The following is a 71739-nucleotide window of genomic DNA, read 5'->3' on the forward strand; positions in this document are numbered from 1 at the left end:
CTAGAGAACGCCCAAGCAAGTGGCAACCCCCGGAGGTACTCTTGCGATCCACACGGCTTCCGGCAAAATCCGAATCCGAGTATCCCAAGAGATCTAAACTAGCGCCTTTGGGGTACCACAAGCCTATGCTAGGAGTGTGCTTGAGATACCGAAGGATCCTATTCACAGCCGAAAGGTGTGACTCCTTTGGGTTAGCTTGAAAGCGGGCACACAAGCACACACTAAACATTATATCGGGCCTAGATGCGGTAAGGTAAAGCAAAGACCCTATCATAGAACGATAGAGGGATTGATCAACCGGTTTACCGTCCACATCCAAGTCGAGATGCCCATTGGTTGCCATGGGTGTCTTGATTGGCTTGCACTCATCCATCTTGAGCTTCTTCAAGATATCTTTACTATACTTTTCTTGATGGATGAATGTCCCTTCCTTCATTTGTTTGACTTGAAAACCAAGGAAAAAGGTCAATTCGCCAATCATGGACATCTCGAATTCCCTAGACATCATGGTAGCAAACTCATGGCTTAGTAAATCATTAGTTGAGCCAAAGATAATATCGTCAATATAAATTTGACAAATGAAAAGATCCCCGTTGACGTCTTTTGTGAACAACGTGGTGTCCACCCTCCCGATCTTGAAGCCTTGCATGATTAGGAAGTCACGAAGCCTCTCATACCAAGCCCTTGGAGCTTGTTTGAGCCCATAGAGTGCCTTGTGCAACCTATAAACATGGTTAGGATCCCTAGAATCTTCAAACCCGGGAGGTTGCTCAACATAAACAAGTTCGTTAATAACGCCATTTAAGAATGCACTTTTCACATCCATTTGATACAACTTAATGTTATGATGTGAAGAGTAAGCAAGAAGGATACGGATAGCTTCAAGTCTTGCGACCGGAGCAAAAGTTTCACCAAAATCCAAACCTTCGACTTGAGAAAACCCTTTTGCCACAAGTCTTGCTTTGTTGCGTATCACCACCCCATGTTCATCTTGCTTGTTTCGAAAGACCCACTTGGTGCCGATGATGTTCTTGTCTTTCGGAGGAGCTTCGAGGACCCAAACTTCATTGCGGGTGAAGTTGTTCAACTCATCTTGCATGGCCATCACCCAATCCGAGTCCTCAAGCGCTTCCTCTATGCTAGTGGGTTCAATACAAGAAACAAACGAGTGATATTCGCAAAATGAAGCATGTTTAGAGCGAGTTCTTACTCTCTTTGATGGACTACCAATGATTTGACCAATTGAATGATCCTTGGAGATGCGACCATGCTTCACTAGCGGTACTTGCGTGGATGCTTGTTGGGGTGGATCATGTGTGACTTGTGCTTGTGGTGGAACACTTTGCTCTTCTTGTTCTTGAACTTGGGGTGTTGGCATTGGCACATCTTCTTGAGGTTGTGTATCATCTTTTTCTTGATCTTCATCCATTTGGGGCGCCGTGGAGGTGCTTGGTGTAGATGAGGAAGGTCCTCCCCCTTGATCATTGTCTTCACGCACCTCTTCCGGCTTGATATCCCCAATGGACATATTTTTCAAAGCTTCATCAATCTCCTCATCACCTACATTTTCATAGCCAACAACCTCCTCTTGGGAGCCATTAGATTCATCAAACTCCACATCACATGTTTCTTCAACTAACCCGGAGGTTTGATTGAATACTCTATATGCTTTGGAGTTTGATGCATAACCAAGAAAGAAACCTTCATCACATCTACTTTCAAACTTACCGAGTCTTTTCTTCTTGTAGATGAAGCATTTGCAACCAAAGACTCGAAAGTATGATATATTTGGTTTCTTCCCGGTGATGAGCTCATATGGAGTTTTCTTGAGGAGTCGGTGAGGATATACTCGGTTGGATGCATGACACGCCGTGTTGATTGCTTCCGCCCAAAACTTCTCGGACGTGCCATAATCATCCAACATTGCTCTAGCTAGGGTGATGAGAGTCTTGTTCTTTCTTTCCTCCACTCCATTTTGTTGAGGCGTGTAGGTGGCGGAAAACTCATGCTTGATGCCCTCTTCATCGCACCATTCTTCAATCTTCATGTTCTTGAACTCGGTGCCGTTGTCACTCCGGATCTTCACAATTGGGGAGTTGTACTCCCTTTGAGCTCTTCTTGCAAATGTCTTGAAGAGTTCCGGAGTTTCACCCTTATCGCCTAGAAACATAACCCAAGTGTAACGTGAAAAATCATCAACGATTACTAGGCAATAGAGGTTACCACCAATGCTCTTGTATGTAGTTGGACCAAAGAGATCCATGTGTAGTAGCTCGAGCGGCTTGGAGGTAGACAACATCGTCTTGATGGGATGATGTGTTGCAACTTGCTTCCCGGCTTGACATGCTTTACATAGCTTGTTCTTGTAAAAGGTGACGTCCTTCAAGCCGGTGATCATCCCTCTCTTGTGGGCTTTCTTGAGGTTGCTCATGTCAATATGAGCAATTCTTCTATGCCAAAGCCACCCAAGAGAAGACTTGGTGAAGAGGCATGTCATGGTGCTTGTTTGCTTTGAAGAGAAGTCCACTAAATAGATGTTGCCATGCCTAAACCCCGTGAATACCATTGACTTGTCTTCTTCAAGAGTTACTACAACACCATTCTTGTCAAAGGTACACGTTAGTCCAAGATCACACAATTGAGCAATAGAAATAAGATTAAAACTAAGTGCTTCTACAAACAAGACATTAGAAATGGATAAATCTTTAGAGATAGCTATTCTACCCAAACCTAAAACTTTTCCCCTTGAGTTATCACCATAGGTGACATGTTCATGATCGCCGGGGTCTTCAAGGGAGGTGAACATGCTATCATTGCCGGTCATATGTTGAGAGCAACCGCTATCTAGTACCCAATGTTTTCCACCGGCTTTGTAGTTCACCTACACACATGAGAATTCACTTTTGAGTTTTAGGAACCCAAACAAGCTTTGGGCCTTGCACATGTGTGACAAGAGCTTTTGGGACCCAAAGTTGCTTGGGGAGCTTTTTCTTTGACTCCTTAGTGAGTTTGCCAATGAATTTGGCCTTCACCTTGCCCTTCACTTTACTCAAGAGAAAATGGTTATTTTGAAACATTGAAGAATAATTCTTGGGTAATTTAGGAAGAGGACGTGATGGTAAAGTGCACTCCCTAGTGTGGTGCCCGGTGACTTGGCAATGTTGGCAATATGATCCAACTTCCTTGATGAAGCTAATCTTTATCTCCGGAGAAGGAGTAGTGGCTATGTTTGGCTCCGGAAATGAACCAAGACCTCTTTTGCCATAGTCACGGGCATTGTTGAAGAGAATCTCTTTGTGGATGTATTCTCCTCTTGAGAGCTTCTCCACACTACTCTTGAGGCTTGCAACTTGATCCATCAATTCCTTTTCCCTAGAAGGTGCAAGCTCGGGCAAAACATTAGTAGCATTTGCATTAATGAGTAGGTCATCACATGAAGTAGAAGCATTGACCTTCTCAATAGTTTCATGAGCAAAGTTCTCAAGACTTGGGTCAATTGCTTCATAGGCAAATTCAAGTTCTTGATACTTGTGAGCCAACTCCCTATGCTCTTGTTTAAGCTTTTTGTGGCTCTCTTCAACTTGCTTAGCAAGTACAAGTGACTCATTGTGCTTTTTAAGCAAGTCATTGTACTTGCCAAGCAAATCGGAGTGGGCAAGCTCTAACTTGGCACGAGTGCTCTCAAGAACCTTGACTTTGCCCTTTTCCCTCTTGATAACGGATGTATACTCATTAATGAGGTTAGCAAACTCATTAGGGTCAAGCTCATCATCACTATCATCTTCACTCTCACATACCTTAGAGTTACCTTTGGCCATGAGGCACATTGGAGGTGGAGGTAGTGATGGTTCTTCATTTGTGAGGGCGATGGTGACTATGTCTTCTTCATCACTTGACTCTTCGCTTGACGAGACATCGGTCACCCACTCTTGTTTTTCCACCAAGAAGCTTCTCTTGGTGTGCTCTTTCTTCTTTGGGAAGAGCTTGGTCTTCTTGTCATGGCTCTTTTTCTTCCCAAGTCTCTTGTTCTTGTTTTTCCTTTCTTCTTCATCATCATCGCTTGAATCATGGCGATGCTTGCTCTTGTTGTTCTTGTTTCTTTTGTCCGGCTTGGGGCAATTTGGACGGATGTGACCTTTTTCTCCACAATTGTAGCAAATTTTGTTCTTGACATCCATTGGCCGGAACATTCCCTTTTTTGAGTCAAAGTTGAAACCCTTCTTGTTGATCTTGTCATTCAAGCGGGTGAACTTCCTCATCATGAGAGCAAGCTCTCCATCATCTTCAACATCGGATGAGCTTTCATGATGATCATCTTCTTCATTGCTTGAGCTTGAATCTTGCTTGATCATCTTGAGCTTGCGGGCTTTGTTTGCCTTGGTCTTTAGAGCAATTGATTTGCTTGAAGTTGGCTCTTCGGACATACCAAGGATACTCATCTCATGAGCGCGAATTTCGCCCACAAGTTCTCCTACTTCCATTGTGTCAAGATTCTCCTTTTGAAGCATAGCATTGATGATGTTATACTTGGGCTTCGGGAGGAGCATGAGAATCTTGCGATTGATGGAGGCACTGTCAATTTTGGATATTTCAAGTGCATTAATGTCCTTGACAATGACATTCAAGCGAGAGTACATATCATTGCAATTTTCATGAGCTAGCATTTTAAAAGAATCATACTTAGCTCTAAACAAGTGATATTTTTGCTCATGAACTTTAGTGGAGCCTTCATGAATTTCAATGAGCTCCTTCCAAATATCACTTGCTAAGTCCATGCCATTAACTCTAGCAAAGACTTCCTCACTAATGGCTTCGAAAATTGCATTTCTAGCCTTGGCATTCCATTTTAATTGTTCGGCGGTGGGAGTTCCGGTGAATCCGGTCTTAGTGGCCAACCACACTTCGGGGGCAATCGCATCAAGATATGCGGCCATGCGAACTTTCCAATAAGCAAAGTTCTTGCCCTCGAAGTGGGGCGGCGAACCACCCATCTTGGCCATAGCTCTAGGCGGTGAAGCCTAATGATCCAAATGAGCAACGAGGCTCTGATACCAATTGTAAGGATCGATGGACCAAGAGGGGGGGGTGAATTGGGCCTTTTTCAATTTCTAAAACAAAGTAAAGCAACCTTAACCTATGCAAAGCTAGTAGGGCACCAATTCACCAACCGGATAACTAAGCTACCTACACAAGCTAAGAGAGATAAAAACAAAGTAAAGCCTAGCAAGGTAGAGCTAAGTTATGATCTCTAATTCAAGCACATGAGTAAATTGCAAGAAAGAAAATGCTTGAATAAAGAGAGTAGACAAGAGACGACCGGATTTTTTCCCGTGGTATCGATGTGTTGGCACACACCCCTAATCCACGTTGTGACACTCTCAAAGAGTCTTGTCACCTCCCAAGTCACCGAGACGAGGGCGCTCACTAAGAGTCTCCGTTCACCATCCCGGCGTGGTGGAGATCAAGCCACGTACAATCTTCTTCTCCGGGCTCCCACAATCCTTGGGAAGCTCCGCGAGAAACACCCCGATCACCAAGATCGCCTAGGTGATGCCAATCACCAAGAGTAACAAGCTAAGGCCTTCACTTGAGCAAGAACCGATCACCAAGAACGAATGCACACTAGCTTCTCTCTACTCAAGTCCTTAATCTTGCTTTTTGATTGATTGAAAACACAAGTATGTGAATGATGAAGCTCAATGTGGCTCTTGACTATAGTATGAGTGTATGGATGTTGCCTGGTGTCAAGAGTGGGCGAAATGACCCATTGGAGGGGTATATATAGGCAGCTCACACAAATAGAGCCGTTGGAGAAAAGCTGCCAGAAAACTGCGTATCGCCGGTTAATCCGACGTCCCTCCATTTTTCATCGTCGGATTTAACCGGTGAATGTAAACTGCCTCTTCTGAAAACTAGCCGTTACAACTTGGGCAGATTGACCGACGTATCATCGGTTTAACCGGTGAGTGTGGTTGTCCACTGATCCACTGAAAAACCAAGTCTCTGGACAACTGCACCGACGTTAACTCAAACCTATCGTCGGTTTAACCGGTGAGTACAACTTTTGAATTCCTCTGAAAAACCATCTCACTGGTCAATTGCACCGACGTCTTGATTTAAACAGCGTCGGTTTAACCGGTGTATAGAACTTGAAATACCCTGGAAAAACCAACTCTGGACCAATGCACCGACGTTAATTTCAAACACGTCGGTTTAACCGGTGTATTGAATTTGTCCAGACTCTGCTGACTTCGTTTAACCGACGTATAGTAAAATGAGAGCGTCGGTTAAACCGGTGTATAGACTTTTTCTGATTTTGTCTTTTCTGATTTGAGTCTTGAATGAAATCCAAATATTCTTGAGATATAGTTTGAGAACCACTTATTTGAACTTCTAGAAACCTGAGTGACCATAGTGTGCATCCATTTTCAAATGATCATGTCCATGCTCAAGTTACTTAGCCTTAACCCCTCTTAATAGTGCGATCACTACAAAACTATAAAACCTATACTAACCTAAGTGTCCTTCTCAACCTTATGACACTTAGGACTAGAAAGATCCTTAGTCTTGACATAAAATTGAGTTGAATACCGAGATCGCCTTTTTGAATAATGAAATTGAGGGGCCTCTTTTGACATATGACCAAATGAGCGATAATGATCTATTAAGCTGCACAAACTCATTAGTCACAATAATGGTTGTCATTAATCACCGAAACATACCTTGAGGGCCTAGATGCTTACACCCGGCCAAGCAGACCTAACACACACGTTTGGAACACCGTCGGGTCGTTCCCAAACAACCGTTTGTCTTTCTTTCCGACTTGTGGATAGGAACACTCTCCCCGACTACAGGGCTCCAAGGTCCAACCTTGTCCCTAGTAGTCGCGGTGTTGATCAACATAAACATAATTAAAAACCTATCTCTAAGAGAGAGTGTCAATATATCCACTCCCCGGTCCGATCAGTTACTAGGCTTACCGCGTACCATATTTACAGCATGTGGCTAGTACGTTCAAAAACTTAACCAGCACTACCACACACCGCGACCTTAGGAAGTTCATCAACACAGACGGGGTCTCACACAAGGTCATGATATCGAACACAACCCCGTCCGTCGTTCTTATATTGATAACAGAAAGTAAACAAGCAATTCCTATAGAGCTCGCGAGTGACAGGCAATCACTCGACTTTTACCGGTCCTATAAGCTTAGCAATTATTCGAACTCAGTTCTAGTGTTCAGTACATAGGTTCCTAGGATCATGCATCTAGGGTTTCAATTCAAATCCTAAGAACTGTAAATGCACAAGTAAGTAATAACAATAAATGGTATTAATTTGAAATATAGGTTATGTCCGGGGCTTGCCTTCTTGGTAGTCACTAACTATTTCAGCCCTGGGCTCTTCCGAACTTTGGTCCGGGGCTTCAGTTAGTACAGTAGTGTTCACTTGAGCTTTGAGATCACCTCCTTTGGAATCCTGGATCAGCTCGTACGTTCCGTCCGATAGAGCAGTCGTATCTATATGTAATGCAATATGTGAAATTACAAACACGCTCATTTCACGGTAAAGTTGTAGTCTACAAATAGCAACACAACTTAGCATATGGGCAATCGTTTATAGAGTAGATAACTAACATATCTAACTAGACAAGGCATCATGATCAACGGCACAAAAGAAGCTTACTAACTTCAAAAACAAGTGGTAGTTGTTTCCTATAGCAAGTAAATCATGGTTTGCTAATAAATAAACAACTCAGCACACATACAGTATTAAATTCACAAAACATTACATCAAATAGAAGGTAAACAGAATGAGCTATCCTGCAAATTTCATCCCAAACTTTTTGCCATTTATTCAGGACAAATCATTTATTCAGACAACTCATAGAACAAGATTGAATTATACAGATTATACTAGAGCAACCTAGAAGCTAGAAATTTAACAGTAGGTCGACACAGAGCTAACTTAGCTACTGTAAATTTTTCAAGATTTAATCTATACAGAATTGATTCTGATAAAATAAACAAAACTGACAGAAAACTAACAAGATTCATTTTTACCGTCTGTTCTAATCACGAACTGTTGCTCAAATTTAACAGACAATAACCTGTGACTAAAACAAGGCTCAAAAAACATTATCAGGATTTTCTAAGCAAGGAAACTATTTAACATGATAAAAACTCAGTTAACAAGTATTAAATCAAAGAAATAGCTAAACAGGAGAACTGACCACGAAATTTTTATAGTAACACTAGAGTCACATGAACATCTCACCATAAACATTTCACAGCAAGACATGGTTTCAATCATCAGTTAAGAAAAAGATAAAAATAACTAGTATTTAAACACTAGTAACACAAATCTATTTTTACATCAAAAACTCTCAACTAACACCCAACATATTATGATTCTACTGCAAATATCTCTTCATGAGGATTCCAAAACATCAAGATTTGCCTTTTTCTGATTTTTCTACGAATTTCTATGGAATTTCAAAGTTTACAGCAAAAAACACAAAGAGGTCTCTAAAGGCACTATTCACATGAGTCTTGAGCTATTCAGATAACCCCCTGAGTTTCTTTGAATTCTAGCATAGAGTCCTCGGCCGTGGTCAGAGAGGGGGCGGGTGGTTTGACCGGCAATTCCGGCGGAAGGGGTCATCGGCGGCGAGGAATATGGGGTGGAGGAGCTAAAGGGGACCGATGCGAAGCTCTGGGTACCCTTGGTTCGTGAAGAGATGGCCGGAGGTGGGCGGTCCACGGTGGGCAGGGACGTGGCGGCGGAGGCGCTCGTCGGCGGGGGTGCTCCGGTGGTGGATGGTCGACGAGAAGTGGTCGGGAAGATGCGCGAAGGTGAGGCGGAGCTATTGGTGAGGTCTATTGAGGGTGGGGAAAGGCGGAGGAGGGGGTTCGACGGTGAGGTCGAGCTCGTCGGAGCTTGGGCAGGCGTCGGAGGCGTTCTGGGGATTCTGGGCAGGGAGCGAGCGAAAGGGCGAGGGGAACTGGTCGAGGGGGTTCTTGTAGTGTCGCTGCGCGCAAGAGATTGGGCTCTGGGGCTCTGTCTTGGCGAGGTGGCGGCCGGCGGCGGCTTCGGGGTGGCGTGGCAAGGGGAAAAGAGGGCCAGCGCGAGGGGTAGAAGCGGTGGAGAGGTCCAGCGCGACGCGTGGATGCCAGCGCAAGCAGGAGGTGGCCGGGGAGGCGGCCCAGAGCGGCGGGCGGCGCTGCGCCGGGGAGCAGGGAAGCAGAGCAGGCAAGCAGGCTGGAGGAAGGAGAAAATGGACCAGTTTGCAATTTCCAAAATTTCAGGGACCTAACTGTAAACCAGCAATAACTTTTAATCTAGGGCTCGAATGAAAAAGTGCCCAACATGAAAGTTGTTCAACTTTTCAAGATCTACAACTTTGATGTTGTGCAAAAATTTATTTGATCAAAGGTTAAAGAGTTATTTTTGAAAACATAAAAGAATTTGAATTCAAAGGACTTTTGTCTTTTTCAATGCAAAATCACTTTAAATCTAGGCTGAATTGAAAGATTCCCTGCCAAGTAATGATTACACTACATTTTGCAAATAAACCCTCCACAAAAGCTATAATCACACATCCTATTCAAATAAAACTATTAAGTTGACCTTGGAATAATTCATAATTACACAAAGGTCCTTAAAGTTTTAAAATAAGCCCTTGCTCAAACAATTTCACACATGAAGCATAGGAAATAAATGTAGTTTTCTTGTGCAGACACCTAGGGTGTCACAGCCTTCCCCCCTAAAAGGAATCTCGCCCCGAGATTACAGGAAGACTAAGGATGGAAAGGTTTGGTACCTGGATTTGTTCTAAGAAAGTCGGGAAAGTTTCTTTGGAGAAAATTTTCAGTCTCCCAAGTAGCTTCTTCCTCGGTATGATGATTCCATTGGATTTTGTACATTTTAACTTTCTCCCTTCTAGTACTTCTTTCCTTGGTGTCAAGAACTTTGATTGGATACTCCGCATAAGATAGATCGGATTCAATCTTGATATCTTGTGGTTCAAGGATCTCAGTGGGTACCTTGATGCACTTCCGGAGTTGTGATACATGGAAGACATCATGAATGGCGGCCAACTGAGAAGGAAGACGAAGTCAGTAAGCAACGGGTCCACAAGTTTCGATGATTTCAAATGGTCTGATGTATCGGGGTGCTAATTTCCCTTTGATGCCGAAGCGTTGGACACCTCTAGTAGGAGATACTCGCAAATATAAGAAATCCCCTACCTTGAATTGTAAAGGATCTCTTCTTTTATCTGCATAACTTTTCTGTCTTGATTGGGCTACCTTAAGATTAGCCTGGACAACTTTGACTTTTTCTTCTGCCTCAGTAACTAGATCTGGCCCAAATACTTTGCGTTCTCCAGCTTGTGACCAACTCAAAGGAGTTCGACACATTTGACCGTATAACGCTTCAAATGGTGCCATTTGCAAGCTGGATTGATAACTGTTATTATACGAGAACTCTGCCAGTGCCAGGCACTTATCCCAGTTCTTGCCATATTGAATAGCACATGCCCTCACCATGTTTTCAAGAATTTGATTGATTCGTTCTGTTTGCCCATCTGTTTGTGGATGATAAGCTGAACTACGAATCAATTTGGTTCCAAGGGATTCTTGCAATTGCTCCCAGAAACGTGCAATAAACTGAGCCCCACGATCAGAAATGATCGTCTTTGGAACTCCATGCAAACAGACAATCTGGTCGAGATAAATCTCTGCATACCTCTTGGCAGAATAAGTTGTATTCACTGGAATAAAATGAGCGGTCTTAGTGAGTCTATCAACGATTACCCAAATAGAATAATGCTTCCGAGAAGTGTTGGGTAAACCGACAATAAAATCCATACTGATGTCCTCCCATTTCCAGGATGGAATGGGTAAAGGTTGGAGAGTACCAGCTACTTTCAAGTGACTAGCTTTAACTCTTTGACAGACATCACACTCAGAAACATATCTGGCGATCTCTCTTTTCATTCGAGTCCACCAGAAATTTTGTTTAAGATCTTGGTACATCTTGGTACTACCGGGATGAATCGAAAACTTCGATAGATGTGCTTCATCAAGGATTTGCTTTCTAAGCTGATGATTCTTAGGTATAACAAGTCGAGATTCAAACCATAGAACTCCTCTATGATCCACATGGAAACACTTGTATTTTGCTTCTCCCTGGGATAGCTTTTCCTTGATGATCTTGATACCCTCATCATGTAATTGTGCCATGATAATGCTATCATGAAGTGTAGGCTCAATAGAGATATATGGTTCAAACTTCCTTGAGGTATCATTTCTAGATTTAATTTCATCATTTCCTGGCATAGAGTTTTGTTGAATGGCTCTACAAACAGACAATGGCATTGTGACTTGCGGCTGAGTGCATCCGCAGCCACATTAGCTTTTCCTGGATGATAGTGCACTTCTAGATCATAATCCTTTTTTAACTCTAGCCAGCGTCTCTGTCTCATGTTGAGATCAGCTTGGGTGAAGATATACTTGAGGCTCTTATGGTCAGTGTAAATATTACAATGAGTTCCCATAAGATGATGTCTCCAAAGCTTAAGAGCGTGAATGACAGCTGCTAACTCCAGATCATGTGTTGGATAATTCTTCTCATGATTCCGGAGAGCTCTTGATGCATAAGCAATTACTCGATTCTCTTGCATAAGCACACAACCAAGCCCCATACCAGAAGCATCACAATAGACATCAAAAGGTTTGGTACTGTCCGGTGTAGCCAATACTGGAGCAGTAGTCAATCGTGCTTTGAGAGTTTGAAAAGCTTCTTCACATTTATCATCCCAAACAAACTTCACTCCCTTCTTTAATAACTCCGTCATAGGCTTGGCTATTCTGGAGAAATTAGGATTGAATCGACGATAGTATCCAGCTAAACCAAGAAAACTGCGAATTTGATGAACTGAAGTAGGAGATTCCCAATCCATCACTTCTTGTACTTTAGTTGGATCAACTGATATACCATCACTGGAGATAGTATGGCCTAAAAATTTCACACTATCCAGCCAAAATTCACACTTGGAGAATTTGGCATAAAGATGATGATCTCGTAATCGCTGAAGAACGATACGTAAATGCTCAGCATGATCTTCTTCATTCTTAGAGTAGATCAAAATATCATCGATGAATACCACAACAAATTTATCTAGCTCCGGCATGAAGACTGAATTCATCAGGTACATAAAATATGCCGGGGCATTGGTAAAACCAAAAGACATAACCAGATATTCATATAGTCCATATCTGGTCGAGAAAGCCGTCTTTGGAATATCACAAGGCTTGATCTTTATTTGATGGTAGCCAGAACGAAGGTCGATTTTTGAGAATACCTTGGCTCCAGCTAACTGGTCAAACAGGATATCAATGCGGGAAAGAGGATACTTATTTTTAATAGTGACCGCATTGAGTGGTCGATAGTCAACACATAGCCTCAAACTGTTGTCCTTCTTCTTCACAAACAGGGCTGGACATCCCCAGGGTGAAGAACTTGGACGTATAAAGCCCTTGTCAAGAAGGTCTTGAAGTTGGATTTTCAATTCTGCTAACTCATTTGGAGGCATACGGTACGACCTCTTAGAAATAGGGGCGGTACCGGGTTGAAGCTCGATAACGAATTCGATATCTCTATCAGGGGGCATTCCAGGAAGGTCATCTGGAAATACATCCGCATACTCACACACAACAGGAATATCTTCAAGTTTAATTTCTTTTGCGGCATAGGCACAAGAGTTGAAGCACTCTCGTTGTGGCAGATAGAGTATGGTGGCTCCTTGATGAGGTGAATCTATCTCGACAGCTCGGGAAGAGATATCTAACAGTACTTTATGTTTAGTCATCCAATCCATACCCAAAATAACATCCATGCCTTCTAAATTCAACAAGATCAAATCTGTATTTATCAATTTGCTACCCAACTTAAGTGGTACATGTGTAGTGATTTGATTGGAAGCTATCTTTCCACCAGGAGTTGCTTTCATGTAAGATTTCTTGACATGACAAAAATCCAATCCTACCCTTGCTCCAAATTTGGCACTTATAAAACTATGAGTTGCACCAGAATCAAATAATATGACTGCGGGTTTATTGTGGATAGAGAAAGTACCCGACATGACTGGTGCTCCTTCGGGAAGCTCTGCAAGAGTAGTGAAGTTAACTTGCCCCTGCCGGACTTGCACCATTTGATTTTTGCCCTTTCCCTTGTTGTTGTTCTGGTTGGAGTTCTGCCCTGGATAATTATTTTTGGGCTGTGGACAATTCTTGGCAAAGTGGGAAGTACTGCCGCAGTTGAAACATCAATTATCACCATTCCCACGATTGAACTGTGGGGCATTCGGCCTTTGGCCAGACTGCTGCTGTTGCTGCTGCTGAGGCACTGGAGGTCTGAATCCTCCCTGTTGCTGAGGCGGCCTAAAAACAAATCTGCCCGTTGGGGCATTTCTCTGTGGAGGTCTAGGTGGAGTATTTTGCACCAGACGATATCTCGGTGGCTGAGCACTCGAGGGTCCTGTTGGCGCCTTTCTCTTCTTCTCGGCACGATGTGCTGTGATACAGTCTTCTTGAGTAATGGCCATATTGACCAGCTCATTATAAGTAGTTGGCTGAACCAGGTTCAGGCGTTCCTTGAGCTTGGTATTAAGGCCATGACGAAAACGATCGTGCTTCTTGGCGTCTGTATCTGCATGATGGCCCGCATACTGGCACAGATGATTGAAGGCCTGTGCATACTGAAGAACAGTGCGGGTTCCTTGATTCAGAGCCAAGAACTCATTTAACTTTCTCTCAATCAGTCCATCAGGGTTATGATGTGACCTAAAAGCATTCCGAAATTCTTCCCAATAGATGACATGTCCAGCGGGTTGCATCGCACAATAATGATCCCACCATATACATGCAGGACCACGAAGTTGCTGGGCGGCAAAGTGAGCCTTGTTTGCATCATCACAAGGTACCGCTAGCAAAGCAAACTTAGAATAGATAGTACGGATCCAAGCATCGGCGTCCAGTGGGTCATCAGCCTAGCTGAAAAGCGGAGGTTGGGTACCAAAGAATTCCTGGTAACCCGCTGGTTGTGCATCACGTCCTCCATGCTGCTGGCGTGGCGGATTCTGCTGCCCTTGAACGAGCTGACGAAGCAATTTAGTTTGCATGGCCATTAGCTCGGCCAGATTTGATGGGGGTGGCGGTGGCTGCTGAGATCCACTGCCAGCTTCACAATCGAAGCCATCAGGCGTTCCACGAGTATGTCCAATCATCTGTGATTATGGAAGACATCCATAGATACATTTTTCTTGCTCCCACAATCAATGGTACTGGTTCATCATTTGAGGTTCTATGGAATGAAAAGATCATCAAGACGTCAAGATGGAACTAAGGATAAAGACATGACTCAATCTCCCTCTCTCAAACCATGGACTTTCTTGGGTTTAATCTAAGTGCTCTAATAACATGCTCCCCAAACCAAGTTTTCATTCAACTCGTTATTTAACCACACTAAAACATATTCATGAAAACAAACTCTAGAGATTCCTTAAGAAGATTCATGTAACATTTTCCAATTCTAGGAATCAAAGCAAACATCAACCAAATATGCATGCACGTCCTGTTCGTTCCTCACAAGATAAACAATGGCCAACTATTGTTGGGCTTACGTGGTTAGCATGGTGGCATAACAGAGATACGGCTCTCCCTATATAGCTAGTCGGTAAAATCTAACCGTTCTTAACTTAATCGAATCGCGGTTAGTGTACCTGCAGAAAATTGACAAAACACACACACACACACACACACACACACATATATATATATATATATATATATATATATATATATATATATATATATATATATATATCCATTGAACCTTTCATGCCAGCACTCATGAAAGCGTTCCCATACATTACCGCTCACTATAGAAGCGGCAGTCATACAGTTTCTGCCGTATGGCCAACGTTAACATACGCTACTCAGTGGCGTATTCACAAGTTCCTTTACTCCCAATATAATCGACCGAGGTCGGTATATTGGCAGCAGCTCAAGTAGGCCACTGCTTGAGCGCAGCGTTCGGTTCGCATCGCCGACGGGAAGGTCAGACTCCCTCAGCTGACTGAGGATCCTTACCTTCTTACCTTAACGTAGATGTGTCATTACAAAAATCAAGGGTTGCTTGTGAAAGTGATCTAGGCCCCTAAGTGGGTTTTGGTGGTTAATGACAAAACACATGTGCATTTAATCGTGTAATTGAGCATGTGTGCAGGTGGTGAATTTGTATAAATGGATCAAGTGACGATATACGACCCTCAAAAAGGAAATGAAAAAACAGAGTTCAAGTTTACTCAAGAAATTAGATTTTAAATTTGAAATTTGAGTATAGGAACGCCTGTACTATCAAGAGGGACTTGGTTCAAGGGTTTAGATTTAAATCTTGTGCTCAAGAGAACCTATACAAACACTTGTGAGCCACAAAACAACTCAAAAGAGCCATAAACCGAAGTTTTTCCCTGCCTTACCCGGATACTCCGGGTATAGGGTCGGATACTCTGGATCCCATTGCCCGGAGTGTCCGGGTGCTGTTTCTGGGCTGAAAAATCAGTGTTACCCGGAGTCTCCGGGCATATACCCGGAGTCTCCGGGTACCCTTTCGCCCAACGGCTATTTTTGGGCTGAAAACTATAAATACCCCCTCCATACCCCTTCAGCCCCCTCTCTTGCCACTTTGACGAGCTGAACTCAAACCTAAGCCAAGAAAAAGCTCTCTCACTCCCCTTTCTCCATTCTTGAGTGATTCCCTTGAGGGATTTGAGTGAGAAGCAAGCAAGAGCAAGGATTAGTGCTAGTGAGCCTCATTTCCATCTCTTGAGCACTTGGTTTTGGTCAAGCCCGCGGATTCAAGTTTGTTACTCTTGGAGCCTTGTGCTCCTAGACGGCTAGGCGTGCTTGTGATTGCTCAATCAAGATTGTGAGCTGCACAAGAAGTTTGTAAGCTCCATTCCTCGCCGAGGAATCCATAGTAAGTAACCTTGGGCTTGAGAGGTGATCTCGCACTTGGAAGAGGAGCATAGGGGTTCTTGAGCACCGTCTCTCGAATCCTTCCTCAACGGAGACAGTAGCACCTTCGGGTGTGAACTTCGGGAAACAAATCCTTGTCTCCTTAGTGTTAGTTTACTTGATTTCATTGCTATTTGCTTGTGAGACTTCATTTCTAGATTTTGAGCTCGATCTACTCACTTACGAGTTTCTAGTGAATTCTATTTGTTGGATATCAATCTTAAGGAACCCCTGGTACTCTTACTTTAGCTCGATCTACTTTTCATACTCAGATTTCTGCAGTTTCCTTTCAGGTTGTTCTAACCCGGATACTCCGGATATAGCTCCGGATACTCCGGACCACCAAACCCGGAGTATCCGGGTTCATACCCGGAGTATCCGGGCTTGTCTGTGTCTGACATTTTTGTTGAGTGTTTTAAATTGCAGATTGCCTATTCACCCCCCTCTAGGCATCTTAAGATCCTTTCAGCTTGTGAGTATGGTTTGACAAAAATGTAAAGTGTTGGAAGTCAGATAAAATAAACCATACATAGATAGCCACCTAGTAACTCCCGTAAATTCCCTAGGACTTTACGTTCTATGCATAACCCTTAACGAAACTACGTTGGTTTCCAAAAATACCTTGTTGGTCAAATTTATATACGGAAATCGATTTTTAAGGTTCCAACACCTCTGGTGTACGCTTGCAGCACTGATACCAGCTGTGGCAGAACCACCTGAATTATCCCGGCTCAAGTGTGCTGGCCGTCACCATAAAGGCAACACTGACACAAACACACTTCAAACGGAACAATTCTTGGTCTGTCGGATAACATCCCGATACAACCACCGGTTGTTGGATCGAACAAGCATACCCCGTACGAAGGCGAGTCCAGAGATATTACAACCACAAATTTTACAATAGAAGTATAAAAGTTATTACAAACCAGTTCAAAGTAATATTACAGAACCAAACTTAGTAAAACAGTTATACAAACCATAACTTTAAGTTCAGAGTTTGAAAGGCAGCGGAAAGAGAAAACGACGACTACAACACGTCGCAAAAGTATACCAAGCTAGCCCAAGCAAGGTATCACTCATCAGGGTCATTGCCGGCCGAAGACGGATCCCACTCAACGGACCAGCCAGGAGGCAAAGAGCAGGGCCAAGACAAACTAGCGACCTGGTCCTCGAAACTCATACCTGAAAAGGGTTTCAATAGCAAGGCTGAGTATTCTAATACTCAGCAAGACTTAACCGTCAACGGGTATACATAGCCCATCTAACTAGACTATGCAGGGTTCTGTGAGGCTCTGGTTTTCCTTTTGCTGAAAAGCAATAAAGAGTAGGTCCTTACTTTCAAATTTTAGCTTCCAAGATTCTAGTTGATTAACCATTCTATGTAAGCAACTACTAATCAATCATGGTAGAACTTTAACCAAACATCAGGATTGATCATAATAATGTTGCTCTTATTACTCTGTGTGGCAAAGAGATCAAGCAGTCCCAACTGTGGGAAGCAGACGATTCGAATCGAAATTGTTAACCCGGCCAGGCAGACCTAACACACACGTTTGGAACACCGTCGGGTCGTTCCCAAACAACCGTTTGCCTTTCTTTCCGACTTGTGGATAGGAACACTCTCCCCGACTACAGGGCTCCAAGGTCCAACCTTGTCCCTAGTAGTCGCAGTGTTGATCAACATAAACATAATTAAAAACCTATCTCTAAAAGAGAGTGTCAGTATATCCACTCCCCGGTCCGATCAGTTACTAGGCTTACCGCGTACCATATTTACGGCATGTGGCTAATACGTTCAAAAACTTAACCAGCACTACCACACACCGCGACCTTAGCAAGTTCATCAACACAGACAGGGTCTCACACAAGGTCATGATATCGAACACAACCCTGTCCGTCGTCCTTATATGGATAACAGAAAGTAAACAAGCAATTCCTATAGAGCTCGCGAGTGACAGGCAATCACTCGACTTTTACCGGTCCTATAAGCTTAGCAATTATTCGAACTCAGTTCTAGTGTTCAGTACATAGGTTCCTAGGATCATGCATCTAGGGTTTCAATTCAAATCCTAAGAACTGTAAATGCACAAGTAATAACAATAAATGGTATTAATTTGAAATATAGGTTATGTCCGGGGCTTGCCTTCTTGGTAGTCACTAACTATTTCAGCCCTGGGCTCTTCCGAACTTTGGTCCGGGGCTTCAGTTAGTACAGTAGTGTTCACTTGAGCTTCGAGATCACATCCTTCGGAATCCGGGATCAGCTCGTACGTTCCGTCCGATAGAGCAGTCGTATCTATATGTAATGCAATAGGTGAAATTACAAACACACTCATTTCACGGTAAAGTTGTAGTTTACAAATAGCAACACAACTTAGCATATGGGCAATCGTTTATAGAGTAGATAACTAACATATCTAACTACACAAGGCATCATGATCAACGGCACAAAAGAAGCTTACTAACTTCATAAACAAGTGGTAGTTGTTTCCTATAGCAAGTAAATCATGGTTTGCTAATAAATAAACAATTCAGCACACATACAGTATTAAATTCAGAAAAAATTACATAAAACAGAAGGTAAACAGATCGAGCTATCCTGCAAATTTCATCCCAAAACTTGTAGCCATTTATTCAGGAAAAATCATTTATTCAGACAACTCCTAGAATAAGATTGAATTATACAGGTTATACCATAGCAAAATAGAAGCTAGAAATTTAACAAGAGGTCTACACGGATCTATATTAGCTACTGTAAATTTTTCAATATTTAATCTACGAATAATTTATTCTGATAAAATAAACAAAACTGACAGAAAACTAACAAGATTCATTTGTAGCATCTGTTCTATTCATGAACTGTTGTTCAAATTTTACAAACAGTAACCTGTGACTAAAACAAGGCTCAACAAAAATTAGTAGGATTTTCTAAGCAAGGAAAATATTTAACATGATTAAAAATCACTTAACAAGTATTAAATCAAAGAAATAGCTAAACATGAGAACTGACCACGAAATTTTTATAGTAACACTAGAGTCACATGATAATCACACCATAAACATTTCACAGCAAGACATGGTCTCAATCATTAGTCAAGAAAAAGATAATAACAACTAGCATTTAAACACTAGTAACACAAATCTATTTTTACAGAAAAAACTCTCAACTAACACCTAACATATTATGATTCTACTACAAATATATCTTCATGAGGATTCCAAAACATCAAGATTTGCCTTTTTCTGATTTTTCTACGAATTTCTATGGAATTTCAAAGTTTACAGCAAAAAACACAAAGAGGTCCCTAAAGGCACTATTCACATGAGTCTTGAGCTATTCAGATAACCCCCTGAGTTTCTTTGAATTCTAGCAGAGAGTCCTCAGCCGTGGTCAAAGAGGGGGCGGGTGGTTTGACCGGCAATTCCGGCGGAAGGGGTCATCGGCGGCGAGGAATAGGGGGTGGAGGAGCTAAAGGGGACCGAGGCGAAGCTCTGGGTACCCTTGGTTCGTGAAGAGATGGCCGGAGGTGGGCGATCCATGGCGGGCAGGGACGCGGCGGCGGAGGCGCTCGTCGGCGGGGGTGCTCCGGTGGTGGATGGTCGACGAGAAGTGGTCGGGAAGATGCGCGAAGGTGAGGCGGAGCTATTGGTGAGGTCTATTGAGGGCGGGGAAAGGTGGAGGAGGGGGTTCGACGGTGAGGTCGAGCTCGTCGGAGCTCGGGCGAACGGCGGAGGCGTTCTGGGGATTCCGGGCAGGGAGCGAGCGAAAGGGCGAGGGGAACTGGTCGAGGGGGTTCTTGTAGTGTCGCTGCGCGCAAGAGATTGGGCTCTGGGGCTCTGTCTTGGCCGGGCCACGGCGACGGCGAGGTGGCGGCTGGCGGCGGCTTCGGGTGGCGTGGCAAGGGGAAAAGAGGGCCAGCGCGAGGGGTAGAAGCAGTGGAGAGGTCTAGCGCGACGCGTGGATGCCAGCGCAAACAGGAGGTGGCCAGGGAGGCGGTCCAGAGCGGCGGGCGGCGCTGCGCCGAGGAGCAGGGAAGCAGAGCAGGCAAGCAGGCTGGAGGAAGGAGAAAAGGGACCGATTTGCAATTTCCAAAATTTCAGGGACCTAACTGTAAACTAGCAATAACTTTTAATCTAGGGCTCGAATGAAAAAGTGCCAACATGAAAGTTGTTCAACTTTTCAAGATCTACAACTTTGATGTTGTGCACAAATTTATTTGATCAAAAGTTAAAGAGTTATTTTTGAAAACATAAAGAGAATTTGAATTCAAAGGACTTTTGTCTTTTTCAGTACAAAATCACTTTAAATCTAGGCTGAATTGAAAGATTCCCTACCAAGTAATGATTACACTACATTTTGCAAATAAACCCTCCACAAAAGCTATAATCACACATCCTATTCAAATAAAACTATTAAGTTGACCTTAGAACAATACATAATTACACAAAGGTCCTTAAAGTTTTAAAATAAGCCCTTGCTCAAACAATTTCACACATGAAGCACAGGAAATAAATGTAGTTTTCTTGTGCAGACACCTAGGGTGTCACATCATGCCCCCAAACCATGGCCTCCAACACATGATATTTCTCCCCCTGTACACGAACCTAGAACCAGAAAAAGAGAGAAAGGGAAAGGCAAGAGGTTCATCAAGTAATGTTGCACCACCTCAAGCACCAACTTGTGTTAACTGGGATGACGATATGGATGACTTCATGCCCCCAAAACTGTGGCCTCCAACATATGCCTCACACACCACCTACTGGCAACATCTGGACATATAGGAGGTGAAAATGGACTACCTTCTTGGAGCTGCCTTATAGCTGTAAGGAGACCTGCATGCCTATCACTGATAAGGCAAACATTAGGCCTTCCAGCAACAACGTGATTCTTCAGACGTTCAAGAAACCAGTACCAACTTTCTGTGTTCTCATTCTCAACAAAGGCAAAGGCGATGTGAACTATCTGTTTGTTGCAATCAATTCCGATCGCCGTCAATATTGTTCCCTTATATTTCCCTATCAGAAAAGTGCCGTCAACATACAGAATAGGAAGGGAGTAAATGAAGGCTCTCACATATGCACCAATGCAGAAGAAAGCTCGCAGCAAAATGCTTGGCCCCCCTGACAAGCTCGGTACACTATATGTATCAAAAGCACTTTCAGGATTTCTGTGCACAATTGTTTCAAACATACGAGGTAGGTTGTCATATGAAGCCTCATAAGTGCCAAACCGCATCTCAAACACTTTTTGTTTAGCCCACCAAGTCTTTGCATAGCTGATCACATACTGGAAATTCTGTTCAATATCCCTAATTATCAATGCAGGCTCGTAATCCATTTTGTCAAGAATCACCCCATACATCTTCTTGGCCACGAAAGTAGATGTGATATTACGGTGATGTCCCACAACACCTGTCAATCTACAAGTATGTGGTGTAACAATTGAACATTCCCAGTGTGTTTTGAACTTCCCCTTGTAGGCATGCACTCGCCATGTACAGTCTCTATCTGCACACATCATCTCGTATTCTTTGCTGCTAGACTTCAACACTTTGAATTCCTTCCTCAGAGATATAGCCCAGATCTTCACAGCATCATTCACATCTTCAATGGTACGATACTTTGCCCCTTGTATGACCTCATTCACTTTGTATTCAAACTCCGGACATCTAATATCTTGTACCACTGGATTCCCAAAACCCTCTTCACGCCATTCACCTAGCACTGGGAAGCGCTCATCGTCCTCATCGTCCGATGAGTCCCCACATTGCTCCATTATTTGTGCATCCTGGTCTTCTTTCTCTATGTCCTCCACAATTCTAGGTATCTGCTCGCCTTCATCTGCTAAACCTTGTGGTTCTGGTTCTGGAGCTTGTACGTTCTCTTCTTCTTTATCATCTTCCAACTCTTCATTCCAGTCATATGTTGTGTGTGTTGATCCTTCACCTAAATCACCGACCTTCTGGTGAATCTGAATTACCATTGCAAGAGGTTACCCTCTTTGAAGAGTTGCGTGCATGTAATGTTTCCATTCTTCCGTACTACTTATAAGCGTCAACTCCCAGAAATCCCCATTTGTTTCCCAGGAAGTCACGGTATGAACCGTAAGCAAATGGGTCTTTGGATTCACATTGAACTTTCCGTGAAGCCATTTATGTATGGAACCAAAACTCCTCTCTAGGGATTTATCTAGACTGCACTGTCTTCGTTCCAATGCTGGTAGACTTACTCCATAGGAATCACGAGTAATTCTATAGAAATCACCGTAATGAACTTGAAACGCCACCTTGCTCGACATATCTGGCCATTCAAAAACTTAATTTTAATTAAACCAGTTTCTAAAACCATGGTACGACTTCAATTATAACCACTAATCCGAACCCTAAGCGATTACAATTATAAAAAACACTAATCACAGAATTAAAAATACAAAAAATTTAGAATGACAAAGTTGAGAAATATTGGTTACCTGCGGTTCAGATATAAAATCCGGTAAGGCTTCGCTGTTGCAAGTCCCTCCCTCACCCCACGTCTCTCCTTTTTCCCTATATGGATGTTGTTTGCTGCAAATGCAGGTGGGGGACCTCAGCTTTTATATTGGGGGGAGACTGCCGCCCCTCCACCGGGCGGTAGGGGTCTCTATGCGATAAAACTTAAATTTTAATTACATATAGGTCCCTACCGCCTGGCAGGGGGCGGCAGGGGCCGGCCGCCCCGCCCCTATCGCCCGTCTGCGGGGGCGGCCGGGGTATAAAATTGTAAATTGTAAAACCAAAAATATATTTGTGTAAAAAAACATTTTTAAAAAATATAAAAATAGAAAAAACGCGCGTGTCCCAGGATGTGTGCGGGCTTTACATGTTAGTTAGGGCTTCCAGGCCTTTGGGCCTTCCGTCAGTTGGGCCGAGGCATCGAACGCTCTACACTGACTGGTGGACCCGCCTTTGCAGAGCTTTTTTATTTTTCGAGAACGCCTTTGCAGCAGCCGTGAGCCTATGAAAGTCCTTGTATAGAGCAAGGGAAAATTCTTTGGAAGGCCCTGAAACGTAGCCCAGTCAGGTTGGCAGATACAGTAATCCTCTAAACGAAACGAAGGCAGATAACAGAAATAAGGTACTCATGTGTGCGGTGTGCTGGAAAAAATCGTTAGACAGCGAAATCATGTGTTGTAAAGCATAACTTTCTGAAGGTTATATCGAGTTAATCAATGGCTAACAAAGTCTGCATAATTAATGAAGGAATGCTTTTGGTCATACATAAATACTCTAGTCAGGCTCTTCAGAGCAAATCTCAGCTTGTCAGTTACAACTCAGGTACAAACACAATCGGGCGCGGCGCCTGGTACCGAAAATGTGCTTCTAACTACAGGTTCTGACTAGTTATGATGTGTACTTGATCTGAAGTTGAAGAACAGGTGCCAGACTTTGTGTACAAACGTTTCCCTTTGAGTGTCAAGAAATTTGGCTGCCTTTGTCTGAAGTTCGACGAATTTGGCTCCTGAGCACCAAGAACTTTAGAGGGGCGTGCAAAGTTCCTGACTAGCAACAAGCCAACTAAGAGGTGACACCTGCTGGATACTTGAGCACCTTCCCTTTGATCCGTTGGTGGGTCGGTAAGATCTGCTGCAAGAAAGGTCAATCCTTACAGAGCAGACAACAGGTGAAGCGCATCGCAGGGAATGGAGCACCAGGATGATCAGACTTCATACCCTTTTGAAAAATACCCTGCCCTTCTTCCCCATTCCGGTCCCTACAAGGCTTGCAGCAAGAAGTGACTTGTTGTCGGGCCGCCACTTCAGCTCTTTGAGATTGGAGAATAGTTCTGAAAGGGCAGGTGTTATTTCCTCATCCTTGATTTTATTGCAGGAGACAACTTCTAGGCTCTGCAGGTCGCTCCATGAGGTGATCACCGATTCTAGACCACGAGTTGTTAGTAGTGAGCACCTTTCTAATGATAGAAATTTTACTCTCCTGCACAAGATGAAAACATGACTATGGTTAGGCACAATCATGTACCAGGTCTGATAAATAGTATGTTTCTACACATATAACCAATCCTCTACCCTGCAAATAGTATGTTTCTACACATATATGGGCGGATCATATTTATCCAGGCATTTTCAAAGAGGCAATATAGAAATATCCAGACGAAAGCTAAGGATATTTAGGATTTTGCCCTACTGCTTCCAGTAGAAGTACACCTGTGGCTGCTAGCTATACCTTTCCCTATCCACTGTTCTGTATCTGATACTATATTGCGAAAAGGGGGGGTTTTTTTGATAGGACGAAAAGGGGTATTTTGATAAGTGAAACAAGTGTGACGACACTGAAGATGGTACGATTTTTCTTATGCAAACCCAGGAATGTGTTGTTTTGCAAACCTCTATAGTGTAAGTAGAAAAAATGAGAAGGAAACAAAGCTAAGTATCTTTCATCGAGTACTGAAATACATCAAAATGAGAGACAGACAACAAAACAAAAATGGCAACAGAGCTCAAGAAGAACCGCGATCAAAGGCATGGAGTAAAAATACACATGTACACATGGGTCCCTGATTACACATACAAGTCATTAGCTTACAAATGTTTCATGTTTACTACCACCCAGAGCCCAGAAGGGAGATCAGAGATTAGGAACTGTCTGGACATGGTCACATTTACGCACAAATAACATAATGAATTAATAAATTCATATGGGACAGAAAAAATATCAATGTTAGTAGCTTACACAGGTAGATAAGTAGATGAGATGCTGGAGAATAGTCAATTCTTTCCCTTTTAGAACACTAACGAACTAGGAAAGCCAATGAAGATTGTTCATCCATTCATCCATATATCAAATAAGGCATATATTTATTCAGTATCGATGTGCAAGATATAATAACCAAAATCTTGATTGCTTCAAATAGTCATGTTATAGTGTTTGGTTTATGGTTTTTGGTGGTCACTGAAAATGACCTATTTCCTATCTTAATCAAACCCACTTATTCAAGTTTATTTTATCGATCTCATGGTTTCACATTGTCATTATTTAGTCAAACTCTCAGTGACGTATAGATAATCCACAGGCTATTATATATCAAAGCTACATAAATGATAAAACATGAGGCTATGGACATCACTGGCTTAGCCATGTGGAGAGAATAGTTATGAGGTGCTGCAGTATGGCTTGGCAGTTGGCACACAAAAAGGGTTCCTGAACAGTGACACCATTTCCAGGATATTGATTCCCCCCCCCCCCCAAATAAATGCATTTTCGGAATGGATGGTGCATGCATGCACTATTGAGATGTATATTTTTCGTCCCCGGTTTGATAAAAAGCACACCATCAAAGTGTACTTGAACATCAAATGCCAAGCTGCAGTGCTTGTTCCAGGGTCACACAGAGGTGCAAGAACATCAGGAAACATATAAAATCTGCTCATGAAGGATATCCTAGTGCAGATGTCAGAAGGTTTGCAAGGAGCCATAATTTTGCACTCCAAAGTCTCAACGTAATTCTTTATTTTTCAATCACCACTGAACTAGTGGTGACTCCAAATTCTGGTATTAGGGGTCCATGAGTTCCCAGTAATCAAATTTACACAGCCTGACTTCTGACACCTACCAATAGATCACCTAAATGTCATGAGTCATGACATATCGCATCATTTGTTGCCAGCATGTCACAATCACAGAATAAGCATAAATCACGAAGAATGAAACAGTCAAAAGCACAAAGCTGTCCCCATTATGCAATCATTACTATATCAGGAAACCAGAAATAATACACTTAAGTAATTAGATATTTAGATTGGTGGTTCAGGTACCTGCATAGGCCAACCAAGGCAAACATATCATCTTCCAGGCCCCAGCAATTCTGGACCTGAATCTCACGGGCACCCTCACAGACGAGATAGAGGGCATGGAGGGCACGACGGTCACGCAGTTGGCACCGGTGCAGCTGCAGGCTCTCGAGCGTGAGGCAAGCCCCAAGATGTTCTGCCGGCCCGGGATCATCGTCAATCCGGCTGCATCCCTGCAGGCGCAGGGTCTTGAGGTTCCCACAGAAAGCGAGCGCAGCAAGCCATCCGCCATCCATCCTGTGGTCAGCAATGGTGAGCTCCTCAAGCATGGCACAGCAGCGCCCCACAGCCGCGATGCCGTCGTAGCTCCCCTCGCAACCCAGAAGCTCTAGCTTCACCAGCCGCTTGCAACCATGGGCGAGGATGGTGAGGCCGATGTCTGTGACACCGCCACCTTCACCGGTCCCGTAGAGGGCAGGGGACGCGGCGACGATGCGGAGGATCTGGAGGTGCGCAAAGGCGGAGACCGGGCGGAGGGCGAGGTCGGTGCAGCGGTGGAGCTCGAGCTCCTGCAGCGTCAGGCATCCGCCGGCGATGGCCATGAGGCCACCGGACTCCGCGGCGGCGGTGGCGGAGAGTCGGCGGAGGTTGGGGAAGCTGGCAGCGACGGCGGCGAGGCCCCGGTCGAGCGCGTCGTCGTCGAGGAACCGGCAGGCGCCGAGCGGCGGGTCGGCGCTGGTGTCTAGGGTTAGCGAGAGCGCGCCGCATGTGAGGAGCGGGGCGGCGGCGTGGGGCGCCGCGGCGGTGGGCGCGGCGATTGAGGCCGGGAAGAGGTCGAGGTCGGCGAGGTCCGGGAAGCGGTAGGGCAGGCGGTGCGCGACGAAGCCCCAGTCCCGCACGGCGAGGCGACGGCGCAGGCGCCCGGCGAGGCGCGTCCACCGCCTGCAGACCAGCGAGGCGGCCCCCGTGAGGTGGGGCTCCGGGAGGCAGGCGAGCACGCGGAGGAGCAGCGCGTCCGGGAGCGCTAGGGTTTGGTCGGGCTCGGGCGGCGGCGGCGGCGCGGCGGCCGCCATGGGGCGCGCGCGGAGGCTGGGCGCGTCCCCCGCGGCCAGCCACAGGTCGGGCCAGCCCTTGACCAGCTGGCGTTTGCCGAGGCCGAGGTCGCCGTGGCAGCGACCGCCCGGCTCAGGCATCTACCGCGCCCGGCTCGGCGGCTCCAGCGGGTGGCGCGGGCGCGGCGCCGCGCGGCCGCATGGTGGCGCGCGGCGCGGGCCGGGAAGGCGGGCCGCTCTCCGATTCGGGTCCTGGCGACGGGCGGGCGGCGATTCCGGTGGCGCGCGGCGCGTTGGGGATCTGAGGATTCGAACGAGACGCCGCCGGGGGCTTGTGGGGGGTTTTGGGATTTGGAAATTGGCGTTGCCTTTGCCGCTTGACGGATGACGGCCTCAGGCGCGGGGGCGCGGGGCGGGAGAAGAGAAGACCACCGCGAGCGATGTGGCGAGTCTGGCGACCGGTGAGTTCAGGCTTCCAGTTCCATCCACCGCTTCAGAGTGTGGCTGAACTGAACTCGGTGAGGAGCGTGTATGGTGGTGGCCCGGTGGGGGGCGCGGCGAACGAGCGTTTTGAAATCCTTTCCTTGTCCCGGCGTGCAACGTGTTAGTTTCGTTTGTTCCGTTGCTTGGTGGGGCGCCGCTCTAGCGGCCGGGGGATTATTTCTTTTCTCGAGAAACGCTTCGTTTTCGGCTGCAAGAAATGGACTGCGCCCTTGTTCCTTCCGCTCACGAGCTGCCTAGAACACCTGGACTTCGTTTGTTGAGATATGAGAGGTACACTACTACTACAGAGGGAGAGTGAGGTAGTCACTTTTTTGTTGGAGGTAGTTAGTAACTTAGTACCACCGTCAAGTCTTCTAGTACTCATTGCTGTACGATGAGGTATCGCCGACGACGCGAGGCTCTTGCTCTGGGTGGGTGTACTTCAGCATTGCATTAGGTTGAGCTCTCTGCTCTCTTTAGGCTAATCTTAATGTAAATGTTATCAAAGTGTTACGAGTACTAAGTTTACTGATATGCCAAAAAAGAGAGAATGAGGAGTATCACGATGCATCATCATTCCTTCGACTCGATTATTTATTTCACAGTCTTAGTACTCCTCAATCTTAATCTAATATATTACGGGTTATTCAACTCATGTTTCTCTCCTCTTTTTTGAATCAATAAGCTGATCTTATTTTTTTTCGAATCAATTGGCTCACCTCAGCTGCTATCTGGACACTTGGTCCGTTTTGTGCAGTTTCTGACTGACTCGTGTCGAAGAAAAAAAAGTTAAAAAACACAAAAGTTTGTACATTTTAGCCCTGTGTATGTACTGATGTAATTGTAGCGGCGTCGGCGTGACTTTCTCGAGGAACGGGCCGGCCCAGCCCAGCCCAGGTCAACCACTTCTCTAACCCAGTTAATCAGCCTAAAGAAAAGTGCGCTTGGCCTTCTCCACCGCTGTAGTCATGCCTCTTTTTTATTTTTATATTTTTCAAAAACATTTTTTACAGAAATATATTTTCAATTTCACAATTTACAGTTTTGTACCCCTACCGCCCGCCAGGGAGGCGGCAGGGGGCCTGCCGCCCTCCTGCCGGGCGGCAGAGACTTATATGTAAATAAAAAAAATTTATTTGCGCTGTGGCCCTTGGCGGGAGCCTGCCGCCCTGCAGGGGCGGCAGGCCCCCTGCCGCCACTCCACTAGGCGGCAGGGGCCTGCCGCCCGGCAGGGGGGCGGCAGGCTGCCCCGCAAAATTACAGTACCCCATTAGATGTGTTTAGATATGTTTTAGATATGGATACAAATAAAAACCATTAGTAAAAAACATGAATATGAAAAGTATAAGCTAGCAATTCACACACATACGCAAATGAGAACGAAATAGGTGATGTATGAGAACGAAATAAGTATAACATGTTGACATGTCCATAACAAAAATACAGAAACAGCTAGAAGCACCTCCTAACCACCCCGGCCATGTCGACCTCTTTTACGCTGAGCGTGGACGTGGTCTGTAGAGTAGGTGTGTCGCTCTGGAGGCCCTACGTCTCTATCTGGACGTCCGGTGGGCACAGGTGTCTGGAAGGTAGGATCTGCCTGCGGGTTAGGTGTAGAAAATAACCGACTCCAATCTTCGAAGTTCGCCTCAAATGTATCCTGTGTGGGCCCTATACAGTAGCAATTAAGATATCTTAATCATCGTCTTATAAGTCATATATTTGGGTACATATTCATCATAAGTACCTATTGGTGGTGGATACGATGAATGACCCATATCAGGAAGCTGGTGGTGCGATCCTGTAAACCGTTCAAATTATTTAAAATATTCATATAAATAAGAAGAACATGATAAATTCGGGCTACTGATTAGGTATTTACCTTGCGTTCCTTCTGCTGTCGCCGTAGGGTAATACGAAGAAGGTCCCGCATCATATAACTGTTGTGATCCTATATGTCAATACAAAAATAATTAGACTTCATACCATAATTAATTGAAATTAAGATATGTACTATATGTTTACCGAAAGGTCATGGTGGTGCCTGTGTTGGTTGAAATGACATCCCTGCAGCTGGTGCCATGGTACTAAACTGAGTCCCTCCGTGAGGTTGATAAGGTGGGTGTGCATCACCTGTATGGACTGCGAATTAATTGTTGGCTTCAAAGTAGGAAGTCAGTAAGTATCCTCACGTGCCTGGATAATGCTGCTGAGACCAATAAGGTGCTTGGGAAGGCTGCTGCTGTGTGGGACCACAAGGAAACGAGGTCGAGGCTTGAGACGAACCGTACGAGTCATCGTACGACGTCCGGCTACCAAAAGCTTCAAGCATGGAATGGGCTCTTTGTGAAATTCGGGTCCAGGCCGACTCTTGCTCATTCCTATCCATCATAGATCCCGCTCGAATCCTCATCAAATTCGCCCTGTCATTTACGTTCATCAACCTGTACATTTCAAACTGCAAGCAAGAAAAAGAAAGACATTAACACTGTAATCCAAAGTATTTGAAAAGCGATGATAACTTTGACTCACCGCCCCAGCTAATGTCCTCATCCCTATGTCGTGCGTAGCCATCCTGTGTTGTCGCAACATGCGGCTGTGGTTGCATGTCAGCATATATCAAGCGGCAACGAGTCTGAGGCTGGTACCAGCTCAGGTACGCCCTGTACGAAGCCTCCGTGTGTGCAAGGGTCGCAAGCGCCACGTTGTCCTCTGCTTGGTCCCAGCCATCTACCCAAGGCTGCACCCTTGTCGACCCAAGCGCCACGTATGTACCTGGAACTGTAGGATCCATGCCTTGGCAGGCCCTGTTGCTTTTGGGTGCTCTTCTACGTCAATCGCGATGTCAATATTTGCAAAACGCTCTTCTAGATCGTCCAACCACGTAGGCGGGACGACGCGAGGCCCTACGGCATCCCCACTGATAGGAAGACCCAACAGCATCGCAACGTCCTGAAGGGTCGGTGTCATCTCCCCACAAGGGAGGTGGAAGGTGTTTGTCTCAGGCCTCCATCTATCAACCAGAGCCGTCAGTAGGGACCTGTCCAGCTTTACTGAACCACTCTCAGCAAGACGACCTATAGTAAGAAGACCAGCCTCACTCAACCTGAAAATAGAACGATCAAAGGTAAGTACATTATGTACGAAACGTATACGAAACAAACGTATTCTTAGAAACATAATCCGACGACATATCACCTGGGCACCCATCGTGGGTCAACAGGAACAAACTCCGCTGGTGGACGTGGACGCAGCACGTTAAGTTTCACGCGCTGAACCATTGAAAGGAAGGACCGGTGCGACGAGTCTATGACTCCGTCAAGTAGAGCTGACGTATCTTCGGCCATACCTAACACAGAAAAATATAAGTTTTCTGTATTTTCTACAATTTTTCTGCATTTTTCTACAATTTATCTTAAATTTTCATAAACTTTTCTAACATTTTCTTGCATTTCCTACAGCTTTTGTACAATATAGTTTAATAAATATATTTTTCTAACATTTTTCTAAATTTTTCTGCATTTTCTACAATTTATCTTACATTTTCATAAACTTTTCTAACATTTTCTTGCATTTTCTACAATTTCTGACTATTTCTCAAAAAAATTTCTCGTATTAAACAACTAATCAATACCACAAAATTGGTTGGTAAACCTAATTAGTTTTTCTTAAAACTAATCTTAATTCTACCTAAATTATATTAAAAATATTACCTAAATCACTAAAATATCATTAATGCTGCATACACTAATTATAGAATTAAACATGCAAATAATTTAGATCGAGAAAGTTGAGAAATATTTATTACCTGCGATTACGATCCAAAATCCGGCAGGACTTCGCCATTACAACTCCCTCCCTCACCCCTCCTCTCTCCCTCCCGCTCTCTGGATGTCGCGGGAATCAAATGAGGGGGGAGGGGGGAGAAGACTTTATACAGTGGTGGGGAGCCTGCCGGGCGGCAGGGGCCCTGCCGCCCAGTGGAGTGGCGGCAGGGGGCCGGCCGCGCCGGCAGGGGGGCGGTAGGCTCCCGCCAAAGGCCACAGCGCAAATAATTTTTTTTATTTGCATATAAGTCCCTGCCGCCCGGCAGGACGGCGGCAGGCCCCCTGCGCCCCCTGGTGGGCGGTAGGGGTACAAAACTGTAAATTGTGAAATTGAAAATATATTTTTATAAAAAAATGTTTTTGAAAAATATAAAAATAAAAAAGACGCTTGCAGTTAGTTCCGCCATGATATTGCGGCCCACTTTGGTAAGGGCCAGCAGCATGGCCCCGTTTTGCTCCGTATAATAAAAGGCCCATTACTAGTTCCACTTGTGTGACAAGCCCACTGGCCCCACGGTGCCATCCCACGGCGTTAGTAGCGCGATGAAATTTGGTTCTTTACAAAAGTATATAATATTATTTCATTCTCATTTGTAGATAATATCTTATGGTTTGATTTTATTGCTACAAACATTATAATATAACATAAATAATACATCACAGCCTAATTTTGAGTAGAGTACCGAGTCAAATCATCTTAATTTTGAAGGGAACATATCAGGTAGAAAGCAATCTCCTCGTGTAACCATGCAAACTTCTAATCTGAGCCACATGATCAACATCCAAGGAGGTGCATAGGGGGAGTAGGAGGAGGGATTTACAAAAGTGTGATTAGGGTGGGCGGTTAAGTGTAAAATTATCCAATCCCCCATACCTCTTGAATGTTGACCATATGTCCAGATTAGAAGTTTGCACGGTTGCACGAAGAAATTAGTTTACACCTGATATGTTCCCAATTTTGAAATATGGAGTAACTATTTAAGATTATTTTTGTAAAAAATTATAAATATTGCTAATCAAAGTATATTATTTTAACCCGTTTTAATGGAAATAGATAATGTATATCTTTTATGTGTTCAAAGAATCTGACTAAATAAATCTGCAGGCAGTATACACCTAGCCCCCCTCCGCTCACCACCACCACCACTACCATAATTTTTCCTAAAGAGAAACTGCTGTTAGTAGTTGTAGGCTCCACCCCAAAAAATACACCTGGTGATCAGTAGGCTACATAATAAAATACTCCTTCATCTACTTTTATAAAATATATACGCATATCAAGATTTAAATTCTGCAATTTTTAACCAATAATTTTTTTATTTTTATAATATAAATTTTATATGATTGAGTTCACAATTAAATATACTTTACCACCTGCTGACTGAGAGCGGGCTGGACATCCTTTTTTTTTTGAGCAATTATGGGCTGCACATCTTTTTTTTGGAAATGATGGGCTGGACATCTTAATATTTCTGCTCACCAGCCCAGTGCAAAGTAAGCGGGCCGATGCTGCCTTTTTCTTGCAACATGGCCCAGCACGCAAATCGAAGCCCATTTGCCCCCGAGTTGCCGGCTTGCCGCAAACTCATTTCGCCGAGGCCGAGTGGACGGATCACGACCAGGGTTTACCGTTTTTTTCCGAATCCCGCCAACTGCCGGAAACGAAATTTCGGCCGAAATTTCGCCGAAATTCGCTAATTCCGAACGGAAAGAGAATTCAAATTTAAAAAATAAAATTCCGATGAATACCGACCGAAATTTCGGTGATTTCAACCGAAATTCGGTGATTTTCGACCGGAAAATGATGTCATTTGTGATTTTCCTACTGTTCCCGAGGTCAAATGAAAAACTTTTGAATACCAACTTTGTTCAGTTTTTCGAGATCTACAACTTTTGTTTTAGTAACTTTTTCATTTGAGCAATGGTTTGAAAATTTTGGAAGAGTTCCCCTGATTACAGAAATTTTGGCCATGCTCCCACACTACGTCTGGCATTGTCCTACAATTACAGAAAAATAGTACGGGTAAGTTCATGAATATCACATAGTACCTACAATTTGTGCTCTTTTTTATCATATAAACTAGCATAATGCAAGTCAATATATACAAATACTTTTAGAGTTACATACTATTCTATATCACATAATACCTAGGTGACATGAATCAATCGGCTCTTAAGTTCATCACTAATATTGAATACAACTCATATCCAAAACATTGGAATGATTTTTTCTATACATTCCATGTCACATTGTCACTAGACTCTCAAATCAACTAACAAATCCTAACATTTCCTCTAACCCTAGCTTCCCCATTGCAAAAACAGCATGAAGTTCATCACATATCACCACTAACTAACTTAGATCAACATCAACAAGCATCACCATCACAAAATAACCTCTCATACCTTTCTTTCCAGGAGCCCGCGTCGAAATCGGCCCCTAGAAGCGGTTTTCCGCCGGTACTGCAGCGAAATCCGGTCGGGATGTCCGCGGGAAGCCGCCGCGCCTTCCCGGCAGTGGGATACGCTCCCTCCCGGTCGGGATCCGGTGATTTGCCGCCGAAATTTCGGTTCCGGGCGGCGGAAGGAGCTGCTGGCGGCGGCGGACGGGCGGAGGGATGGAAGGGGAACAGAGAGGCGAGCGAGGAAGGGACCGGAGAAATGCCGAGCTGCGTCGGGGCGGAGCCAGGTGCGTTGGGTAGGTTAAAACGGTTAACGGGTCTATTAATCGTTAACAGGTCCGAACCCATTTAGTGATTTTAACCAACCAAATCAACTTATTTTTCAATTATTTCAAGTGCTACTCGCTCAGAAAAACACCTAGTTTTTTATCATATTTTTACATATTTTTTTACAAATTTTTTGAATTTTTAAATTTTAAAACGAAATATACCAAAAAAATACCGAATTTTTTTTCCCCGATGTATAGCGAAAACGAAAAAAATACCAAAATTTCAGCAAAATTCCACCGAAAATGTTGACCCTGGTCACGAGGACGCCCTGCTTCTCAACTGTATCCGATCCACCGTACCAGACTCGTGCGAGTCGGCGTGGCCGCCGCCCGCCGGTGACGTGCCGCCGTGCCGGTCATCTGAAAGCCCACCGCCCTTGCGCGCGGGAGCGCAGAATCCGCCCGCCAGGCGGCGCATCGCGGGTAGAGGGACCGGCAAAGCTGCCCAGAATCACGGCTCGAGTGCCGCTTCGCTTGCTTGCTTGCCTGCCGCGGCCGCGAGCTCGTGCGTTCCCGAGGGATTCACGGCGGCGGAAGAGTTGAAAATTTTTCATCTCGCGACGCTCGGCTGATGAGGATTTTGGGGGATCATCAAGTGGACGGGGCGTGGGAGCCATGCCGTCTCGGGATGGGCAACGACTAGAGCCTCCTAGGGTCGTCTCTCCAACCGAAATAACGGAAACTGCCGTCCCGTCCTCTTGACGAGGTCCTCTGGTTACCAGCTACCAGCTGGATCGGAGGTGCGCGGTGCGCCAGCTGATCGATCGTCCCACCGGTTGAGCACTCACCATTCACCAAATCTGACTAGAGTCGAACGGCTTCGAGTCGGCCGAATCGACCCCCAAAACCGCCATGGATGGCTCGGTATCCAGATAGAATCTTTTTTTAGGGAGTATCCAGATACAATCAACTGCGTGCGGCGGAAACAACTGATCCGTAACACACAATCAACGGACCGCCCAGATGCTAATTCCCCTAGAGTATCTTAAACTCCTACCGTTCATTCCTCCTGGGATCCGTTGCGATGTGAAGTGCGTGCCGGGCATGGCACACTCCAACAGAGGAGTAAATACCAGAATCCCAAAATGGGGATTTGCACCTTGATTTTCGGACGGACGGATTTGACCCTGTAAATCCGCGGGCCGTGCTACACCGCAACCCGACAATCAACGGAGTAAATTTAGTGGCTGGGCGATCAATCTCTGCCGTGTACCCGCCACCTACCCATCAACAGCCTATAAGTAGACGCCACGGCCAAGCTCGGGAGCGCACGGCACACCACCGCCACACCACACGCAGGTAGCACACTCCACTCCCCTGCCCCGCACTCCACCGCTCCGCTTGCCGTGGGCGCCGGCCAGGCCATGGCTTCCACCAAGACCCCGGCCCTGTCTCGCTTCGTGTTCGCGGCCCTCGCGGCGCTCGCCTGCCTCCTCCGTCCCGGCGCGCCTGTCGAGCTCCACCGCAAGCTCTCTGGCTGGTCCGACGACGCCGGCGCGACGTGGTACGGCGCGCCCAACGGCGCCGGGAGCGACGGTGCGTGCGTGGGCATGCTGTGGATACACGGACGCGCACAGATATAATATATACTAGTTTGCGCTGATAATGTAACAAGCTAACAATGCCTGCCCCTCATGCGTGTCGATCTATTACGTTGTGCAGGCGGCGCGTGCGGGTACCAGAACGCCGTCGACCAGCCGCCGTTCGCGTCCATGATCGCCGCCGGCAGCCCGTCCATCTTCCAGAGCGGCAAGGGTTGCGGCTCCTGCTACCAGGTCCGACCATCCGTCCACGCACGCTCGTCGTACATAAGACGCCGTATACACCTTTCAGTTTCTAGTCGCTTACCGTTTCAAAACAGAGAGGAAAAAAAAAGAGAATCTCACCTGTAGTAAATGTTATTGTACTGCTCACTTAATGACGCCGTTGGGGGGCCAATACTATTCCCGCAGGCGAGGTGCACCGGGCACGCGGCGTGCTCCGGCAGCCCGGTGACGGTGGTCCTCACCGACGAGTGCCCCGGCGGCGCGTGCCTGGAGGAGCCCGTGCACTTCGACCTGAGCGGCACGGCGTTCGGCGCCATGGCGAAGCCCGGCCAGGCCGACCAGCTCCGCGCCGCCGGCCGCCTCAAGATCCAGTACACCCGGTAAGACCAGCAGAGCTAAGCTGTACTTAACCCTGTTCGCGCGCGCACGATCGACCTGGATCACTAGCTTGTGTGCACGTGTGTTCGTGTCGCACACAATGCCTGTAATCGCTTTCGGTGCATTCCGTTGGATCACTAGCTTTTCGTCGTGGCTTCACGCATGCACGCACGCACATACACAATAACACAAACACAGCGTGACCGTGACGTGACGCATGCAGGGTGCGCGTACAGACATTCTCGCGTAGCCTGGCCGTCGTGACAGGCCAGGCTAGGAGCGTCTCTTCCTGTCCTTTTGCGCCGTCCATGACCGCTCAGCCTTCTTTTTTTTTTTGCATGCAGGGTGCCGTGCCACTGGCAGGGGACGGAGATCACGTTCAAGGTGGACGCCGGCTCGAACCCGAACTACCTGGCGGTGCTGATCGAGTACGAGTCCGGGGACGGCGACCTGCGCTCCGTGGAGCTCATGCAGAGCCGCGGCGGCGGCGGCGCGGCGTGGGCGCCGATGGAGCAGTCGTGGGGCGCGGTGTGGCGGTACGACTCGGGCGCCGCCCTGCGCGCCCCCTTCTCCATCCGCGTCACCTCCGGCTCCGGCAGGACGCTCGTCGCCAGCGACGTGATCCCCGCCGGCTGGACGCCCGGCGCCACGTACCGCTCGGTCGTCAACTTCAGCTAGTGACGAAGTGACGGGCACAATAATGGGTAGATGCGCGCGCGCACGCCCGCCGCCGGTGGCGTGAGCTGTGACGGCGGCGTGGCGCGTCGAGGGCTTGGTTTATGATTCAGGCTGTGCGTGCGTGCGTGGGCGTAAAAATTAGCGCCGTGACAATTCGTGTTGCGTGGTGCGTGACGTTCGTGCTAAGTTTGGGTATGAATAAATGTTAGTAGAAGTGAAGTTGCTTGCTTGTACGTTTTCATGATTTCATCTCATCTCGATTTCATCTTGAGGCGTGTGGGCATGCCACGCCCCGTCGTCGTGCGTCCTTGGGGAAGACCGGAAGAGTCCACGGGACTCGGAGCTCATCCCGTCGGATGCCAAGCGCTGCCCCCGCCACCCTTCTTAACAGAAGCGGTGGAGATCGAGCTCGCAGTGCATGTGCATGCGCGGGTCGCGACGAGGTGTTCCAGCGTGAGCAAGGCCGCGAGGGGCGGTACGTGGCCCTGAGGCAACCGCGTGCCCCCATGTCCCTCGCGCCGGCCGCATCTGCGTGTGCCAGGGCCGAAGCACACGGCGTCACCATGGACATCCGTACATGCGCCGGGCCTGCACCGAGAGAACGAGCACGTACGGCGTAGATCTCTGGGCCAGATTTGCTAACGACCCATCGGCCATCCCGATGGAGCTGATGCTACCGGTTCCTGGTTCGGGGCCGTGTGTTTCGGACTTTCGGTGTTTGGTATGCCCTGGCAGGTTGCCCGGCCGGCGCGGCGTGCGCCATGATCGAAGACGAGGCTCTCTACTAGCTTCTCCGCGCAACGCAGCCAACGGGGCCGACCACCGCCTTGTTGGAGAGCGGTTTTTTCTTTTTTATATTTTAAAAAAATTAAAATTTCAAAAATATATGTCGGTTTTGGAAAATTTCAAAAATATACCCCGGTCGCCCTATGGGGGGCGACAGGGCTCAAATATAATTTTTTTTCTTCAAATTTGCAACGAAGTCCCTGGAAAAAAAGAGGGGGGCCTGTCGCCCCCCCAACGGGCGACAGGCCCCTGTCGCCCACCCCAGGGGCGACAGGACCCTGTCGCCCGGGGGGGGGGGGGGGGGCGACAGGGTCCTGTGTTTGCCTAGCCAACAAAGCCTATTGAATTTCATAAAATTCCTCCAGCGTCCGAAGATTTATTGTGATATATTTGCAGAAGGATTTGGAAATCGAGTTCGAATTATCATGAAATTTACGGAAGGTGTCGGATGTCAATTTTGGTGGGCGATGCGGCCTCTAAAGGATGATACTAGATAAACTACTTTTCATGTGATTTCGAACTATAAACTTTTTTGTCAGCGCGGATGTCTGGTAGATGCAGATTTCACAAACCTATAATGATTAGAAACTAAAAACGAGATCTCGAAGCAATTCAGACGATTTCGATTATCATTTATTTGTACTTATTAGTTACTTCTACCAATAGAGCTTAGAAGTTCGAAGTAATAATTTCTTGGTTGATTTTATCCTTAACCATTTCTTTTTTTTTTTGACACGAGGAACTCAACATGAATCCACTAATTGCTGCTGCTTCCGTTATTGCTTAAACCCTGGCCATCATTCGCCGCCATTCCCTTTGTCATTTGAGACTAAAAATTCAGAAAAAAAGAGAGGGGTGACGAGAAGTAATAATGTGAACCACCAAATTTTACATCATAATACAACGATAATGAAACACACATCACACATGCAGTGGCATGTCAGAACCCGTTGCAAACTACGGTAAACAGATTCCGGACTAACCTAACATGCCTTAGGTAATTTAAAAAAACAGAATAAACACAATGATGCAGCATGTCACTAGCACTAGGGTAGTCCTAGTAGCCGTACCCCCACGTAGCAAACTGTGTTGAGCCTTCTCCGCAGTATCCACCCATTGCAGGTGGTGCAGGCGGTGGTGCCGGAGGCGCATGGCCCTTCTTCTTGTGACAAGGGCAGTTGCAGTAAGGAATAGTGCATGGTTCATCCTGTGAACCGGCTGCATTGCTGGTACCATCAACTTCGTCGTCTTTGTTACCCTCGCTCACTTCCTCATAATGGTTCACCTTACATTCCAGATCAAAGATCTTTATCTGGAGGTACTCGATGAACTCCTGAACAGAATCAATTGGTGCAGGATCTACCCACCTAGTAAAACCACAGTTTTCTGGAGCATTGGAAGACTGCAAAACAAATTCCAGGTAAGGTGTCTCATTGAAGATAAAGAAATGAAACAACCAAGTATTACCCATGCGTGTGGACATTTAAAGAAACGCCGACCGCCATCCATCCCGTCGGTGCACATCTGCACTAAGCAGTCGTCACCATGTCTGCATTTTGGCCACGGTTCTCTACGGTTATCGTATTGTCGAAGAGGAGTTTCATTGGTAAATTCACTCTTGTGCTGTGGCGGAAACTCAAACACTGGTTCCGGAAAGGAATCAGGTCCAAGAGGCCCCTCCCATATTATGGGGTCTCCCTTTCTTCCCCCTTTTCCTTTCCCAAAACCATAGTAATTCTTCCCGCTAGACCCACCTCCAGACATTGGGTATACAATAAGCTTTGGTGTTTGAGTGGTGCTGGGAGTTCACAAACTGGTGAGTATTTATAGGCGCATAAATGTCTGATAACCGGAGTGTGGAGTGTAAATGAACATGAAAAGCCTATAGTATTCGCACGCTCCACAGCGCTCACTCGTACCACTTTAAACACGGACACGACCTCTCGTTGCTCTTGATTCGTACCCTCGCACGCTCAACACCGCTCACTCCTCCCACTTTAAACAACGACACGACGTCTCACTGCTCATGACTTCAGCACTTGCACGCTCTACAGCGCTCACTCGTGATTATTGCACTGCCCCGACATATCCCATCGCCCGGAACACTGCAGGGCACCGGCCTAATCGTCATAATTTCACTACTCGATGCATCTCTGTGCATGCAGACTCACAGCACTGCATTACTGCCGCTCGGTCGATCGCGCCTAGATGCCGCCTTCCCCACTACACGCCACAGACCTTCGCTGTAGAATGACAGGTCCGTCGTCCTCGCCAGAGAGAATGCTTTGAAGGTGAGCTGGTGTGGTTGCCGTGTTGTCACATCTTTTTGAAATGTTGGAAGAGCACTGCTATTAGGTTGTCGTCTTTTGTCACGTATGTCTAGGCAAACAATGCGACATTTGGGAAACCTGTGATCGCCGTGCTGAGCTTTTTAGCAGTAGACCCTGATGTATTTCTTAGTTCTTAATTCTTATCGTTATATTAATGTGTGTTTTTTAGTATTCTAGTGACATGAAAAGCTCCGAAAATATTAAGGAAAAGTTCAAAGATTTCATAGACTCCCGGCTACAACTGCAAATTAATGGTAAAGGCTACAACACACAGAGTTAAGCTCTTAACTTAAAACATAAACAACTAATTGCAGTGGCATGTGCACGCGACAATATAATTTCTTGTTGCATCTAAACCTACCATGCCTTATGGAATGTAAAATGCCGGGATTACATGGTACTACTCTACTGAGTGCACCTAGGATATTTGCCCTTCCTAATTGCTTCGGGCCCGGCTTCCTTCGCACGGCGTGCCCTCTCTCGCTTTCTCTCCCTGTCAGCTTCACGTTCGGCCGCCGCCTTACGATCCACCTCCTCCATCCTCTTGCGGATCTCTTCTTGCTCTTTGTTGCGCTTCTCCTCTTGCTGCTCCTCGTGCTTCATTCGGCGCCAACGTTCTGCAGCCCATCTTGCTTTTTGTTCCACAATGTCCTTTGCCTGCTGCGACTGCACGGTGTCGAACCACTGCATAAAATCACAAAGAGGCGGAGGAGACTTTGTCCAACACAAGTTAGAATCATAATTCAATGTTAGGTCATATAGAAAAATAGCGTATGTTATCCTGCTACCTTGGCCCGGTCTTTGCCATATAGCTTAGGTGGATCATATTCGTAGTTCTCACACATAAAGAACCTCATACCGTAGTCATCTCCTAAAACCTCAGATTGCATGAACTTGCATAACGAACCGCAGAAGCACATTGGCACATTAATTCCTTTGGGTACGGTGGCTTTACACTTGCTCCACGGAATGTAGGTTGATCCTGACGAAGACATTGGCGCTATAGTGTGGTGCGCCAAATAACAAACCATAATTTAAGCAATGCACATATCGTATACCAAATCGATGCGTGAAAATATAGGTACTGTTATAATTCTATTGTCTTATACTGCAATATCAATAAGGTACTATCATAATTCTATTCTAATGTATAATTATTTTATTTGAAAAAGTCTGTAATAGTACTCAAATTGTAATACTAAACCAGTGTTCTAAAGCACTAAATCTAATTCAGCTAATCTGCTAATTAAATTAAATTGTTATACAATATCAACGAATTTATACGAAAGTTACCGGTAGATCACAAGTGCGGAATTCGGCAGAGCTTCGCCGCTTCCCTTCTTCTCACCCCTCTCTTTTTTCTGGATTTTTTTGGATTTTTTGAGGTCAAATGAGAGGAGGGAATGAGGGGAGGGAATGTGTAACGACCCAGGTTTTTAAATAGCCAACTTAGGGTATTTGGAACCAAAATTATGCATCATGTGCTTGAATTGCTTGAAAAAGGATCTGTTTGTAAATATAAAAAGGTTCTATGTGTAATTATGATTTTATGCAAGGCCCTTTCTATAATTATGTTGAATAGGTTGTGTAATTATAGCTTTTGTGGAGGGTGTTTTTGCAAAATTCAGAGCAGTTATTACATGGCAGCAAATTTTACTTTTAAGTCTATGTTTAAAGTGAAAATACATTGAAAAAGACAAAATTCCTGGAATTTAAAATCCTTTCCATGTTTTTAAAATTAGCTCTTGAATCTTTGATCAAATAAATTTTTGCACAACATCAAAGTTGTAGATCTTGAAAAATTGAACAACTTTCATGTTGGGCACTTTTTCATTTGAGATTTAGTTTAAAAGTTATCCGTGTTTTACATTTAGGTCCCTGAAATTTTGGAAATTTGCGTTTAGGTCCCTGTCTTCTTCCCCTCTCTGTTTCTCTGCTTCTCACCGCCGACAGCGCCACGCCGCCCGCCACCGCTCTGGGCCGCCTCCCCGCGCCACCTCCTGCTCCTCGTGGCTTCCACGCGTCGCCCAGAAACTTCCCAACGCCCTTTGCCATCGCGCTGGTGCCCCCTCCCTTCGCCACGCCACCCCGACGAGTCCAGGCGGCCGCCACCGCGAACGCCGCCGTGGATAGCCCAGGAGAGAACCCCGATTTCGCCTTTTCCTCGCGCGCGCCTCGGCTCCAGGAAAGACTCTTCGTTCCGTTTCCCTCGCCCTCTCGCTCTTTCCCTGCCCAGACACCCCGGAACACCGCCGCCGCTCCACCGAACGCCGGCGAGCCTCAAGCCCGCCGTCGAGCCGCGCCTCCACAGTCGCTCGGCCCAAATAGACCCCACCTCTAGCTTCGCCTCAACCCCGCGCAGCTCCCCAGCCCCTTCTCTTCCACCCTCGACCACCGGAACCCCCTCGCCGTCGAGTCCTCTCCGCCACCGACCGCCGGCACACGTCGAGCCGCCGCTGCAGTCCACCTCCGTCCCACCCAAAACCCTCTACAGATGCGCCGTGGTCCCCTCTACCTCCCTGGCCCCCTTCCCCTCGCCGCCGGCGACACACGCCGTCGGGATCCGGCGCTCCCTCCCCTGTTCCCCTTCCCAAACCGGGCCAAGGACCCCGAGTTGAAAGAAAAGAAAACCCAGGGTGTTCTTTGAATTGTCAGTGACTCAGATGAATAGTGCGTATAGGGACTTCTTTGTTATGATTTTCAGTGAACTTTGAAAATCAATATCAATTCGTAGAAAATTCGTAAAATAGAAAATCTTGATGTTTTGGAATCCTCTTGAAGAGCTCTATGCATTAGAACCATAATAGGTTAGGCTTTAGTTGCAAGTTTTTGCTGTAGATTTTGATTTGTGTTACTAGGTTTATAAATACTAGTTATTTACTCTTTTTCTTATCTGATGCTTGAAAGCTGGTATAGCTATGAAATTTTTGTGGTAGTTTACTCTTGTTACACTAGCTTTGTTATAAAAATTTCATGATCAGTTCTCTTGTGTAGCTATTTATTTGATTTAATCTTTGTTTAGTAGACTTTAATCATGGTAAATAGTTTCTGTTCTTAATAAATCGTGAAAATATTCCTGAGTGTTCTTCTGGAATATCTTAACTTGTCCAGGAAGTTTGAGCCTTAGTTCATGACTAGAACAGGAGATAAAATTGAATCTTGCTAAACTGATGTCTGTTTTGTTCATTTTCTCAGTATTAATTCTGTGTAGATAAAATCATGAAAAATTCACAATAGATAAATCATCCCTGTGTAGATCTCCTGTTAAATTTTGAGCTTCTGTTTTGATCTATTTTGATCTGTATAATTCAAGCTTGTACTAGGTGTTGCCTGCATAAATGATTTATTGTGATTAATTGGTTACATGTCTTGATATTATTTTTGTAGGGTAGATTACTTTGTTCATGTTCTGTTTAGTGTAATTTTGGTAGATTTTATTACTATTTGTACTCTGAGTTGTTGTTTTATTTACAAACCATGATTTAATCGTATAGGAAATCACCACCACTCATTTTATGAAGTTAGTTAACTTCTTTTGTGCTATTGATCATGATGCCTTGTGTAGTTAAATTTGTTATTTAACTACTCTATAAACGATTGCCCATGTTTGTTTATAATGTTGTTCTTGCATTGCATATAGACACGACTGCCTTATCGGACGGGACGTACGAGCTGATCCCGGAATCTGTCGGAGGTGATCTCGAAGCTCAAGCGAACACTGCGGAACTAACTGAAGCCCCGAACTAAAGTTCGGAAGAGCCTAGCGCTGAAATAGTTAGCAACTACCGAGAAGGCAAGTCCCGGACATAACCTATATTTCAAATTATTATCATTTACTGTTGTTATTTACTTGTGCATTTACAGTTGTTATTTACTTGTGCATTTACAGTTCTTAGGATTTGAATTGAAAACCTAGATGCATAATCCTAGGAACCTATGTACTGAACACTAGACCTGAGTTCGACTACTTGCTAAACTTATAGGACCGGTAAAAGTCGAGTGATTGCCTGTCACTCGCGAGCTTTATAGGAATTGGTTGTTTACTTTCTGTTATCAATATAAGGACGACGGACGGGGTTGTGTTCGATATCATGACCTTATGTGATACCCCGTCTGTGTTGATGAACTTGCTAAGGTCGCGGTGTGTGGTAGTGCCGGTTAAGTTTTTGAAAGTACTAGCCACATGCCGTAAATATGGTACGCGGCAAGCCTAGTAGCCGATTGGACCGGGGAGTGGATATACCTTTCACTCTCTCTTTAGAGATAGGTTTTTAAATGTTATTGTTGATCAACACTACGACTTCAAGGGACAAGGGTGGACCGGGCACGGGTGGACCTTGGAGCCCTGTAGTCGGGGAGAGTGACCCTATCCACAAGCCGGAAAGAAAGGTCAACGGTTGCTTGGAAGTGACTCGACGGTGCTTCAAGCGTGTGTGTTAGGTTTATCCTTGCAAGGTTGAATTTCGATTCAGAATCGTCCGCCTCTCACGATGAAATGAGACTGCTTAATTGATCTGCCACACAGAGTAACAAGAGCAACAATATTCTTATTAATCTTGATGTTTGCTTAGAAGTTCCACCATGGTTGGTTAGTAGTTGCTTACATAGAATGGTTAATCTACTAGAATCTTGAAAGCTAAAACTTGAAAGTAAGGATCTACTATTTATTGCTTTTCAGCAAAAAGAAAAACCAGAGCCTCACAAACCTTGCATAGTCTAGCTATAGTGGGCTACTTATACCCGTTGACGGTTAAGTCTTGCTGAGTATTAGAATACTCAGCCTTGCTGTTGAAACCCTTTTTCAGGTGCGAGTCTTGAGGACCAGGTCGCTAGTTTGACCTATCCCTGCTCTTTGCCTCCTGGCTGGTCTGTAGAGTGGGATTCATCTATGGCCGGCAATGACCATGACGAGTGATACCTTGCTTGGACTAGCTTGGTATACTTTTGCGACGTGTTGTAGCCATCGTTGTCTCTTTCCGCTGCTTTCAAACTCTGAAGTTAAAGTTATGGTTTGTATAACTGTTTTTTAAAGTTTGTACTTGTAATAATGTTTTAGAACTGGTTTGTAATCATTTTATGCCTGTGTTGTAAACTTGTGGTTGTAATATCTCTGGACTCGCCTTCGTGCGGGGTATGCTTGTTCGATCCGAGAACCAGTGGTTGTATTGGGACGTTACCCGACAGACCAAGAATTGTTCCGTTTGAAGTGCGTTTGAGCTAGTGTTGCCTTTATGGTGACGCCCTGCGCACTTGAGCCGGGATAATTCAGGTGGTTCTGCCACAGAATGAGGGAGGCCTTATATAGGGAGGCCCCCCCTGTCGCCCGCAGGAGGGGCGACCGGCCCCCCTGGCGGGCCCACTGGCCTGTCGCCCCTGGGGTGGGCGACAGGGGCCTGTCGCCCGTTGGGGGGGCGACAGGCCCCCCTCTTTTTTTTTTCTCCAGGGACTTCGTTGCAAATTTGAAGAAAAAAAATTGCATTTGAGCCCTGTCGCCCCCCCATAGGGCGACCGGGGTATATTTTTGAAATTTTCCAAAACCGACATATATTTTTGAAATTTTATTTTTTTTAAATATAAAAAAGAAAAAACCGCCGTTGGAGATGGGCCTAGAAACCAGCCCGCTCGCCTATACTCACCGGCTCAGTTATGGCCCCCAACAGGGATGCAACTGGGCCAAGGTGCACTGACTCGGTGCTTCCTATGTGATGTTGTTTCAATCGAAAGTCATCTTTCCATTGACTCATGAGCATGTAGCTGACTGGGCGCCTACCTGCTACCAGATACAGTCGAAACTCAAACCGTACTGCATGTAGCATGAACAACAAGAAATCCAAGTGTTTTTATGTCCTCCAGGTTCCAACACGTCTGTTTGTTAGTATATCTTAGTTACAGTTAGCTTCTAGTATATTAGAATTACACTTACAGTCCAACCGCGGGCGTAGCAAGGCTCCGCGCGTTTGTGTTATTATAGTGGCGACTGCGAAATAGCTTACGAGATGTTCGAATCTAGTGGTTTCACTTTGTCAGGTGGAGTGTAATATTGCTGCAATACTGTAGCGAAGAGTCCCGCATGACGGTGGTCTTCTTGGTGTGGTGCAGTCTGTTTTCCATCGAGTCCCTATCAGTGTGTGGTTACACTGAGAGGTTTTGCGACTACATGAGAATGAGATTGTTGGTGGACGCCGCGTTAAGGCTTTCGGTCCGGATGCCGTTTCGAATGGAGGTGTTTTACCCGTATTGATGTCCCTCCAACTAGGCAAGTTTAAATTGTTTTTTTTTGCCTGCATATGGTTTCCAAGATCATAGTCTTGTATTTTTTTCAGCTATATCAATACGCACTATTTTGTGTGGTTCGTTAAAAAAAAATACACTTACTATAGTACTAATATGAGAACGTGAAGAGTATGCCTCTTTCTGCCTTTGAAACACTCAAACTACGAAGACATGTGTGGCTAGTAGCTGTCAGGTTCCAATCTATATGTCTATTTGGATCCACTAACTAATTAGTAGTTAGCTAATTTTAGCCATGGTCAATCCAAACAGAACCAGCTAATGCGTAGCTAAACCTCTTATAAGAATGTAAATATTCAAGCAAGCTAATTCCAGCTAATCAGTTAATGAATTGGCTTGGTGGATCCAAATGGGATCTATGTTTCTTTAGTAACTCAAACTCCTCCAGCTATTTGGATACATGGGATAATTTTTAGCCCTCACCTTTTAGCCCTAAATTATTTCTCATGCATTCAAACAGGTGAGATAATTTTGAGCTGAAGTGAATTAGCCCCCCAAATCCTTAGTCCCTCCAAGAGGTGCTAAGGGCAGGATCAATAATGCAGCCGGCCGGCTGGCTGCTTACGCGGCCCAGACGCCCGCTTTTCGCCTGCAGCGAGCTGCTGGCAGACGTCTGACTCGCTCAGGACCCACAAGCAGAGGTTCGAATGCTGGTTTCAGCCAGCGGTAAGGTATGTGCCCGTTTTCTTCTCTCTCCTATTCTCTCTCTCCTCCACGTAAGATTTAGCCAGCTTGCAGCAATCCATAATACTTGCTCTAATGGGGCTAATTTATGTGGGGGACAAAAAAGGTGAGGCTGCACGCACACATAGGCGTGGGAATGAGAGAGTGTGAGCATTAGCCCATTGATCCAAACAACTCACCTTAGGATAATTCTTAGTCTACCAATCAAGGCTAAATATTAGCCCTCAAAATTATTCCTGGACTAATGTTCCAAACAGGACTAGCCCTTTGGGCTAAATATTCAGGGGCCCTGTTGGGAGAGCTAGCCCTTGGGCTAATTTGAGGGCTAAAGTTTAGTCCATTGAATTAGCTCTCTAAAGTTTAGCCTCCTAAAGTTGTTTGGATCCATGAGCTAATTTGAGGATTAAAGTATATATCTTGATCATTGGTTCTACTTTCCATGCATGAGGGTTGTGTTGAAAAGTAATTTTTTGGTGAAATCCACGCTGAAATAGCCCCAATAAGCATATTTTGGAGGGCTAATTTTTTAAGGGATGCTAATTCACTTTAGCCCCTATATAGCCCCCACCCGTTTGGATCATTTGTCTAAAAGAGGCTAAAAGATGAGGAACTCATTTTCAGGCATTTGTCGCTCCTTTTAAGTTTTGTCACAGGTGATCATAATTCTAACCTTGCTTGCAAGAGAAGCTGCATGATACTAGAAAAAGCTAACTCATTTGCTTTGCTCTAGAATCAAATTCCTGGCTGCAAGCTGAAAATTTCCCAGAACACTGTCAATATCTTGACACTTTTTGTTTCATGAAAATGTCTTTTTATAGGAGTGCTATCAATACGGAATAACGTGATATCATGATATAGGTGATGGTCCACAGTTAAATTAAGTCCCCTAAATTTTTGTTCTGATATGAAATAGTTAATTCCAAGTTGTTTCGACTCCAAACTTACGAGGTCTGAAACACTACAAAGCATATACACTGATTGCTGTAGTCCCATTTCACCCACCGAATCTGATCCAGAGGCAGATACACGGCCTGCGCCCATGTGCCTATGGGGTCGCTTCAACTACTATACCAGCCACCGATCAAAAGTAGAAGTTTGATGTAGTGCAGTGGGCCGACAAGTTTAGTAATAAGCATATAACGGCCCAGGCGGGGTGCTTTGAGGGGCTAGAGAAGTTTCGATACCAATCCTTTGCTTTCTGAACTGTACTGCTCTACGGCATAGCACAGGCCTGCATTCCTCCTGAGCACCGCAAAAGATCTTTGTGTGTGTAGTTGCGATTTGCGAAGGATGCTTGGTAAAGGTGGTTCGTGCTGCAAATGGGTTGGAAATCAAACTATGGCCCTGTTTGCATCCATGGATTAGAATTAGATTGGGTTAGATTGGGATCATCTAACCGAAAAGTAGCCAAATAGGGTGGGTTAGAGTTGGTTAGATACATCTAACCCAACTAAAAAATTATCCCCTCTAAAGAGTGCTTATTTGGGTTAGAGTGGTGGGGTCCACATTTCTTTCCTCTCTCTGGATCGGTCTGTGGCCGAATCGCTCTAGCCGTCTGCAGCGCACCCTTCCTCGTCGGCCCCCCTGCGCTGCCCATCGCCGCGCCTCCCAACGCCGCCCGGCTGGCCACCGGCCATGGATCCGCCCCAGAGCTGCGCCAAATCACGCCGCCCAAGGTCCGTCCCGGAGCGCCGCCGCCCCTGGACCGCGCACCGGCCAAGATCCACCCAAGCGCCGGCCCCAGGAGCTCGCCTGGAGCGCGCTGACCAAAATTCACTCCGAGCGCCGGCCCCTAGAGCTCTCCTGGAGCGCCGGCCAAGATCCACTACGAGCGCCCCCGAGGACTGCGAGACGCTCGAGGCGGTGGTCGGCGAGGCCGCCACGCGGTCGCACTTCCTCTCGCCTCATGCGGTGCACCTCGCGCCCCTGGGTCGGGGTCGGGGCGGGCGCCGCCGCCGCCGTGGCGCGCGCGGGCGCGGACGCGCTGGTGCCCTGCGCCGCGAGGGCCGACGAGGCGGCAGAGGGGGCCGACGCGTCGAGGAGGAAGCGCGCGGGTGGGCGGCGAGGACGGGCTGGTGTGCGCCAACTAGGGGAGCGTCGCGCCCGGCCGCCGTGGCGACAGTGCGCTGATCACGCTGTACGGCTGCAGCACCGGGGCCGACGACGTGTGCAGCTTCACGACGACCACCAACAACTCGACGTCCCTGGAGCAGGAGGAGGCTCCCCGAACATGGAGAACATCAGCATCGGCGTTTGTGAGCGGCAGGAGGCCACACAAGAGCTGGTCACACCAGATCCAGCTGAAAAGAGGCTTTAAATAAGTCAAATGATTGGAAAAGTGACTTTAATCTAACTCTAACCATTATATCCAAACATCACTCAAGTTAGAGTTAGTTGAGAGTTAGTCTAGAGCTACAAACTAACTCTAACTCTAATTTCTAACCAAGTATCCAAACAGGGCCAATACCCACACCAATCCACTCATATTAGAGAATATAATATTACCCACACCACTTCAAACCACCACCACCACCAACCAATCCAACCCAAACATTTCAGCTCATGATATAACAAACTATTAGCCAAATTATGGTTACAACCCAATAAGAACTTGTTTCCCAAAAATAATTTATAGTATAGATTTTGCCACACCGTTTTGCACAGAGTAACTTTCAGTTATACTGAGTCATCTCCAATAAATTTCGGTTAATTTCGATAAAATTTTATAGTGTGAACGCGAGATTTTATTTCTACGGTCCGGCTCTTGACGTGGGACCCACGTGTAATTCCAGCCATACTATTTTGCACAAAGTAGCTGCTAGTCATACAGAGTCATCTACAACAAATTTCTATCAATTTTGATAAAATTTTATAGTGTGAACGCGATGTTTTATTTCTAGGGTCCGGTTCTTGACGTGGGATACACGTGTAATTCTAGCCACGCTGCTTTACACAGAGTAGCTCCTAGTCATTCTGAGTCGTCTACAACAAATTTCAGTCAATTTTAATAAAATTTTAGAGTGCGAATGTGAAGTTTTATTTCTAGAGTTCGGCTCTTGATATGAGACCCATGTGTAATTCTAGCCACATTGCTTTATATAAAGTAGCTGCTAATCATATTGAGTCATCTCCAACAAATTCAATCAATCTCGATAAAAATTTATAATGTGAACGCGAGGTTTTATTTCTAGGGTCCGTCTTTTACGGGACCGATATTTATATATAGTCATATTATTTTGTATAAAAATTCATTTCAGCCCACCCCAATCTACCACAATCCATATTTACATAGAACCCACTCCACCCCACCCCATTAGCTAATACAACCCATTTAAATCCACCCGAACACAATCCATATCAAAACCCAATTCATTAAATCCATTTCAACCCAAACCATCAGCAACGCTATTCGTGGCAAAGGCTGACGATCGCATGGTGCAAGACCGTGCTAGGAACCACATCTAACTCAGAAACAAATTTTCTGATCTAAATTAGTTGTAAAACGTCGGCGGATCGGAGTTTGCAGACGTAGCAAGCTACAAACCTTCTCCTTTTGCTGCCTGAAGAATGATCGGTTCGTTCCGGCCGACGCATCATCCACGCTCGTCCGTGACAGGGTCACAGGAGAGCTTCGGTGGTAAAGAGAGTATTCCGACTGAAGGACGACAGAATCATGAGCCAGCCAACCGTGCATTTGAGGAAGGATCAAAGGAACGTATCAAATTGGGACCAATGGCCTGCGATTCAATATTAATCCGTGTGATCCTAACTACCTACCTAACTGACTGACGGGTGATGATCAGTGCCTGCCTCGAGAGATTTCATCTGTTTGTGCGGATCTTGGGCGCTGGAGAAAGTGAATCCATCTCCATCATTCAAGGGATGTGGGTTCCTTCAGCTTGGTGCTAATAATTATTAGGTCATATTTAGTTCTCAAAAAATTTCTACAATATCTATCACATCGAATCTTCGAACACAGGCATAAATCATTAAATGCGGTTGAAAAAAATTAATTACACAGTTTAACTGTTTCATACCAGACGAATATTTTAAGTCTAATTGGTCCACGATTGGACATTAATTGTCAAATAATAACGAAATATGTTACAATACCAAAACTCAAACTTTTTCGTGAACTAAACACATCATTATAACCAGGCGATCACCTTGGGTCAAATTGCTCCTGAAATCACGCTCGACCACCAACTGCGGCTAGTTCGTTGCTTTACTGTGATTTAGCACTCCACCTGCCATTTCCATGATAATACGAGCAAATTTTGCACTGGGATGACCTCATAATTTATCTAGTTTAAAGTTTATGCGTTCGCTCGCCTCTAAATTCACTGCTCGCATTTGAATCCTTCTCAGCGATACGACACAATGGTAGCTAAAGTATGCAACTCATACAATAGGGATCTGCTGTTCAGTAGCACTAGAAGTTTCGCTTACAAGACACAAGAGCACGCCTTCAGAATTATCAACACGTGCTTTCCAATGATACACATTTTTAATAGGCATTCTCCAATTGTACGTGCATTTTGCATTATTCTACTGTATCTCGCAGCATTATTTGGTAGGTACTGAAGTCTGCAGAATAAGAACTGTACTGTATAATGGTTAGTTTAGTCTATCTTTTCTCCTCTAACACCAACTCGTCACGTTCTGCCCCATAATTGGGCCGGCGCGGCAGGATCCCCATTTTTTCTTGCCACGTAGTACACGTCCCCATCCCCAGCAGATTGCCTATAAATAACCCACTCGTGGCGACTCCTGCAACTCACCAAGCAAACACTCGAGCTGAGCTCAGCTCCTAGCTCAGAGCCTCTTCCCGGCTACCAGTGCTTAGCTCAGAAGAAGCAGCAAGTGAGAAAGCTTGCGGCAGTAGCAATGGTGAAGTCCTACACCTTACTGTTCGGCGCAGTGGTCGTGCTCGCGCTTCTAGTGAGCCCCATTGCCTGCACCCGCAAGCTCGCCAGGCCACCAAGGCACAGGCGGTCGACGCACAGGCCAGCAGTCAGGAGCCGCAGCAACCACACCGCTACCCCCTCGGCCTCCTACCCCTACGGCTCCGGCGGCTGGCTGTCCGCCGGCGCGACGTACTATGGCGCGCCCGACGGCGACGGCAGCGACGTACTATGGCGCGCCCGACGGCGACGGCAGCGACGGTTAGTGCGCGGTTGCTTATTCTATTGTCTGTCGGTTAGCATTGCACGTCGCGTTGACATGGAGCGGGGCAAATTTGTATATGCAGGCGGCGCTTGCGGCTACCAGACCGCCGTTGGCCAGCGGCCGTTCTCGTCGATGATCGCCGCCGGGAGCCCGTCTCTGTTCAAGGGAGGCAAGGGATGCGGCGCGTGCTACGAGGTCTCGCACACAGTCTGAAGTCTAAATAACAAGTACATTCATGGTGGAAAGTGGTGGGCACTGGTACTAACTGCTAACCGAATGCTTTCATGTGGCGCGCGTAACGCAGGTTAAATGCAACAGCAACCCGGCGTGCTCCGGGCAGCCGGCGACCGTGGTCATCACCGACGAGTGCCCCGGCGGGGTCTGCCTCGCCGAGGCCGCCCACTTCGACATGAGCGGCACCTCCATGGGCGCCATGGCAAAGCCCGGCATGGCCGACAGGCTCCGCGCCGCCGGAATCCTCAAGGTCCAGTACAAGAGGTACGCGCCTGCGCCGCTACGTACAGACAAGTTCAGAATTCGCTCTCAGTACGGACTACGGAGTTCATATCTAGTTACCGGCTTACCGCTCTCGTGCGTGGCAGGGTGCCGTGCAAGTACAGCGGCGTGAACATCGCCTTCCGGGTGGACCAGGGCTCCAACCCGTTCTACATGGAGGTGCTGGTCGAGTTCGAGGCCGGCGACGGCGACCTCAACGCCGTCGACCTGATGGAGGCCGGGTGCAGCACCTGGACGCCGATGGTGCAGAACTGGGGCGCGCTGTGGCGCTACAACTCCAACACCGGCAAGGCGCTGAGGGCGCCCTTCTCGCTCCGGCTGACCTCCGACTCCGGCAAGGTCCTCGTCGCCAACAACGTCATCCCCGCCGGCTGGAAGCCCGGAGCCACGTACCGCTCCTTGGTGAACTACTCCTAAATGACAGTGGTGTGAACTGGACAGAACTGTGTCTGTGTAGTGTCTGTCTGTCGGGGACTCGGGGTGTTTGCGAGGGGCGGTGCCATGTGACAGACCCGCACAGTTAAAACATTTAATTAAGCGTAACCGTCATTATTTGACGTATTAGCTTAATTAAATGTAACTTGACAGGCTGTTTCTAACCCACATGCTGATCGAAACACACCAGAAGTCCCGCACAAAGGCGAGCGCAGAGGGTACCAACATGATAAAAACTTACAAAATAGTAAATAATATTAAGGCTTGCACAAAGCAGCTTTAAATTTAAAATTTACAAAAGAAAAGATAGCAGCGGAAGAGAATCTAATTTACAGAGCATTTTTACTAGAGAATAAATAAAACTAATGAGATAAGTCGAGGACTACCGAGACGTGAAGACAAGGCGCCACATCGAGCCCACCGATGTAAACCCTAGTTAGCTCCTAACCTGAAATAGGGTAAACAACAAACCCTGAGCAACTAATACTCAGCAAGACTTACCCGACTATTGGGTATACTTAGCCCACATATCTAGACATGCAAGGCATTTGGCTGGTGGTTTATTTTGCAGAAAAAGCATCCAAAAGGTGGATCCTTATTTTCAATATTTTAGCTCCAGTTTCTATATAGATTAACTATAATCTACTATTTGCCTAAACCAACTAGAGCACACATGGTAGAGCAAACATACTATAATTCAATGTAACCATTATCATAAATGTATAATCCAAATTCCATATTGTATCTCTACGATGCGGTGCTGCGATCAAGGTGCTCATATCCGAGAGCGACTGACGGCGAGTCGATTCGATTTAACCTTGCAAGGTGGACCTAACCAACACGGCGCGCAAAAGCCCCATCGGACCCCACGCACCAACCTTTCCCCTCCCCGCCTCGAACTACAGGAACCAACCCAACGACATATGGTCAGCCGAGCTCAACGTGAGACCACCAAAAGTAAACATATGCATCCCAATTCTCCGCGACTATTCGACTCGCCCCAGGAGTTGGGTGCGGGTTCCTGTACTTTCGAAGCAAAGCAGTACTCGGTTTACCGGTTTCGACTACCTCCTACTCCCGGTATGCGGTTAGTACTGTTCAAACTCAATCACAGGGCCAGACAACGAACGGTCCTTAACCGACACAGACGGGGCTAAACCTTCCCCGCCCGGTCTCCAATTCCTTTCCTTTCCTACCTCTTCCAATATTCTATATATTCAATTTATAGGGACATCCTATATCTCGCGAGTAACAGAAAATTACTCAACTCTAAAATATCCTATTTCTCGCAAGTATCAGGATATCACTCGACTTCTACCGAGACCTATTAGCATAGCAGTGCTACCGACCTAGATATACTAGTATAAGGCCCAGGAAAACCTAGGGATCATGCAACTAAGGTTTCGAACAACTCCTGAAACGTAATGCACAAGTAATAGATAAAACATATACATAGTGAGTCATACTTTAAAATAATAGGACATGCACCGGGACTTACCTGAGGGTAACACTAAGTTAGTGCTAATATTATTTTCGGCCTTGGGCCCTTCCGACCATTGGGCCGGGTCTTCACGAATTCCTTCTCAATCCTGCCTCGCTAGCTCTTGGGCTTCACGGCTACGCCTGTCCACAGTCACGAGATCGCATGCACCGGAATCTACATGTGTGCATATGCATATGATATGAGAGCATGCATATATGAATTACATATATCAAAAATAATCCATAACTGAGGAGAATTGCTAATGATTCGGACCAACTACCCTAACCCTACCCGCTCAGCTGCCGCCACACCGGTCAGACCGGTCCATCAGACCGGTCAGACCGGTCCAAATTACCCCAAGCACACTACCGGTCAGACCGGTCCCTCCGACCGGTCAGACCGGTCCTAACCGAGCAATGTCCTAAGTAGATATACTGCAAGCTACAGCTACTAGACTCTTTCTTTACTCAATCGACCTCGGAGTGAGTTCAAAGAAGTAATACACAGGAAGCTAAAATAGTTAGACTACTCGAAGGGATTATTTAAAAGGAATACTTTAATTGATTGGGAAATATGCTAGTTTAGAAACAATTCATAATTAAGTATTAACTTTTCATACAAGACGCTAGTCCTTATTACTAAGACTATTTATTTAAGCCTACTCATGATGAACTTAACAATTAAGACGCTACAAACCCACACGTCCGGAGACTCCGGGTTTTAGCCCAGATTGTCCGGGTACAAATTTTTCTGGAGTATCCGTGCATTCTAATGATGAATCAAAAACTAGCATGACACTACACCGACAAAATGTGTTAATTGTATGCGCCAATATCTTTCTTAAACATAGACTAGTTATTATCTAATAAACATACTAGTACACGGATATGTTGATTACCATACTAAACGATGTTTTCTAGACTTGTAACTTTTGCAATGAACTACACATTCCTTAAGCAAGCCACTGCCCTAGTTTCATAATTTTTGGACTAACCTATTTACCGAAATTAATTAAACAATTCTAAAACACAACCTAAACTTTATCGGAGGCAAAAAGGTCATTTCACAAGAATTAATATTTTTCCCTGGAGATTTAGATCTATGCATTCAAACAAAACTAGTTTTGTATGTTTAGGATTTTTCGTTGATTTGTTATGCGATCTGCAAGTTTTCGTCAAATGAATTAAAGGGCTCCACCGGTCAGACCGGTTATTATAACCGGTCAGACCGGTCCTAGTCGAGCCATGACGCAGGGCCATGGCCGGCGGCGTCCCGGGCGGCTCGGCGCCGGAATCCACGAAGGAAGGGGTCGGGGAGGATGAGGAGCTCACCACGAACCCATTTTAGGGACTTGTTTGGGCGGAGGACGACCGGAGAGGCGGATCGACGGTGAGGGGCGGAGCTACTGTCCATGGAGGCTTGGAGCTTCGATTCTCGCCGATTCGGCTGAGGAGCGGCTAGGCTGGAGATTGGGGAAGGTGGAGGAGGTGGTGGGGAACTTCTATGCGCAAGGGATCGAAGCAAGGCGACCAGAGGGAGGAGATTGAAGGGTGGGGCGGCGGCGGCCTGCTCTGCTCGAGCTCTGGCTCAACGGGGAAGAAGAGAGTTGAGTGGGAATAAAATAAATATCAGGGGAAGATAAGGACGGGTTGGAATACGCCCAACCGGTCTGACCGGTTGCTCAGACCGGTCGGACCGGTCCGAATTTGGGGTGTTACAATCCTACCCCCTTAAAGAAATCTCGTCCCGAGATTTAAAGAGAAAGCAAAAGGGCCGAAGATTTACTTCTAAAATCTGTGTAGAATCAACAAATGCTAGCCATCGTGCGCCCTTGCTTAAACGCAGTTCTGGATATCCAAAGAAAACCCAGGGAACACTTGGAGGAAGAAAAACTCAAAGGAGGAATCAACTCCAAGTTGCTTATACAAGATCAACAGAAAGCCTAACTTCGATTGAACCGATTTTCTTTGTGGTTGCCATGAATCGTTGGAGTATCAAGGAAAAGTTTTTGCCCAAGAATATTCTTGCTCAATAATATTTATTATATTTATTTATTGAGTTGCATGCTGCAGGATGCATATGTTCTAATGCATGTTAGTGGCCTAACATTCTTAGAATTCAAAGTTTACTACCCATTCGCGCTGTTGTTTGCATATGGCCTACCCCTTAAAAACAGACTCGCATTACAAGGGCTGCAGGTAAATACAGTCGTAGTAGATCCTATCCACACGTACTTAAGCACCAGCGCGTACCCAGCGGCTCAACGTATGGGTGCAGTCCACACGAGGCCCTAGGTCTCGTCGCGGCACTATAGTCCGAGGGACATTCACCACTACGTAGGAAATCATAGAGAGCAACCCAAGTAACACAAGTAATCAGAAAAAGCTTTACGAATTATGAAAACACCATGAGTCCTATCCTTAGTCAGTCGGTCACTCGGATTTTCCCATGCCAGTCTCAGAACTAAACAATATGTGATTATGCAATGCCAGAAACGTGCGACCCTAGTCATACATAATGATAACATTGTATGTGATCAAACTTTTAAATTTATTCATGTTTATTTGAGCAAGAAGCCAAAAATGTAAACGGATTCACTTTAGATATAGGAACCGAGGCGATTAGAATAACGTGTATTATTGGTAGAAGAATAGAAAGATGTTGTCAGCCATTAAGAATGGCTGGGACGGATTTTCTTCAAGCATTAGAATGAATAATCTAAAGAGAAGCACATACGATCTCAAATTAACATGGATCAATTAATAGAGAACCTCTATATTTGAATAAACTAGAATAGTCATTGGGACACGGATACGATAAGATTAGCGGATTACGGAATGAAAGGTACTATAAGAAAATCAACCCAGAGTTTCATCTGAAGATAACATCCTTACTTTGACTATCCAGGAGAATAAGGTTGATCAAAAGATTTTTATTCTCAGAAGTGAGAATACCGACCATACTACTAGAGTCGTAACTTCGCATTTCAATTGTTTAATCTAGCAGATAATTTTTTTGTTCAAATACTACGCACTAATTTTCAGGTTTCCCCTAACCACATGTGGTTTGAAACTACTGAAGAGGAGATATGCCTGCTGTGAAGAGATTTATACTGAAACGCTAATAAGCATTCAAAGCAAAAATAATATATATATGATATGATGCATGCATGATCTATACGTCCTTACCAAAGAAAATTCTTGCCAATAAAACTCTGGCAATATATGGAGATCATAGCGGTGGCACAATACGTACTCTCCCTATATACTAGCCGTTTACTATTAATCCTTCCTACGTAAACGGGGTTAGTGTACCTGCAGAAAGTCACAATATATATCTATATACATAACACTAATAAATGCCTAGAAGTTAGTTAATATTTTATTTACAGCTACCTGACATAACCTACACTATATAGGGCTTACGATCTAATCTCTCCTAATCCCTTAAGCGCGAAGAGACGTATTTTGTCAAAACTCAGGTTTTAGTTTTGAACATCCAAAAATAATATTGCTGGTACCCCCTGGTGCATTTCAGCTCTGATACCAGCTGTGACAGGCCCGCCGAGTTAAAATGCTTAATTAAGCGTAACCGCAATCATTTGGCGTATTAGCTTAATTAAGTGTAACTTGACAGGCTGTTTCCAACCCACAGGCCGATCGAAACACACCAGAAGTCCCGCACAAAGGCGAGCGCAGAGGGTACCAATATGATAAAAACTTACAAAATAGTAAATAATATTAAGGCTTTCACAAAGCAGCTTTAAATTTAAAATTTACAAAAGAAAAGATAGCAGCGGAAGAGAATCTAATGTACAGAGCATTTTTACTAGAGAATAAATAAAACTAATGAGATAAGTCGAGGACTACCGAGACGTGAAGACAAGGCGCCACATCGAGCCCACCGATGTGAAACCTAGTTAGCTCCTAACCTGAAATAGGGTAAACAACAAACCCTGAGCAACTAATACTCAGCAAGACTTACCCGACTATTGGGTATACTTAGCCCACATATCTAGACATGCAAGGCATTTGGCTGGTGGTTTATTTTGCAGAAAAAGCATCCAAAAGGTGGATCCTTATTTTCAATATTTTAGCTCCAGGTTCTATATAGATTAACTATAATCTACTATTTGCCTAAACCAACTAGAGCACACATGGTAGAGCAAACATACTATGATTCAATGTAACCATCATCATAAATGTATAATCCAAATTCCATATTGTATCTCTACGATGCGGTGCTGCGATCATGGTGCTCATATCCGAGAGCGACTGACGGCGAATCGATTCGATTTAACCTTGCAAGGTGGACCTAACCAACACGGCGCGCAAAAGCTCCGTCGGACCCCACGCACCAACCTTTCCCCTCCCCGCCTCGAACTACAGGAACTAGCCCAACGACATATGGTCAGCCGAGCTCAACGTGAGACCACCAAAAGTAAACATATGCATCCCAATTCTCCGTGACTACTCGACTCTCCCCAGGAGTTGGGTGCGGGTTCCTGTACTTTCGAAGCAAAGCAGTACTCGGTTTACCGGTTTCGACTACCTCCTACTTCCGGTATGCGGTTAGTACTGTTCAAACTCAATCACAGGGCCAGACAACGAACGGTCCTTAACCGACACAGATGGGGCTAAACCTTCCCCGCCCAGTTTCCAATTCCTTTCCTTTCCTACCTCTTCCAATATTCTATATATTCAATTTATAGGGACATCCTATATCTCGCGAGTAACAGAAAATTACTCAACTCTAAAATATCCTATTTCTCGCGAGTATCAGGATATCACTCGACTTCTACCAAGACCTATTAGCATAGCAGTGCTACCGACCTACACATACTAGTATAAGGCCCAGGAAAACCTAGGGATCATGCAACTAAGGTTTCGAACAACTCCTGAAACGTAATGCACAAGTAATAGATAAAACATATACATAGTGAGTCATACTTTAAAATAATAGGACATGCACCGGGACTTACCTGAGGGTAACACTAAATTAGTGCTAATATTATTTTTGGCCTTGGGCCCTTCCGACCATTGGGCCGGGTCTTCACGAATTCCTTCTCAATCCTGCCTCGCTAGCTCTTGGGCTTCACGGCTACGCCTGTCCACAGTCACGAGATCGCATGCACCGGAATCTACATGTGTGCATATGCATATGATATGAGAGCATGCATATATAAATTACATATATAAAAAATAACCCATAACTGAGGAGAATTGCTAATGATTCGGACCAACTACCCTAACCCTACCCGCTCAGCTGCCGCCACACCGGTCAGATCGGCCCATCAGATCGGTCAGACCGGTCCAAATTACCCCAAGCACACTACCGGTCAGACCGGTCCCTCCGACCGGTCCCTCCGACCGGTCAGACCGGTCTTAACCGAGCAATGTCCTAAGTAGATATACTGCAAGCTACAGCTACTAGACTCTTTCTTTACTCAATCGACCTCGGGGTGAGTTCAAAGAAGTAATACACAGGAAGCTAAAATAGTTAGACTACTCTAAGTGATTATTTAAAAGGAATACTTTAATTGATTGGGAAATATGCTAGTTTAGAAACAATTCATAATTAAGTATTAACTTTTCATACAAGACGCTAGTCCTTATTACTAAGACTATTTATTTAAGCCTACTCATGATGAACTTAACAATAAAGACGCTACAAACCCACACGTCCGGAGACTCCGGGTTTTAGCCCAGATTGTCCGGGTACAAATTTTTCTGGAGTATCCGTGCATTCTAATGATGAATCAAAAACTAGCATGACACTACACCGACAAAATGTGTTAATTGTATGTGCCAATATCTTTCTTAAACATAGACTAGTTATTATCTAATAAACATACTAGTACACGGATATGTTGATTACCATACTAAACGATGTTTTCTAGACTTGTAACTTTTGCAATGAACTACACATTCCTTAAGCAAGCCACTGCCCTAGTTTCATAATTTTTGGACTAACCTATTTACCGAAATTAATTAAACAATTCTAAAACACAACCTAAACTTTATCGGAGGCAAAAAGGTCATTTCACAAGAATTAATATTTTTCCCTGGAGATTTAGATCTATGCATTCAAACAAAACTAGTTTTGTATGTTTAGGATTTTTCGTTGATTTGTTATGCGATCTGCAAGTTTTCGTCAAATGAATTAAAGGGCTCCACCGGTCAGACCGGTTATTATAACCGGTCAGACCGGTCCTAGTCGAGCCATGACGCAGGGCCATGGCCGGCGGCGTCCCGGGCGGCTCGGCGCCGGAATCCACGAAGGAAGGGGTCGGGGAGGATGAGGAGCTCACCACGAACCCATTTTAGGGACTTGTTTGGGCGGAGGACGACCGGAGAGGCGGATCGACGGTGAGGGGCGGAGCTACTGTCCATGGAGGCTTGGAGCTTCGATTCTCGCCGATTCGGCCGAGGAGCGGCTAGGCTGGAGGTTGGGGAAGGTGGAGGAGGTGGTGGAGAACTTCTATGCGCAAGGGATCAAAGCAAGGCGACCAGAGGGAGGAGATCGAAGGGAGGGGCGGCGGCGGCCTGCTCTGCTCGAGCTCTGGCTCAACGGGGAAGAAGAGAGTTGAGTGGGAATAAAATAAATATCAAGAGAAGATAAGGACGGGTTGGAATACGCCCAACCGGTCTGACCGGTTGCTCAGACCGGTCGGACCGGTCCGAATTTAGGGTGTTACATGCCAGTCTGTCAGAAGAGGAGGAGCTAGAAGCAGGTTAAAGAATCGTGTTCTTTCCCTCCCTCCACGGTCTCTGCAGCCCCGGTGATGCGCGTTGCCGCGTACCAGTCGTGTCTATTTCTCTGTACGTGTTTTTTTTTCTTTTTTCTTCCTCTCTGTTGTGATGTTGAGGAGAGAAGCATAGCTTGAGCTGCGACTAATGTTGCATGCTGGTGTATCGGCTATGAAATTGTGCGAGTGTTTTTGTGCCACGCAATCCTTTCGGAGAAATGAATTACTGCTATTTCATCACAACTACAGTACTCCATGTTGTCAGGTTCATTATTTTTCTCTTCTTCTTGTTTTCTTTTTAAGAAAGTGAGTTCAATATACTAGTAGAAATCAATATCGGTATTTACAGAATTTTGGCCTTTAAACCCAAGAGAAAGATAGAAAACATAAAAAATGAACTTACTATGAACAAAACAAACTCAGAGGACATTTGCAAGGGTACTCTGCCCTGTCCGACAAGGCCCCTATTGCCTGTTGGCGGGCTAGTCTGTGTTTCTTGCCCCTTAATTTCTGACCTTACGAGAGACAATTTTGCCCTTTAATGACACCTGAATTATGAATGTTTGGCTCGCTTTATTTTTTGAGGACAAATTGGCAGGTGCTCTGCCTTTTCATTATAGTAGGAATAAGCAAAAACAAACGTTTACAACTCAAAACAAGAGGCTAAAGACATTAGAAAAGGCGGTGAAAAGGATTCAACCGCTAAAAACAGCAACAGGGAAACTGTAAAAACTAATTACATGGGTAAAGATCGCGCTAAGCGGAGCGCGGCAACGTCCTGTTGGATTAGGCAAGTAAGATGAGTCGCTGTGAGCGCCTTGTTGCCATATACTCGCCGGCATCATTCTTTCCAAATGTTCCAAATAGTGTAGGTGACGATCTGATTTCTCTCCAATGAGTCGGATAGCATGCTGGACCACCAGGTCTTCAAATCAGTGAATAGTGCTAGGAGGTTTTGCTGCCCTGTGGCTTGCGAGATATGTGTCCAAACAGATTTTGAGTAGGAGCAATTAGCGGCAAGGTGAGAGGCATTCTCATTGCGCGTTCGACACAGCTGGCATAATGGGTTGGCTTGTCCTCCCCGCTTGATGATTCTGTCCGCCGTAAGTAGCTTGTGTTGTAGGAAAAGCCATAGGAAGAATTTGCACTTGTTTTCCACTTTGAGGCGCCAAATCTTGTTCCAGTGGTAATCCGGGTGTGAGCCGAGGAACTGAACTTGGTAGGCAGAGCGGCATGAGTATTCACCATTTGCCGTGAACCGCCACGTGATCAGGTCGGGGTGGGGTGTAAGATGAATAGACTGGAGCTTCTCCCAGAGGTCGACAAATTGGTAAAGTTCCTCGCTTGTGCTGATACGTTGCAGCACCCTCATCCAGGTGTTCTGTTGCATACTTTGGGCGACGGTCTTGTTTTTACGCCATGCTAGCTTGTAGCACAATGGGGCAATATCCATAGGAGCCTGACCAGAAAGCCATCTGTCCTTCCAGAAACAAGTTTTCTCTCCATTACCCACTGTTATGGAAGTGCAGGTTCTGAAGAGATCAAGCTCTGCCTGTGTGGCCTTGACTTGGAAACCTGACCAAGGTCTGTCACTGTCGATCCAGTGTAGCCATAGCCAATGAAGCCGAAGGGCCCTTGCAAAGTTGTGTAGTTCAGGAATGCCCAGCCCACCTAATTTTTTTTGGCCGGCACACCCTCTTCCAGTTCACTTGACAGTGTCCACCTTTTGCTGAATGCTCACCCCTCCAAAGGAAATTGCAGCGGATCCTATCGATGTGCTTAATTGCCCACTTGGATAATGGGAAAACCGTGAGGTGATATGTTGGTATGGATGAGAGGACAGAAGATACCAAGGTTAATCTCCCCGCTTTGGTGAGTAAACGGCCTTTCCAGCCCGGAAGTCGAGCACCAATCTTATCAATAAGAATCTGTTCATCAGCCCTTCTTGTGCGCCCCCAGCGCAATGGCAAGCCGAGGTACCGGCAAGGGAAATGGCATGCCCTTCCTGTGAAACCGGGTGTGATGGTTGCCAAAACAGTTTCGTCGCAATTGATGGGGTACATTTCTGACTTTTGCATATTGGTGAACAGTCCAGTTGCCTCCCCGAAGCATTGCAGAATGTGTTGCAGATTGGTCATATCATGTTGGGAGGGGCGGAGGAAGAGAGCTGCATCATTCGCATACAAACTTGTTCTTAATTTTATTGGATCAGCCCCAATCGGTTGGAGGAGCCCCTGTGACGTGGCTATGTCAAGTACTCGCTGTAGTGGATCCATTGCTAGGATGAAAAGCATCGGCGATAACGGGTCACCCTGTCGCAGGCCGCGACGGTGCTTGATTGGTTGCCCGGGTTCACCATTGAGAAGAATCCGTGAAGAGGTGGTGGACCAAATTAGTGAGATAATATCGCGCCATCTCTGACCAAAACCCAACCTTTCCAGAACTTCAAGCATATATTCCCAGCGGACGTTGTCGAAAGCTTTGGCTATGTCAAGTTTCATGAAGAGCATAGGGGGTTTTGTACCGTGGAAATGGTTGACAGCCCCATCGATGTACTGAAAATTGTCATGTATGCTTCGGCCTTTGATGAATGCACTCTGGCTGCGGGACACCATATCATTTATATGCGGTGCGAGACGATTAGCTAGCACTTTTCCTAAAATTTTTGCGACGCTATGCATCAGACTGATTGGTCGGTAGTCAACAATTGCTTCCGGATTATCCTTCTTGGGGAGGAGGACAATGTTAGCTGAGTTGAGGAGATTCCAATTCCGGGCTCGCAGATTGAATAGCTGATGCAGCGCCTGGATGAGGTCATGGCGGATAACATGCCAACAGGTTCTGTAGAAAAGGCCATTGTACCCATCCGATCCCGGTGCCTTCTCTGCCGGTGTGTCAAGGATTGCACGTCGAACCTCTTCTTCTGTTAGTTGCACATCTAGATGATCAAGATTGTGTGCCTGAATGTCAAGAAGGTCCCAATCCAAAGAACGTAGACGTGTTGGGGAGGATCCTAATTGCTGCGCATAATGGTTGAACAGAGCTTGGGCTTTATGAAAACGATCGGGTGCTCTAGCCTAAGAAAGAGAGAGGGGGTGAATTAGGCACAATTAAAATCTTAATATATGGCTCCAACTAGTTTGCACAAAACTTAAACTAAAACAAGCTATCTAAATGTGCAACTACGGTTCACTTTAGTGTGAAACCCTCATCCCAAAAGAGTTTTGCAACCTATAGCCAATCCTAGCAAGATACTACACTAAGAAAATAAAGGCACACAAGTTGCTATATGAAATGCGGAAGCTTAAAGAGAGGGATGAGAGGAAGCGAACTCTCGACACAAGGATTTATCCCGTGGTTCGGATTGCCACAAAGGCGCCCCTACATCCACGTTGTTGAAGCACTCACGAAGAGTATCGCTTCCCGGCAATCAAGTCTCTTCCGTGAACACAATCACAGTCACCTTGACCCCGATCTTCACTAAGGGAGATTGCCCACGAAGGAGGGGTCTCCGTCCCCCGCACAATGTCGTCGACGCTGCTCCACACCAAGCCGGAGGGTCGTTGACTTGCCGGCGAGCCACCAAAGCTCCAAGGATGGCCGGCGCACCAAGATACAAGGGTGGTTCACTCTAGAACCAGCCACGAGTATCTCAACCTTGCTTGTTCACTCACTCAAGAGCTAATTTAGCACTCACACTTTACAAAGCTAGTGCTAAAACCTAAGGATATGATCAATAAGTTCTTGTATGGCTTGGAGGTGTTCTTGGATGTGTGTGGGATGTCCAGCAACTCCAGCAAGCTTCAAATGGCCGGGGTGATGCATATATATAGGCCACCAAGTCTTGTAGCCGTTGCTTGCTGCAACGGTCAGTAGAAAACAGCATACCATCGGATGAACCGATGCCTCCGCATGGGGTGGCGTCGGTTCATCCGGTCACTCTCAGACCTGAAGTAGCCGTTGAGCTTCTGACGCACTGTCTGCAGCACCATCGGTTTAACCGATGACTGGGTGTCGGTTAAACCGGTCATTCACATCACTCAACTAGCTGTTGAACCTCTTTCTCTCCTGCTGACGTCATTACACCGGTGCAATGCTCCAATGCACCACCAGTTCAACCGGTGCTGAAGGCTTGGCTCCTGCGGGCTTGACATCGTCTCTGGAACATAGTACATTGAATGCATTGATGCCTCTTTTGACACCGTCGGTTCATCCAGTGCTTTACTTCTTTCTTCACTTGATCTTCAGAGGCGCACAGATCTATGCCAAAGCCAGGGCGTCGGATCTTCCGACATCCATCGGATGCACCGATGCTATAGGCATCGGTTCTTCCGGTGCTACTGATTTCAGTAGAACTCGTCCAATTCAGCGTTTCTTTGAGTTCTTTCTTCGTGTTTTGCTTTGCATGATCTTTTTCCTTTATCCCTGGGATCTAGAAATATTCACTTAACAAAATCATTAATCTCATTGATTGCGTTATCATACGATCACCAAAATCACTCGAAATGGCATAAACGGTGCCATGTTCGTTACACTTTATCGTGGTGTGCAGTGACCATGCCATTCGCTGTTCTGAAAGCAGGGATATAATTTTTTCTCCGGCTCGCCGAAGCTCTAAGATGGAAGAGCTTGGTATTCGCGTGATCGCGTCACCCTCCCGGATCCATGTGAGTCGGGACCGTTGTCTTATCTTGATTCGCCGTAATGCTGCAAACCCCAAAATCCTTTGTTTTGCTCTTTTCCGTAAAGAAAGTTCCCCTGGTGTGAGTGGCCTGCGTTCTTGTGCTTGGTCTAAACGCAGCACAACCTCCTGTGCTATTTCAGTTCTTCGCTTCCACTCCACCATGCTGCGGCTCCATTTTTTGAGCACCTTTCCTAGCCGAGCGAGTTTGACATGAAGCACTCTGATCTTGTCAGCCTAGGAGAAAGGTTTTGTCCAGGAATCAACCACCGTTTCAGCAAAACCTGGTAGGTGCAACCAGTAGGATTCAAAACGGAAACCTATAAAATTCCTGTGAAACGGGTTGCAAGTGAGTAGCATAGGGCAATGATCAGATGCCGATGAGGACAGAGCCTGCATGTAGCTGTGTTGATGTGATAGTTCCCATTCCTTAGTGCAGAAAACATGATCAATTTTTGACAAAGTGGGGTTGTCCGTTTCACTGGACCAGGTGTATTTCCGGCCGTTCAACTGAATCTCTTTGAGCTCCAATATGTCAAGTGCAGATTTGAACCGGCGCATCATGCCTCTGTTAACTCTGTCATTGTTTTTGTCACAGGCCCTGTAAATGAGATTGAAGTCCCCCAACACAACCCAACTGGAATGCATTTGCTGCCTGAGAGAACTAATCTCTGTGATGAATTGAATTTTTTCCTGGTCTTCCTGTGGACCATAAACCCCTGTGATGCTCCACTGGGAATTGTCTGCCCTAGAAGTGATGTTGGCTGATACTGAATGTTGCCCAGTAGCTACAGTATGTAAATTGTAATGATCCTGGGAGCAAGCAATTATAACCCCACCTCTAGTTCCATCTGCAGGTAGGTAACTGTAAGAACCAACAAACTTTTTTTTGAACGGCATCGGGGGGGTGAGAAACCCCACCTACTATTCATTGAACTGTAAGGTTGTTACAAAGTTTAACCTCGGCATTCCGAGGGGTGAGAAGTACATGAGAGGGTTAGAGAGAAGCAAAGAGAGAAACTAGGTAAGACAGCCCGCCATCCACTCACGCCAAGCACGAACTTCAGAGCGAAGCTTCCTATACCGGCAGCTCCAAGCATCGACATCATGCAACACTTTCCTGAGAACAGCAATCGGAGAGTTGGCATTCTGGTCGAAAATCAGTGCATTACGCGCCTTCCAAACGTGCCAGAGAATTAGGAGAAGCATATCAACCTGCACTCCTTTCGGAAGATCTTGAGACAAGACAAGTTCCCAAGGTCGTCTGTAGACATCACCGTGGAAACAGATCTGCAGCAGGTCCCAGACCCCCCTAGCAGCACTGCAGTCACAAAAGATGTGTGCATCTGTTTCCAGCACCCCAGGACATTGCTCACACCAGGAGTCATCCAAGGTTCTGATATTCCGGTGGTAGAGATGAGCACGGGTGTTGAGACGGCCGTGGAAGAGGAGCCACGCAAAGAACTTAATCTTGGTTGGCAGTTTGATATCCCAAATCTGCGAAACATCCGCCGGTATGGTTGGGCCCTGAAGTACCGAGTAAGCCTCACCGGTGGTAAAAGGGCTCCTATTAAGTGTCATGAGAGTGCGAACATCAGGCTTGTCCTGGAGAGTGATCTGTGCAAGACAGTCAGAGAGGATCAGAAATTCATCCTCGGCCGCACGCGTGAGGCGGGGGTGCAGAGAGGATCGGAGGCCTGAAGTCATGACTGTTCGAACAGCGACATCTTTCTGAATGCAGTGGGAGAACAAGCCTGAATTATCACACTGTTGCCCCAACGTCTGAATTATCACACTATCGTCCACATTAGCGAGCTTTGTTTCTTGTAGGCATACTATGTTACACCGGTGATCTGTAACAAGGTCTCTGACAACTTGTCTGCGTGCAATTGAGTTGAGTCCGCGGACATTCCAATTAAAGATAATGCAATTATCATCATTCATACTCGAACTGAGCAAACGACTTCACTAGACCTAGGCCAAGGACAGACATTATGTCTGAGCCGGAGCCGTTTACAGCAGTTCTCTAGCCTTTCCATAAAACTGAGCACACCAACCTTAGCAAACCTCCTACCTAGGAACCACCCGACCAGACCCAAAGCCTTGTTCTTGACACGATACATTGAAACCATAATTGCTACCAAATGAGACAGAGCCTACAGCAGCCTATGCAGCAGTAGCATCAGCGGTGCCTGCCTTGGCACTTCCCTTGCCAGGACCAACGGCCAGCAGATCGTCCACCGCCGCGATGGCTCGCTTTATGATCTGCGAGATTTTCTGAAAGACGACCGCCCCTCAACTGGAGATTAAAGGTCAACGACCGGTGCTAGGAGAGAGACACCACCACACCAGCACTGCATGGCGACTGACGTGGACCGAAGGACGACGCTACCTGGTCGCCGTCGGGGTCCCGAGATCCGCCGTGTGCGACAGGCACGGGCAGGAGCTAATCGTTCCGTTCCGCATGCATCCAAGCTCTGGCGCGTGCGCCCGCGGCCGTCCTTTGCTTTGCCCCCCCCCCCCCCCCCCCCCCCCCCCCCCTCCCTCCGCTCCGTCCGTCTCGCAAGGACGAGGGGACTCGTAAAGCCGAGCCCTCCGGCTGGTCCGATGGAGTCGATGATCGAGAGCGGCGGCGCCGCGCGCGCGGAGGAGAGCGGCCACGCCACCAACCGAGACCCAGAGCATGCATGCTCGCGGCAGCCGCATGCTGCGTGGCCGGCCCGGCGCCGCCGTGCCAGTCGTCGTCCGTTCTCGCCGCGCATGTGACGGGCCGGCAGATCCCGGCGGATGCGAGCCCCGAAAGCGACGCGCACATGCTCGCTCGCTCGCCCGCGCACCCTATCTACTACGAGCTCCCACGCCCCGCCCCCGTTTGCTACACGAGCGGTCAAAACTGGCACGCCATGTCACTTGACAGCATCTCCAATCTAACCATCCACCCATCGAGAATCGAGTAGAGCAGTAGCAGCGCATTCATCCTGAGCTTTCACAAGTCTGAAATTTCCACCAGTTTTAATTTTAAATCCCCCAACGTGCTTCGAGCAGCGGCAAGCATGTCGGAGCGATTTGCGTCGCCGCCTAAGGGCATGTACAACAACAATTAATATGCTGTCTATTACCGGTTTATTGTGATTTTCAAGAGCAAATCTGGAGGCGACGGCCTCTACCGTCCTCTCGTGAGGCGACGGCCTCGTCCCGTTGCCCGAGGGAAGGCGACGGCTTGAAGCCTCCGCTGTAGCGGCAGCTGTGAGGTGACGACGACGACGATGGATCCCTTGCGCCAGTGCTGGCCTCCGTGCTTGACCCGGCCGCCGCGCAGACGCACGAGCCGAGCCGGTCGCCGCCGCCCTCGGTGACGCCTGCGCCTAGCAACGAGGAGGGGTGCGGCGCCAGCGCTGGCCTCCGCGCTAAGCCTCGTCCATGCCACGCTCACCGGCAGCTGCCCACGCCACGCTCAGACCCCGGCGTCGGAGACGGAGAGGTTGGCGTCGCCTCCGCCAGCGACGACGAAGTGCTGCGCCATGGGGTGCCATGGTTCACCTTATCACAGATAGATTTTCAATAATTCCGATATTTCTGTTTTACCGGTGAGCACCGATAGAATTAGTTTATCATCTAAAAATATCATTGTTTTAAATTTAACACTCCATTCGACTAACCCATAAGTTTGTGCACATACTTTTTACCCACTATAACGAGTAAAAAGAGCATGTAACCATCCTTTAATACTAATACATTCATTTGCTTTTATTCCACCATCCAATTCTTCATATTCTAGTGAGAACTGACGTAGCAGACATATCTCCCTACCGACTATTTCCTTTCATTTTTCTACGTTATTATGTATAGTTTTTTAGGCTAGATGGTTTGAAAAAAAAAATCTAAGTTCATTTCTACACAAAATGAGAGTTTTTTCTCTAAATTTTGTCCGAAAAAATTTCTCTATCACCGATAGAATTCCGATATATCCGATATTTCCGTTTATCACCAACCTTCGATATTTTTAATTTATCGATAAGGTAAACCCTGGTCCCATGCGTGGGACGCAAGGCCGACGCCGCGGGCCAGGGCGAAGGTGATGATGTGGCGCGCTAGAGGGTAACGGTGCGACGGCGGCAAGGGCGAGGAGCAGCAGCTTGGGTAGGTGGGAGGCGGCCATGGCGAGATTCGTTCGATTCGGCCGGAACCAGACGATGGGATGGCAAAAGGGAAAATAAAACGAAGGGTGAGAGACATGCAATTGGAAAATTGCTCGTTTGGCATAGAGATAATTTCTTGTGTGAACTCGTGTATGTTTTAAAAAATAACTGCACGATTCAAATATATGCTAACCCGCTTTCAAAATATTATCGTTTTAGTCTTATCTTAAATCTATCTTTTCTAATCTTAATCAAATTAGAGAAAAAAATACGAACATGTACAATATTAAATTAGCTTTGGTCTATGTTTTTTTTAAAAAAATATACTATCATGTGATTTATTTGCATGCTCTTTCATGTATGCCAGAAAACAACACACATAGATCTATTTTACATGTTTGACTAGCATGTTTCATGTGGCTAGGCATGTATTAAATAGTTTGCAGACAGTCATACAGACACACTATTGTACAAATTGTCTGTTTTATGGTCGGTGTATGGTTTTCTAGACACATACAAACAGCAGCCGTCTAATCCGCCGCGCCGTAGCCGGTAGCCTGACAAAGATTATATTGCAATCGCTGCCTTAACATGCCGGGGTGATTTCCTTCCTTCTACGCAGTACCCTATCCGATCCGTAGCCACACCTGTACTGCCCACCCGACTGGCCCGACTCCCCGCGAGTGTCGGCGTCGGCGTGTCCGCACGCGCACGTCGTCGACGGCGCGGGAGCGCGAGCGCGGCCACGCCTATTAATTTACTCCCGGCCGGGGGATGTCGGGATGATACCGCGCCGAATCCGGCCGATGACGCCAGGATCCCGGCGCGGCGCCCGTGGGCCAACACCGGCGGTTGCAGCTGCGTGGGCGAGTCGCGAGCCGGGACCACCCGCAACTGTAACAACAGTCGAAGCTGACCGGACCCTTTGAATGCATGGGATCCCCTCGCCGCCCCGCCCGCCGGCCTTGTCCTCTGCCATTGCGGTGCCCCCATGTGAGGCGAGTAAATAAACTAGCGGACAAGTGGCGGGCGCGTGTCACGCCAGCGCTTGGAAGCAACCGGAGGCCGGGCCGCTATCTCCTGCTGCCACCGGCGGCCCGCCGGCGGTGTGTTGGGCGCCGGTAGATCTGCAGGTCTGCGCCGCGAGCTTCTGGACTGGAAATCTCTTCCGGAAATCACTGCAACCGCAAACTGCAATCCTGCAAAGGATTCATGTGACCTGATGGTAGGGCTTTCTTTTTCCGGAAGTGAGAGCGGCAGGGCGACCACCGTGCATGTGCTCGTCGACGATGGGCGAGGCCGGGGCGGCTCCGGTTTTGTGTAGCATGGTAGTATCATAGTAGCATCGTTTTGGAGGGATTGGCAGATTGGGTCCTGGTCGTGTTCGTCTCTCTGTGCCAAGCACATGGCGGAGCCAGATCGCGACAGAGACCCGGCAGCGTCCTTCGATCGGCGTCAATCGCCATGCGGGTGCAGCGTCTTTCATATCACCGACGACGACTCGCCGCCGTTCGTTTACCTTTGTTTAGTTGTAAAATTTAAAATTCCAAAAAAAAAAAATTCGGGACCTTTTTTTTCGAATCGAGGTTATGCCCCATTTCCATTGGCAAACGGAAATACAGAAGGTTCACTCCAGAAAGAGATACAAGAAAGAGAGGCAAAGAAGCCGACCGAAACGCACAAGAGTTCTAAAGATT

General features: G+C 46.3%; 3 protein-coding genes across 4 annotated transcripts; 2 read left to right on the forward strand and 1 right to left on the reverse strand.

Moving 5' to 3' along the window:
• Positions 1 to 23261: 23261 nt before the first annotated feature.
• On the reverse strand, positions 23262 to 27403 carry LOC120656699 (F-box protein At5g51370-like). 2 transcript variants are annotated; one of them, XM_039934885.1, is made up of 3 exons: positions 25890 to 27403; positions 23790 to 24051; positions 23262 to 23703 (listed from the first exon to the last, which is right to left on the reverse strand). In XM_039934885.1, exons 1-3 carry the CDS (start codon positions 27056 to 27058, stop codon positions 23635 to 23637), a joined length of 1500 nt encoding a protein of 499 aa, XP_039790819.1. In that variant the 5' UTR covers positions 27059 to 27403; the 3' UTR covers positions 23262 to 23634. The 2 variants fall into 2 exon arrangements, with proteins under 2 accessions (XP_039790819.1, XP_039790820.1); XM_039934886.1 differs by having other exon boundaries at positions 23262 to 23700; positions 25890 to 27401.
• A 7838-nt stretch (positions 27404 to 35241) lies between these two features.
• LOC120656700 (expansin-B15-like) lies at positions 35242 to 37007 on the forward strand. Its single transcript, XM_039934887.1, has 4 exons — positions 35242 to 35494; positions 35621 to 35733; positions 35911 to 36104; positions 36447 to 37007. The coding sequence occupies exons 1-4, from the start codon at positions 35323 to 35325 to the stop codon at positions 36778 to 36780; spliced, it is 813 nt and encodes a 270-aa protein (XP_039790821.1). The 5' UTR covers positions 35242 to 35322; the 3' UTR covers positions 36781 to 37007.
• Positions 37008 to 51668: 14661 nt separating this feature from the next.
• Positions 51669 to 53071, forward strand: LOC120654183 (expansin-B11-like). The gene is made up of 4 exons (XM_039931725.1): positions 51669 to 52000; positions 52121 to 52235; positions 52345 to 52538; positions 52643 to 53071. Exons 1-4 carry the CDS (start codon positions 51759 to 51761, stop codon positions 52971 to 52973), a joined length of 882 nt encoding a protein of 293 aa, XP_039787659.1. The 5' UTR covers positions 51669 to 51758; the 3' UTR covers positions 52974 to 53071.
• The last annotated feature ends 18668 nt before the right edge of the window (positions 53072 to 71739 follow it).

Source organism: Panicum virgatum, chromosome 1N (genome assembly GCF_016808335.1).
Source record: "Panicum virgatum strain AP13 chromosome 1N, P.virgatum_v5, whole genome shotgun sequence".
NCBI classification, from domain to species: Eukaryota; Viridiplantae; Streptophyta; class Magnoliopsida; order Poales; family Poaceae; genus Panicum; species Panicum virgatum.

Excerpts from the sequence above, each read along its gene's own strand:
- LOC120656699 (XM_039934885.1), bottom strand. The coding sequence starts at position 27,058 with ATGCCTGAGCCGGGCGGTCGCTGCCACGGCGACCTCGGCCTCGGCAAA. Across the intron at positions 24,052-25,889 it reads GCCTTGGTTGGCCTATGCAG|GAGAGTAAAATTTCTATCAT; the intron begins GTACCTGAACCA and ends CATCTTGTGCAG. Across the intron at positions 23,704-23,789 it reads GCAGGGTATTTTTCAAAAGG|CAGATCTTACCGACCCACCA; the intron begins GTATGAAGTCTG and ends CCTTTCTTGCAG.
- LOC120656700 (XM_039934887.1), top strand. The coding sequence starts at position 35,323 with ATGGCTTCCACCAAGACCCCGGCCCTGTCTCGCTTCGTGTTCGCGGCC. Across the intron at positions 35,734-35,910 it reads GTTGCGGCTCCTGCTACCAG|GCGAGGTGCACCGGGCACGC; the intron begins GTCCGACCATCC and ends CTATTCCCGCAG. Across the intron at positions 36,105-36,446 it reads CTCAAGATCCAGTACACCCG|GGTGCCGTGCCACTGGCAGG; the intron begins GTAAGACCAGCA and ends TTTTGCATGCAG.
- LOC120654183 (XM_039931725.1), top strand. The coding sequence starts at position 51,759 with ATGGTGAAGTCCTACACCTTACTGTTCGGCGCAGTGGTCGTGCTCGCG. Across the intron at positions 52,001-52,120 it reads CCCGACGGCGACGGCAGCGA|AGGCGGCGCTTGCGGCTACC; the intron begins CGTACTATGGCG and ends ATTTGTATATGC. Across the intron at positions 52,539-52,642 it reads CTCAAGGTCCAGTACAAGAG|GGTGCCGTGCAAGTACAGCG; the intron begins GTACGCGCCTGC and ends CGTGCGTGGCAG.